Source organism: Numenius arquata, chromosome 11 (assembly GCF_964106895.1).
Source record: "Numenius arquata chromosome 11, bNumArq3.hap1.1, whole genome shotgun sequence".
NCBI classification, from domain to species: domain Eukaryota; kingdom Metazoa; phylum Chordata; class Aves; order Charadriiformes; family Scolopacidae; genus Numenius; species Numenius arquata.
The window spans coordinates 23,151,580-23,212,527 of NC_133586.1; the positions used below are offsets into that span (position 1 = coordinate 23,151,580).

At 56.4% G+C, this 60,948-nt stretch overlaps 8 protein-coding genes and 1 non-coding gene across 17 annotated transcripts in view; 6 read left to right on the forward strand and 3 right to left on the reverse strand.

Moving 5' to 3' along the window:
* Window positions 1-2,003, forward strand: part of CPEB1 (cytoplasmic polyadenylation element binding protein 1) — a 40,386-nt gene extending 38,383 nt beyond the window's left edge. For all 4 annotated transcript variants that reach the window (XM_074155648.1, XM_074155649.1, XM_074155652.1 and 1 more), the window contains 3 exons: window positions 649-743; window positions 1,007-1,087; window positions 1,893-2,003. In XM_074155648.1, the coding sequence (XP_074011749.1) occupies window positions 649-743; window positions 1,007-1,087; window positions 1,893-2,003 (287 nt within the window). The remainder of the gene's footprint in view (window positions 1-648; window positions 744-1,006; window positions 1,088-1,892) is intronic.
* A 5,169-nt stretch (window positions 2,004-7,172) lies between these two features.
* RPS17 (ribosomal protein S17) lies at window positions 7,173-11,011 on the forward strand. The gene is made up of 5 exons (XM_074156160.1): window positions 7,173-7,208; window positions 7,473-7,624; window positions 8,189-8,294; window positions 10,119-10,184; window positions 10,579-11,011. Exons 1-5 carry the CDS (start codon window positions 7,206-7,208, stop codon window positions 10,657-10,659), a joined length of 408 nt encoding a protein of 135 aa, XP_074012261.1. The 5' UTR covers window positions 7,173-7,205; the 3' UTR covers window positions 10,660-11,011.
* LOC141470618 (small nucleolar RNA SNORA71) lies at window positions 7,687-7,817 on the forward strand. Its single transcript, XR_012463501.1, has one exon. It is a non-coding gene; the product is annotated as a small nucleolar RNA SNORA71 (small nucleolar RNA).
* Window positions 11,012-12,067: 1,056 nt separating the features above from the next.
* Window positions 12,068-15,640, reverse strand: TERB2 (telomere repeat binding bouquet formation protein 2). Its single transcript, XM_074156555.1, has 7 exons — window positions 15,577-15,640; window positions 15,024-15,105; window positions 13,605-13,750; window positions 13,236-13,297; window positions 12,666-12,748; window positions 12,456-12,547; window positions 12,068-12,213 (listed from the first exon to the last, which is right to left on the reverse strand). Exons 1-7 carry the CDS (start codon window positions 15,638-15,640, stop codon window positions 12,068-12,070), a joined length of 675 nt encoding a protein of 224 aa, XP_074012656.1.
* A 3,902-nt stretch (window positions 15,641-19,542) lies between these two features.
* Window positions 19,543-22,335, reverse strand: B2M (beta-2-microglobulin). Its single transcript, XM_074155737.1, has 4 exons — window positions 22,237-22,335; window positions 21,838-22,116; window positions 21,455-21,489; window positions 19,543-19,857 (listed from the first exon to the last, which is right to left on the reverse strand). The coding sequence occupies exons 1-3, from the start codon at window positions 22,295-22,297 to the stop codon at window positions 21,476-21,478; spliced, it is 354 nt and encodes a 117-aa protein (XP_074011838.1). The 5' UTR covers window positions 22,298-22,335; the 3' UTR covers window positions 19,543-19,857; window positions 21,455-21,475.
* Window positions 22,336-24,858: 2,523 nt separating this feature from the next.
* Window positions 24,859-31,986, forward strand: PATL2 (PAT1 homolog 2). The gene is made up of 19 exons (XM_074155736.1): window positions 24,859-24,882; window positions 25,440-25,542; window positions 25,700-26,022; window positions 26,161-26,229; window positions 26,341-26,406; window positions 26,804-26,971; window positions 27,084-27,170; window positions 27,635-27,789; window positions 27,934-28,008; window positions 28,093-28,231; window positions 28,357-28,477; window positions 28,564-28,661; window positions 29,030-29,074; window positions 29,232-29,380; window positions 29,627-29,786; window positions 30,157-30,297; window positions 31,373-31,470; window positions 31,549-31,698; window positions 31,947-31,986. The coding sequence occupies exons 1-19, from the start codon at window positions 24,859-24,861 to the stop codon at window positions 31,984-31,986; spliced, it is 2,211 nt and encodes a 736-aa protein (XP_074011837.1).
* Window positions 31,987-35,017: 3,031 nt separating this feature from the next.
* On the forward strand, window positions 35,018-51,435 carry SNX1 (sorting nexin 1). Of its 3 annotated transcripts, none has more exons than XM_074156696.1 (15): window positions 35,049-35,229; window positions 39,283-39,385; window positions 40,329-40,465; window positions 41,780-41,846; window positions 43,003-43,046; window positions 44,049-44,190; window positions 44,727-44,805; window positions 45,694-45,769; window positions 46,777-46,890; window positions 47,026-47,119; window positions 47,721-47,926; window positions 49,235-49,378; window positions 49,763-49,843; window positions 50,290-50,361; window positions 50,632-51,435. In XM_074156696.1, the coding sequence occupies exons 1-15, from the start codon at window positions 35,083-35,085 to the stop codon at window positions 50,680-50,682; spliced, it is 1,557 nt and encodes a 518-aa protein (XP_074012797.1). In that variant the 5' UTR covers window positions 35,049-35,082; the 3' UTR covers window positions 50,683-51,435. The 3 variants fall into 3 exon arrangements, with proteins under 3 accessions (XP_074012798.1, XP_074012797.1, XP_074012796.1); XM_074156695.1 differs by having other exon boundaries at window positions 35,083-35,229; window positions 40,242-40,465; XM_074156697.1 differs by lacking the exons at window positions 40,329-40,465; window positions 41,780-41,846 and having other exon boundaries at window positions 35,018-35,229.
* A 133-nt stretch (window positions 51,436-51,568) lies between these two features.
* On the forward strand, window positions 51,569-55,706 carry SNX22 (sorting nexin 22). Of its 3 annotated transcripts, none has more exons than XM_074156575.1 (6): window positions 51,569-51,841; window positions 54,377-54,460; window positions 54,550-54,654; window positions 54,744-54,838; window positions 54,975-55,048; window positions 55,163-55,705. In XM_074156575.1, exons 1-6 carry the CDS (start codon window positions 51,782-51,784, stop codon window positions 55,270-55,272), a joined length of 528 nt encoding a protein of 175 aa, XP_074012676.1. In that variant the 5' UTR covers window positions 51,569-51,781; the 3' UTR covers window positions 55,273-55,705. The 3 variants fall into 3 exon arrangements, with proteins under 3 accessions (XP_074012676.1, XP_074012678.1, XP_074012677.1); XM_074156576.1 differs by having other exon boundaries at window positions 51,752-51,841; window positions 54,550-54,612; window positions 55,163-55,548; XM_074156577.1 differs by lacking the exon at window positions 54,377-54,460 and having other exon boundaries at window positions 51,696-51,841; window positions 55,163-55,706.
* Window positions 55,686-58,727, reverse strand: PPIB (peptidylprolyl isomerase B). Of its 2 annotated transcripts, XM_074156573.1 has the most exons (6): window positions 58,554-58,727; window positions 57,491-57,604; window positions 57,291-57,384; window positions 56,204-56,388; window positions 55,876-56,045; window positions 55,686-55,822 (listed from the first exon to the last, which is right to left on the reverse strand). In XM_074156573.1, exons 1-5 carry the CDS (start codon window positions 58,707-58,709, stop codon window positions 55,923-55,925), a joined length of 672 nt encoding a protein of 223 aa, XP_074012674.1. In that variant the 5' UTR covers window positions 58,710-58,727; the 3' UTR covers window positions 55,686-55,822; window positions 55,876-55,922. The 2 variants fall into 2 exon arrangements, with proteins under 2 accessions (XP_074012674.1, XP_074012673.1); XM_074156572.1 differs by having other exon boundaries at window positions 55,686-56,045; window positions 58,554-58,725.
* Window positions 58,728-60,948: the final 2,221 nt, after the last annotated feature.

Here is a 60,948-nt window from a genome sequence, read left to right on the forward strand (position 1 = left end):
ATGTTTGTGTGATGCTGAAGGAGAGGTGTTAGATGGGTTCTGGGTGACACTTAGCAGTGTGGTTGTCAGTGGTGAGCTGAGCTGTAGGGATCTGCCAGCATGCGGCATGGTCCTGCAACAGCTGCAGCTCCCCTTACACTGAAAAGAGAAACTCGTAGGTTGGAGCTTAACAAACCTTGGGAAGGAGTGGTGCAGGAGTGCCGCTGGCTAGTGGTGAAGCTGCAAAGCACGAGGCTCTGGGATGAGTGGGAGGCTCAAAACAAAAGCTGCTGAGCTGTCTCGGCACCGGCTTATTTCAGGTGCAGGCAAGGAGCCCCCACTGCCCTCAGCAGTGCCCTGGTAGCCTCCCTCCCTCTGCCTGGCTGCTGCTGGCTCTCCTGGGATTGCCACTGCCTGGAAGCTCACTCTTAACCAGCCTGGGGGCGTCCACAGAAGAGACTTTCTGCTCTCTGCTGCCTGCTGTGCTCCTGTTGCTGCCTGGGGAGGGAGGCGGGCAGGGCCACCAGGCCTTGGAGACCATCTCCCTGCAAAAGCTGCTTCCCTGCTGGGGCAAAAAGCTTCCCCCTGCCGGGGGCTGGCTCTCGGCCTCGCCCGGTTCCTCCCGTAGGTGCCAGGTGAGTCTAACGCGTGTGGCCTGGCTTCTTCCAGGGTCTGGCCGTGTCACCTTTAACAACCAGCGCAGCTACCTGAAGGCAGTCACAGCTGCGTTTGTGGAAATCAAAACCACCAAGTTTACTAAAAAGGTGAGTGGAGCTGCTGAGGGCGGCCCGGGGGAGCTGAATCTGGGGGTGATGGGTGGTTCTGCTGGGAGCACCACGACCCATGGAGCCTGCACTGTATCCTCCTCTGCTCCGTATCCCTGTGGAAGCAGAGAGAGGTGGTGAACTGCTGCTCTGCCGATGGGTTTGGGGTACACAGGGTAGTGTGTTGGTGCTGGTGGGGCAGCCCAGGGAGTGGCCAGTTGCCCCCGGCACTGCTCCGTGCCCACTGGCTGCTTCTCCTGCAGGTTCAGATCGACCCGTACCTGGAGGACTCCTTGTGCCAAGTCTGCAACACCCAGTCCGGCCCTTTCTTCTGCAGAGACCAGGTAAGGCTTTCTCCTGTTGGCTCTGCTTCTGCCTGCTGTACTCAGGGGAATTCCTCAAGGAGCAGCAGGATCTGCCCCTTTTAGTGTCTGGGGATGCCTGTTGTCCCTCGCCGTGTAGGGAGCATGAAGTGTTCCTGCCCTTATTTTGGAGGAGATGGAGCCCTCCTGGAGGCAAAGGCAGCTTCCACCCTGCCTGGAGCCAGGGGTGCTGCAGCTCTGCTGGTGCTGGAGCTTCCAGAGCACCAGGTCCTATTGTGGGGCAGCAGGCTGACCCTGAGGGGACACTGCCACTCTGCGACCCGTGACAAGCTGGGGTGCTGTCACCCTGCAGTGTGTCCTGGGGCTCCCCGAAACATTGGAGATGCTGAGTGACCTCTGCTCGCTGCGGGCAAAGGAGCTTGGCCATGGTCTGGTGGCTTCCTGCAGAGTCTGGGTGGGAGATGAGCAGCAGCAGGCTCTGCTCCACTGGGAGAGGTGGGAATGCAGCGAGTGGTGGCTGCTGTCCTTGTCCCTGCCCAGGTGAGGGGCAGAGGTGCCACAGCCCCTGCCTGCAGTTGACCCCAGGAGGCTACTTCTAGCCAGTGCCCAAATCCTGCTTTTTCTAATCTTTTCAAAAAAGGTGCCACGCTGGAAGCTCAGCACAAGGCACCCTCTGGCAGTGCTGCCGGAATTCCCTCCCTTCGCTTCATGGGGCTCAAAAGCAGGGAGGGAGGGGACGCTGCTTGGCCCACTGCCAGCGTTCCTTTGCCTGGCCTGGAAACCCGCTGCCCCACGGCATCACCTCTCTGCTCTCCCCGCCTCCTAGATCTGCTTCAAGTACTTCTGCCACTCCTGCTGGCACTGGCAGCACTCCATGGAGGTCCTGCGTCACCACCGCCCGCTGATGCGCAACCAGAAGAACAAAGACTCCAGCTAAAGCAGCCACCGAGGCTCCGGGGGCTACCGTGGGCACAGGAGAAGAGTCCTTTTGTGAACCTACCAAGTGGGAGAGCGCACGAGCGTGCCTGCTGGTGCCAGACCCAGGCTGGGAACGCGCTTCCTGAGGACTAACGGGGGAAAAAAAAAAAAAAACAACAAAAAGAAAAAATCTTACATTCATGTTTGCACTTGCTGGTCTTTTTTTTTTGTTTCTGCACTAATGCACAGTGAATTTTGTTGGGTTTTGTTTGGGGGGTTTTTTTGAGGGGGGGGGAGCGCCCCTCAAGCAATTCTGCAGTTCCCAGACTTTGGTTCCTGAGTTTGCTGACAAGAAGTCAAAACAAAAAATAAAACACAAAGGGCCACGTGTTGAGAAGGTGTTGATGCAGATGCCTTCACCTAGGTTTTTTATTTATTAAAGGCGCTTTTTTACATTCCTTGCAATACTGATGGTGATAATGCAGGTCTCATTGGCTCCATTTTTTTGCAGTTGCCATACAGTGCCTTTCCATTCATTTAACCCCCATCTGAACGGCATAAACTGAATGTTCAGCTGGCGTTTTTTACTGTAACAACAAGGAGACTTTGCTCTTCATTTAAACCAAATCATATTTCATATTTTACGCTCAAGGATTTTTACCAGTTCCTTTTTACACTCTTAAAACAGTTTTTAAGTCGTTTGAAACGAGAGATTTTTTTCTTTCCTGGCAGCTTTTAACATTATTGCAATTTTGTGTCTGGGAGCTGCTGGTGGAAAGTTGTACATCGAGGGGTTTGCAACAGAACAGGACGGCTTTTCTTTTTTTATTTTTGGATTTGAAACTGGACCGGATAAATGATCTCCGAGCTGCTGTATATAGTTTTAAATAGTTTGTTGCACTTTTTTAAGTTGCACTTAAGGGGGGTTGATAAAGGTTTTTAATCACACAAAGTCACAGGACTTACTTTTTTTCTTTTTGTAACTAGCTAAAAAAGGGCTGCGTTTCGGTGGACAGATGAAGGTTCGTAGGAGCCCTTTCTCTTAGAGGGGACAAGTGCTTTTTTTCCTTTCTGAGATGTACGGAGTAATGGTGCAGTCGACTGAAATGCTGCTGCTGAGATTTGAGAACTTTATTGTTGTTAGTTTGTTTTTTTTGTTTGTGTTTTTTTTTAAACTTTCCCCTCTATTGGAAGCTGTGTGCCAAAGAACCAGTGTCATAATTTCTCCCTCTTTTTTTTTTCCCTCCTGCTGAGCTGATGTTGCATTTTGCATATCCCAGCTGCTCTTTGTGGGGTTTCGTGAAGCTGTGTGTGAAGTCTCTACCTCATTGTAGTATATGCAGGCAAGACTGTACTCTCCTACAGACGCGTGGAGTAAGCTGTGGTGTAGTTTTTGGCACATAATAAACACGTTGCAGCAAAAAAAAAAAAATATCCTCTTGTGCTCTTTGCTTGTGCACCTTGTGTGAGATCTCTGCAGGGTCTTGTCTCTTGGTGAGGTACGGGGTGGGAGAAGCTGAGCCCCAGCCAGATGTGGTGGGGGACGTATGGATGCTGTAGGTGACTGGGCTGGGGGGGAGTGCTCTGCTGGGAGAGGGGTTTTTAGGTACCAGTTACCAAAGGTCCCTTCAGAGGGTGCCTGTGGGACCCTTGGGCAGAAGCAACTGGGCTCCAGGTGGAGCTGCCCTGCTCACAGCAGGGAGTTAATGAGGTTAATTGGGATGCCCAATTAATGGGTGACCTGCTGGGGTGGCTGGCAGGGGCCATGGGCTCCAGGTCTTCTGTCTGTAGGGGTGAGCAGGACTTGGGGGGCAGTGGAGCTGCCTACAGCAGCCACCTTTGGGTGCCCCATAGCCCTGGAGGGGGCCTTTGGGCCCCTTCCTGACGTCCCCTTCCTGACGTCCCCTTCCTGACGTCCCCTTCCTGACGTCCCCTTCCTGACGTCCCCTTCCTGACGTCCCCTTCCTGACGTCCCCTTCCTGACGTCCCCTTCCTGACGTCCCCTTAGTCAGTAACTCCATGGGCAGCCAGGGTGGCCACCCATCACCTCTTTGGACTGGAGTCAGCTCCTGTGGTGGTGAAGGCAAAGCAGGTGAGATTTTGCCAAGGGAGAAAAGACCTTGGGCCACCAAAGAAGACAAGTGTGGTGTAGCAGCCTATGGATGGCAAAAAAAGACACAAGGAATGGAAATGGGGGAAAACTGGGGCATTCCCTTAAAACAGGGAGGTTGCTGATTGTTACAAAGTGTTGAAAATAAGTATGTGAACTTGGCTCATTATAATGTGAAAACCACACCTCCAAAATGTTAAGTTCTCCTAGATGAGACCCCTACTCACACACAGAGCCAGGAGGTCTCTGCAGAGCATTGATGATAACTCTGACACAGGTGGTGGAGGCACCAAAGAGGAGATGACTGGAACTGGTGCTGACAAACAATGGAGGACTTGTTGGGGAGGTGAAGGCTGGGGGCGGCCTCAGCTGCAGTGACAATGAGATGGAGGAGTTCAGGATCCAGTGTGGAAGAAGCAGGGCACAAAGTAGGATTACGGCCCTGGACTTTGGGAGAGCTGACTTTGGCATCTTCAAAGACCTGCTTGGAGGAATCCCGTGGGCCAAGGCTCCAGAAGGAAGAGGGGTCCAAGAGAGCTGGTTAATACTCAAGCACTGCTTCCTCCAAGCTCAAGATGGGTGCATCCCTAGGAGCAAGAAATCAGGGAAAGGAGGCAGGAGACCTGCATAGATGAGCAGGGAGCTTCTGGAGAAACTCAGATGGAAGAAGGAAGTCCACAGAATGTGGAAAAAGGGAGCAATATTCCACTTGAGGAGTGTAGGAATGTTATCAGAGTATGCAGGGAGGCAACAAGGAAGGCCCACTTGGAATTAAACCTGGCAAGGCCTTTACTGTTAAGGCTGGCCCTCAGGAACCCCAGACCCTGAAGGCAGGAGACAGAGTCTGGAGAAAGGAAGATTCTCCCTCGGGAGATTGGGTTAGAGATAATTTAGGCAAACTCAATACCCACAAACCTGTGGACCCTGATGGGGTGCACCCATGAGCACTGAGGGAGCTGGCAGATGTTTTTGCGAAGCTGCTCTCCGTTGTCTTGGAAAGGTCCTGGAGAACAGAAGAGGTGCCCAAGGACTGGAGGAAAGGCAACGTCGGGTCACTCTTCAAAAAGGGAAGGAGAAGCCAGGAAACTATAGGCCAGTCAGCCTCATCTCCATCCCTGGAAAGGTGTTGGAACAGCTTATCCTGGATGTCATCTCTAAGCATGTTGAGGAAAAAAGGTCATCGGAAGTGGTCAGCATGGATTCACCAAAGGGAAATTACACTTGATCAATCTGATAGCCTTCTGTGATGGCATGGCTGGCTGGGTGGATGAAGGGAGAGCAGTGGACGTTGTCTACCACAACTTCAGCAAGGCGTTTGACATTGCCTCTCATAACATCCCCATCGGTAAGTGTAGGAAGTGTGGGTTGGATGAGAGGACAGTGAGGTGGATGGAGAACTGGCTGAGTGGCAGAGCTCAGAGGGTTGTGATCAGTGACGCAGAGTCCAGTTGGAGGCCTGTCACTAGTGGTGTTCCCCAGGGGCCAGTACTGGTTCTGGTCCTGTTCAATATGTTCACCAACGGCCAGAATGGGGGGACAGAGTGTACCCTCAGCACGTTTCCTGGTGACACAAAGCTGGGACGGGTGGCTGTCACAACGGAAGGCTGTGCCACCGTACAGCGAGACCTGGACAGGCTGGAGAGTTGGGCAGAGAGGAACCTGATGAAATTCAACAAAGGCAAGTGTAGGGTGCTGCATCTGGGGAGGAATAACCCCCTGCGCCAGCACAGGTTGGGGGCTGACCTGCTGGAGAGCAGCTCTGAGGAGAAAGACCTAGGAGTCCTGGTGGACAACAGGATGACCACGAGCCAGCAATGTGTCCCTGTGGCCAAGAAGGCCAACGGCATCCTGGGGGGCATCAAGAAGAGTGTGACCAGCAGGTGGAGGGAGGTCATCCTGCCCCTCTGCTCTGCCCTGGGGAGGCCCCATCTGGAGCACTGGGTCCAGTTCTGGGCTCCCCAGTTCAAGAAAGACGGGGAACTGCTGGAGAGAGTCCAGCGGAGGCTACGGAGATGATGAGGGACTGGAGCATCTCTCTGCTGAGGAAAGGCTGAGAGACCTGGGGCTGTTCAGCTGGAGAAGAGCAGACTGAGAGGGGATCTCATGGATGCTGAGCAATGTGTAAGGGGAGGGTGGGGCCAGACTCTTCTCAGTGGTGCCTGGGGACAGGACAAGGACAAGGGACAATGGGCACCAACTGGAACAGGGGAAATTACCATGAGGGTGGCAGAGCCCTGGAAGAGGCTGCCCAGAGAGGTGGTGGAGTCTCCTTCTCTGGAGACATTCAAAACCCGCCTGGACACGTTCCTGTGCAACCTGCTCTGGGTGACCCTGCTCTGGCAGGGGTTGGAGGAGATGGTCTCCAGAGGTCCCTTCCAATCCCCACCACTCTGGGATTTGCTGAGTGTGCACAATACTTTAGGAATGTGCAATACCTTTAATTCAAAGTGAGGGTACAAGTAGCCAGTAGGAGCCCATTGTGAAGTCATGAGCTGCCAATGATCAGTGGACCCTGCTAATTAGTCAATTTTTGTACAATCTGGGGTGCATAATTTGTACAACCACTCACTGTGTCTAGGCCAAGGTGTGCCGGCTTTGTGGAATTTCCACCCATCCCTGTGCAGACATGAACTAAACAAGTATCTCATCCCTGTGTGTGGACAGGCTCTTTGCACCCCGGATTTGGACACCCCTCTCATGGGTGGGCTGAGTTTGGGGGGGCTCTGCCTGTTCCTCTATTGTGGCCCGATCTGGGACCAGCTGCTGCCACCTGGGCCACCTGCTTTCCTCAAAACTGCCTGATTGGCTGCGCTGGGGCTGAGCAGAGCGGTGCTGGACCACCCGTATTTAGTAGCCCGGGGCCAGCGCTGGACGCGGCCGTGGGGCTCCCGGCCGGGACTTGCGGGGCGCGGTGCCGGGGGGCGCTGGGACCCGGGGGAGCGCTCCGAGCCCCAGCCCCTCCCCCAGACCGTAGCCCCGCCCCCTCGGCGCCGAGCCCCGCCCCTCCCTCCGCCGCAGGCGTCCTCCGCGCCGCGGGGGGGCGCTGTGGGCTCCCGGCGGCCCCGCGCGCCTCCCGGCATCCTTTGCTCTCTTTCCGCGGCCGCCGCCGATATGGTGGGTCTGGGCCTCGCCCGCCGCCGCCGCCATCCGCCGCCATCCGCCGGCCGGGCCGCTCCGCCCGCGGCGCTGAGCGGCTGCGGGGAGCGGGGGGGAGCGGGGCGAGGGGAAGCGGGGGCCGGGGAAGCGGGGGCCGGGGGAGCGGGGAGCGGGGCCGGGCTGAGGGAAGGCCGCCCGCCCTGAGGGGCCAGGGGATGGCGGGCCGGGGGGGTCGGCGGCGGGGCCTGCCCGGTGTTCACCTCCCCGTTCGCCGCCGCCCAGGGACGCGTCCGAACGAAGACAGTGAAGAAGGCGGCGCGGGTGATCATCGAGAAGTACTACACCCGCCTGGGGAACGACTTCCACACCAACAAGCGGGTGTGCGAGGAGATCGCCATCATCCCCAGCAAGAAGCTGCGCAACAAGATCGCGGGGTGAGGCGGGGGGGGGTCGGGGAGGCGGACACGGCGGGGGGGGGGGAGCAATGGCCGCCGCCACCTGCATTCGAAAGTGATCTTGGCCTCGGCCGTGGCCCGGTCATCGATAGTGCAGGGAGAGGAACGCCGAGAGCTTTCCCGTGTTTGGGGGGGGCGTCACACCCCTCCGAAACCCTGTTGCTCTCGGACACTTCCCCGTCCCAGGTGTGCCCCGGAGGTGGCGGGACATCCCCGGGGGCTGGTGGTGCAGCGCCACCTGGGCTGGTGGTAGGACAACGTTAGGCTTGATGGTGGGATAGCTCCGGGACTTGGTGGGACAACGCAGTGCTTGGTGGTGCAGCATCACCTGGGCTGGTGGTGGCACATTGCCGGGGCTTGGTGGGACAATGCTGGGCTTGATGGTGGGACATCACCAGGGTGCGTGGTGGGACGGTGCCAGAGTTGCCGGTGAGGCCTTTTCTCCTCAGCCTGGTGCGATTCTGGGAGGATGAGGGTGGTGAAGGGAGAGCTGGGCTGTGGGAGCGCAAGGAAGCCCTGGATGGTCCTCTCTGTCCCCCGCAGGTATGTCACCCACTTGATGAAGCGTATTCAGAGGGGACCTGTCCGAGGCATCTCCATCAAACTGCAGGAGGAGGAGAGGGAAAGGAGGGATAACTACGTCCCCGAGGTGAGGCTCCTGCTGCACTCAAGTGCCTGCTTTGGTGTCTGTCCTAGCTCAAGGCATCTTCTCCATTAGTGTCCCCAAATGTCTTTGAAACCAAACCTCAGCCAGGAGGAGCTGAGAAGGGTTTGGGTCATGGAGGGCTGAGGCGGATTTTGGTCTCATATTGGGGTCCACTCTCCAAAAGGGCTGTCTGGGGTGGGAGGAGCAGCTGACTTCCTGCGGTGGGTAGCTGATATCCCTTCTCGATTTTCCTAACTTAAAATGAGGAAAAAAAAGATAACTTGATGGGCTGGAGGAGGATATTTCAGAGTGGCTTAAAACCTGCCATACAGCAGATGTCGCTGGAGAGAGGGACTTGGTGAAACCCCCTCTCCTCTTGGACCTGCCTTCAGGAGGGGTTGAGGTCTCGTCCCTGACCTCCCTGGAGCTGGTGGTGCAGGGAGAGGAGCTCCGAAAGCATTTCCTGTGTTGGGTGGGTTCAGTCCTGTCCCTCCCAAACGCTTGTAGCCATCAGACACAGCGCGTCTCACCCCTCTTCCACATCTCCTTGCTCAACTTCTGGTGGAGCTCCTGGTTTCTGTGCTGCACAAAACCGCTCAGTTCTGTCACCTTGACTCTCCCAAAACATCAGTGTTGGGGCTTGGCCACATGGAAGGTTGTTTTAGTGATGGGGGGACATGTTTTTACTGATGGGATGACAGGTGGGACAGAGGGACAGGTGAGATGTCACAGGATCCTCAGCAGCACAGAAAGGCGGGTTGGTGCTCTCCCCCCACCTGGAGATCTGCCTCGGGAATGCTCTTTATGCTTTGCCACCTTAGTTTTTTAGCCTGGGGTGAGGTGACACAGCTCCCCACAAGAGACATGGGCTTGGTCTGACTCCCTCAGTCCCCACAGCTAGAAGTGACGCGTGAAACCCTGGCAGCTCTGTGTGGATCCTCTCACAGATGCCTCCACACCCCAGATGTTAGGTGTCAGCACAGTGCTTACCTGCACAGCTGGTGTCACGGCTTGAAGGAACCAAGCCCACCGGTTTAGGGTTACTGTCCCTGTGTTTCACACAGGCTGAGTTTCAAAGGCAGGATAAGGTGGTGCTGGTGGGAGAGGTCACCCCTGGAGGGACCCCAAAGCAGGGAAGGAGCATCTGTGCTGTACTTGAACAGCCATCCTTCATGGTTTCTGCCAAAAATATACTGGTGCGATGTAGCCTCTTGGGGAAAGAAGTATGTGGAGATGGAGGTTTGGGATCTGGAGCATGTTGGAGGAGGTTGCTCTGGGCTTAAAGAGCAGACCTCAGGTCCTGGAGTGAGACAGCCCGGTTGGTCACTTGGCATTGCTGTGTGGCACTGTGCTGGTCGGACTCCGGCCTTGGGGACTCGTGTCACAGGATGAGTGCGAGTGTTGGTGGTGGCCACCAGGACCAGTAACCAGTGGTGGATCCAACCCCAGCTCCTCTCGGCAGCCTTGGCATGGAGCTGGTTAGGCCTCAGGTTTCCGGAGACTTGCCGTAAAACAGGTTCTTCTCCCTGTGTGGGGCTTCTCTGCTGCCCAGTGGCCTCTTGCGGTGTTTTGGCAGGAGATCTGGACCCTGTTGGGGTCCTCTTGCCTTGCCCTGTTGCTGGAGCCACTCCCTACAATGGCCAGAGAGATCTTGTTCGTGTGGAAAAAAGATCTAGGCAGCACTGGATGGGGGAAGGATGAGGTCCCTTCCAACAGCCCCTTTGTGGTGGGACGGGAGTGGAATGGGTGTGTAGGGACACCCCGGTGGCAGCAGGGATACGGCTGCAGGTCCTCATCAAACTGTGTCCATCTCTCCTCTGTCCCCAGGTCTCTGCCCTCGACCAGGAGATCATCGAAGTGGACCCAGACACCAAGGAAATGCTGAAGCTCCTGGTGAGTGGCCCCAGCTGTCCCCCTGCCAGGCTGGTGGAATGTCCCCGCCAGTGCTCCCACTGCCCTGAGGGGCTTGGTGGTGTTGGCTGAAGGCTTCGACACTCTGGGCACATGGGGGGTGCTGACCCCAGGGCCCCCTCCTCAGCTCTCGCTGGGTGGATTTGAATGTGGGTTCACGCCCAAAAAGACTAGATTCCCCCCCACTGATGAGCTGATCTCTCCAGCGAGGTGGTCGTGTCCCCTTTCTGGAGATGTGAACCCACCCTTCGTGCTGCCACAGCACCTTCACGCTTCCCGCTCCTCCTGGGAGGGATCTGCCTTCGCCCTTGGTGGGGTTGGGTGCGGATGGTGGGCAGGGCGGCATGACTGATCCCCATCCTGTGCTGTTTTCCAGGACTTTGGCAGCCTGTCCAACCTGCAGGTGACGCAGCCCACGGTGGGGATGAACTTCAAAACGCCCCGAGGAGCGCTCTGAGTCGGTTGCTGTATGTCACTTTTCCAATAAAAGTGGGGAAACCATCTCAGCCTGCCTTGGTCTTTGGAAGCCTGTGTCCCCTGGGATGAGGAGGGAGGGCTGGTTCCTCGGGGTGCTGCATCCCGAATATGGGTCTCCGGGGCGTCAGAGGGTGAGGAGGACTCAACACCAGCATCTATTTGGGTCCTTTCCTGGCTGTTTGGGGTGTGAGGTGCAAAGCTGTTATTTTACAGGCTCTTCTGCAGTATGCAGCCAGAAGACAACAGTAGTGGCTCCTTGGAGCTCGCTGGAACTCCTCGCCTGCACCTTCCTCTGAGCGGCCAGCTGTGCCAGAATAAAAGTTGCTTTTTATAACCGCGTTGGTCACTTTTAAGTGCTTAAATGAAAGGAAAAAGTCTTGTCAATGGTTTTCTTCGCATGAGGGGAGTGAAGTGGGCTGAACAGAGCGCTGTTTCTGGGGGTGGCAGCTCCCTGTGGAGACGGGCCCTGGTGAGGCTTCTCTCCTTCCCCCAGAGAGATGCTCCATCCAACAATCCCCAGGTTGCAACAGGCACGGAAGAGTTTCGGGGTTCACCCCCCAAAGCTCCTGTCCAGAGGCTCTGCTTCGAGGCAGAGGAGACCTACAGGTCTCCCTCCACCTTGGCTGGTGGCATCACCCAGGGGTTGCAGCTGCAGGCAGTGCTCCTGGATGCCCAGCTGGATGAAGGTTCCCCAGGGTTTTGTCTCCCTGCCTCAGGTGACCAGCTCCATCATGAGGTGGGTTTGCCTTAGGGCAAGTTCGGGGTTGTGTGATCAACATCTCTGCAAACCCAAGCTTCCCGTATGCCTGGGAGGTGACAGCCAGCCCCACTCCTCTCCTGCCAGCCCCACCACAGCTCTGGTCCCACCAGTGAGCGTGTACCACGGGTGGGTGTAGCTGTGCCATGGGGTGACCTCCCTGCCAGGAGACCTCCGCGTCCCACCAAGGAAAACTGCAGCCACATCTTAAAACCCCCCCGGTACAAATAAAAAGACAAAGGATTTGTGTTTTTGGGAAGAAATAACCTGTATTTGTTTGCCGAGGAATTTAGTTAGTTACAGAGGAAAATACTTGGAGTAAGTGTAGGCAGGTATTTAAATACACGTTGAACGTGCCGAGCTGCAGTTGGGGCAAGCCAAGCAGGGATAATTCATAAATCCCCTGCGTACCACGGAGATTTAATTCAGAATTTGCAGCTTGATGCCACCGATCTCTGCGCTATTTAACCAAAACCCGGGGAGGATGCAGACCTGACGGTTCAAACAACCATTGACCGCGGAAGGGCGCAAGCGAGGAGGCAGCCAAGCATCTGACCACGGGACTGAGTTCCCCGATGCGACCGGTGGCTTGCTGGAAGGGAAGCTTTTGATGCCAACGGCCACCCGCTACTTACAATTTCCTCCTGGTTCTGGTCTTGGCGTCGGAGTGAATGCTGATTCCGTTCTGGATCCAATAGGCCATGTAGCCCGAGGTGCCGGGAACGAAGTCGCGGAGCTCCCCAGCATATTTCCTCATGTCGCGGGCAGATGCGTAGCCTGGGAGGGGGAAGTGTGGGTCTCACTGGGGGAGCTGCCCCCTTCTCCCGTGAAATGAGGATGAGGAACAATGAAGGGAGCGATCCCGGTGTCACCCTCAGCCGTTCCGCTGCTGCCAGCCCCGGCAGGAAGTGAAGCGGACACGGGGGCTGGGAGGGGGGTGTGTGTCCTTGCTTTATCTCCACTTGTTTTCAGGAGTATTTTCCACTCCTTGAAAAAAATCTACCGATGCCAAACATTACCTGTCACCATGTTATTCAGTGGGTATTCCTGGAGGGCGCGGTATGGAAACTCCCCCTGGGCAGGAGCTCTGGAGCCTGTTTCTTCTTCGCTGCTGTATCAGGGAGGAAAAAAAAATAATCTGTGCATTATTTCTTGTGCGTTGGGGATCTCTTGAAATCTGGGGGTGAGGGGGGTACGTCCAAATCCTCCCACTGAGGGCAGGGAAATACCTTTCGGCCAGGTCTAGCGCATCCTCCTCCCCTTCTTCCTCACGGCTGTTTCTCTCCGCCTCACCCGCCAGGTTGTCGTCGGGCTGCAAGTGCCAACACAGAGTTGAGTTAAAATTGCACCCTGGCAACCCCACGAAACATGAGAGACCAAGTCCAGGAGAGTGGTATTTTTAGGACTGTGATTTCAAGCATAATTTAGAATACAATTTTAAAACTAATCACATTTTCGCTTCAGAAGTAACAGAGAAGTTGCCTTGAGAAGGGAGCGGGCAGTGTCTCGGAGCTGCGCAGGGAAGGAAAACACTGCTCAGACCTGGGCCATCGGCATCCCCAGAGGGATGAGCCAGGGAGAGGGAAGGAGGAAATCGCTCCTGTGCTTCCCTCACTCCTTCCAGTGCTATCCCCCCTGCGATGTCACCCTGGGAGGGACACACAGCCCAGCAAGCACAAGAGCATTTGTTCTCCCATTTGGGTCTGGGATGGAACCCAGGGTCCCTGAAGTTGATATAACTGGTTGTTTTTTTTTTTTTTTAAGCTACACCTCCTGTAAGGATGCATTTCCCATCTTACCTGGTCTGCAAGGGAATCATCTGCCTGCTCCCAAATAAAACCACCGATTTGCCTTCTGATTTCTGCCATGAACAAAAAACCCAAATGACTGTGAGAGCATCAAATAACGCGACGGGGGTGGCAGTCGCTGCCTGAGCAAGCCCCAGCCTCTCGCACGCGTGAGCGAAGGCAGGAGCTCACACCCCGGCACCGCTCACTAATGCAATAGAAAAGATATTAGGTCTTCTGTCCCCAGGGAGGAAGAATCACTCCCAGCAGAAAGAAATTCCCTCCACTGAGAGCAGAAGTAACTGGAGGTTCTGGTTTGCACCCCCAAAAAGCTGTGCTCATGGGGAGCCAAGCCCTGGTGGGTTTTTTTTGTCCCCTGACCTTCCAGCAGGCAGGCGGGTGGCAGGATGAAGTGGCCCAGAACCACCGAGGGCTTGGCTCCAGCACCACTGCTTGCCCACGCGGAGAGGTAGCAGGAGTGGAAGACAGTAGCCCTGCCCTCCAGGTAATCCAGGCTCTCGTGTATCCTGGAAAAGAAGAAGACAGCTGGTTTCCAAAGGTAAACCTGGAGAAAAAAAAAAAAAAAAAAGTTTAGAGGGATATTGTCATTAAAACTGATCTGCTGCGATATTTTTGCAAAAAGCACCTAATTTTCTGTAGTTTTCTAACTATGAGCCTCTACCAGCAGTGTCCCATTATAGTCCCGGCTGCAGGCACCTCCTGAGAGCAGCCTGGAGGAAGGACACCAGAGACCGGGTAAACACATATTTGTAGGGACCACAGGTGCAGTGGGGAGCCGTGGCACTGCAGCTGAGCGAGGAAGGGTGAGTGGAGGATGCTCAAGCACTCACCGTCCTCCTTAGAGGAGAATTAAATATTGTTTGGCTTTAAGGGTGTGGATAATTATTACAATTTTCCCAAGAAATAATCTGAATAGATACCTTGAAAAAAAAATTAAAAAAAATAATTATCTATAATTCCCCCTGGGGGAACAACCCAGTCCAGTGGGATGCTGTGATGGAAGGAAGGTGCTTACTCCGGATTTCTGGGGATTCCTCTCCCCCAGCTAGAGTGGGTGGCTGAAGGATGACAAAATCTAAGCCAGTTTTACGCATTCGTGTATTAAAAGCCACTGCTTAGTCCAGCCTGGCAAAGCCTGCTACAGAGCACTGTGAGAAAACATCGCAGCTCCCTTTCGCATAAATATATTTACAATATATTGAATATATAAAAATATTTTCTTCCTGGAGGAAGATCCTGAATAGCTTTTCCTTATATTTGTACAAATGTTCTTGAGCTCTTGGATTTTTTTATATTAAGCAAGCAGAAGGAAAATAGCAATTTAACCCTTTTCCAGCCATTTTTACCCCCGGGCTTGCTTTCAGAGTTAACTCATGCTGGGTTTTTTTGCACCTGGTTCCTCATGGATGGTGTTGCCTCTATTTTAGTTTTTCAGCAGATCAATCCAAATCCTAACACATGGATGGGTTTTGCAGACATTTTCTGTTTTGTTTCTCTACGGTTTAGCGTGGGGGTGAGTTTTTAGACCCCACAAAGCAGTAAAACCCTGGCAGACCTGGACCAGGCACCCTAAAAACACCACCCTGACTTTTCAAGGACGTCGGTATCCATTAAATAGTTTACATTAAATCTATTAAAACCCTTATCTATGCCTCCATTCATCTCTGGCGCTCCACAGACAAGGCGTGGAGAGGGCTCAACATGAGGGTGAAGCGTTGCTGCAGGCATCTCCCAAGCAAGGAGGGCGTGGGGGTGACACTGCGGGGGGACAGAGCTCACCTGCGGGTGTCTGGGTGGTTGGCATCACTGCTGAAGAGGTAGTCAGCGTCCTGCCAATGGGCCAGGGCCCCGCCGCCAGCTGCTGTGGAGGGAAGAGGAGGAAGGTAGACACCCCAACGGGTCCCCACCTTGGGGTGGCCTGGGATGGGGACAGCTGTCCGGGCTGGTTGTGGGCCACAGGGGTAAGCGGGAGCTGTGATGGGCCCCCTTATGGCTGTGGGCATCTCCCAGACCCACTGAGGGCTCTTCTGGCCTTTTCCTCAGTGCGGGGACACTGGGGGGACCTGCCAAAGCCATACTCTGCCCTGCTGGGGGTGACACAGCCCTGCTCTACCCCACTGAGGGGTGACAGGACTATGTCCCCATTGCTCTGCCCCATTGGGGGGTGACGGGGCTGTGTCCATACTTGGGGGTGATGGGGCCGTGTCCCCAGTGAGGGGTGAGGGGACCATGCTCCCATTGCTCTGCCCCACTGAGGGGTGACAGGGCCGTGTCCCCACCACTCAGCCCCACCGCGGGCTTGCCCCCATGGCCCGCCCCCGGCTGCCCTCACCCCACAGCTCCCGCGGGCCCGGGCTGACGCTCTGCGAGAACCAGGCACGGCGGCCGCGGAACATGGAGGGGAGAAGAGGCGGTGGCCGAGGCGAGAGGAGGCGGAGGATCCCTGAGGGGCGGTGGGAAGACGCCGTGGGGCGGCGGCGGCGGGAACCCGAGGGGCGGCAGGTGGAGAAGCGCTGAGGGGCGATGGCGGCGGGAAGACCCCGAGGGGCGGCGCGGTGCCCCGAGGAGCCGCGGCCGTTTGCAGGGCCGCCCCCTTCAGGTGGTTCAGGCAGCGATAAGTGAGGCCATACAGGTTTCACACGGGCCCCGGTGAGGGCTCCCGGCCTCGCTGCCACCTCCCCTCGCCTGTCTGCCTTCGGCTGAGTGCCCCAAAATGGCGGTGGGTAACCCCCACCCACGCACCGCTGGGCAAGGAGTGGGGCTCCACCCCCTCTGGAGACCTTCCACGGCTCTGGCCAACTGGTGTCAGCCCTGGAAAGGGGACGGGACGAGCCGAGGGCATGGAAGGGATGGCATCTGTAGCTGTGCCCAGGAGAAGGCAGGTGGCCTTGGCCCTCTCCACTCCTGCCATCACCCTGCACCATCTTCTGAATCTCTTCCAGCTTCTGCGGAAAGGTGAGGCCAAACCCTTCATGCTATGGCCTCCTTCACTGTCCTTCCCTCTGTTCCATGGGGAGAACAAGCTCCCCTGGAGTGGCTCAGTATTCCTTTTCTCTGCAGGTGGTGGCAAAAGAGGAGGTAGTGTGAACTCCTTGCCCGGATTCTGTGTCCTCCCATGTCGTCTGCTGGATCAGAGCCTGGAGCTGCTCACCAGACCCCATCCCCATCCGACGGCACATGCTTTGTGCTGCAAAGGGAGCAAACCATCCTGTCAGGCGGTGCGTGATCCCCAAACCTGGTGAATCGTAGAATCATTCAGGTTGGAAAAGACCCTTGGAATCATCGAGTCCAACCATCAACCCCACTCTACAAAGTTCTTCCCTACACCATATCCCCCAACACCACATCTAAACGACTCTTAAACACATTCAGGGATGGTGACTCAACCACCTCCCTGGGCAGCCTCTTCCAGTGTCTGACCACTCTTTCTGTGAAGAATTGTTTCCTGATGTCCAGTCTAAACCTACCCTGTTGCAGCTTGAAGCCATTCCCTCTTGTTCTATCGCTAATTACCTGTGAGAAGAGACCAGCAGCAACCTCTCTACAACGTCCTTTCAAGTAGTTGTAGAGAGTGATGAGGTCTCCCCTCAGCCTCCTCTTCCTCAAACTAAACAGTCCCAGCTCCTTCAATCGCTCTTCATAAGATTTATGCTCCAGGCCCTTCACCAGCTTCGTTTCCCTCCTCTGCACCCGCTCCAGCACCTCGATATCTCTCTGGTATTGACGTGCCCAAAACTGGACAGAAATGGGGCAAATCCAGCCCAGCAGGACACACGGGTGGGACGCAGCCATGTGAGGGCTCAACCTGGTCTCCTCCACACTTGGATTTCCTGCACACCCCAGGCGAAAGATTTACTAGTGCACATACATAAGGCAAGCTGAATACACTCCAAAAGGCAAAGTTAGGTGTCAGCAGTACTGGAAAATTATACAGAAACCCCTGGTCTTTGAGTATTACTAGTTTTTTAATCAAGTTTTTACACAAGCTGAAGAATTATTTCTGCTTGCACTCACCTTCCCACAAAAGGCTTGATAACACTGGCAAATTAAAGGAGAAAAAGGTAAGGAGAGGTGTTAGGCCACATTTAACTGTTGGGTGGCGCAGGTGAGCCCAGCTTAGTTGAGCTAAAATGGGCCAACCTGTGTGAAGCAGCTGGGGCTGACCTAGGGCTGTGCAGCCTTCCCTCTTGCAGACACCACCTGGACATTTTTGGGGGAAAAAATGCTGTGGATATCCACCTTTACCCACCTCGCTGTAGTTTGCTTGCTGGAGAGCAAGCAGATGGCAACTCCATTCCCACAGAGCTGGAGCCAGGACTGGATGTGCTTGATGACACTTTTCTCGGATGATGTCTGTGTTCAGCCATGTGTCTTGAACGATCTTCCCCTGCTCTTGCATCCATTCCTTCAGCTTTTCTCCCTACTATACAGAAACTGGAAAAACTTTAAAAACTCCAAAGAGATGTGATGTTTAAGAAATTGGTCTTGAAAAACATTCTCCTAAATTGTTCTCCTAGAAGTTGTTTTCCTAAAACCACTCATTTTTGGTTGACTCGGGAAATAAGTTTGCTTGGAGCAAAATTGCTTGTATTTCCTAAAGCACAAGTGAGGCTCATTTCATGCTTCAAACTTGCCAAGATATCCCTCAACAACTCCATCACCTGGAACTTTCACTGAAAAGCCAGCAGCAGCTACCTCCTGGGTACCTGTGGAGCCCCCAAGCCAGACCCCAAGGATGCCTGATAAAACAGGTAAGAATTTTCTAGATATGGTCCTGAAATTCAGATATTAATCAAAATTAGCCAGCCTCTGGGATTGGCATACATTATTCTTCCCCGGAGAGGGGGATTTTTGAGTAAGCTGTCAAAATATTTCCTAAGAAAGACCACAAAAAGCCCACAGATGCAATCAGGGCAAAGGCTTGCCTGGTGCGGGAAGATGTTGGTGTAAGTTTCCTTCGGGGACGTGGTTGTCTCATGTTGCCTGTGCTGTGGTGTCTCCAACTTCTGCAGTCAACTCCACTCGTGTCCTAATTAGGATTAAGTTTTTCTGTTGGTGTGATGCACCCAGTTGTTAGTCTCTTGATGCTCTTGACATCAGGTGGTAAAGGTGGAGCCAAGGTGGTGGTAGGCACTTTGTGATCCAGACGAGGAAGCCAGGACATGGTCCATGTCTCAAGCCACCTCAGGCTCTCGCAGCAGGCTGTGCTGCTCTGCTGGGGAGAAGGCCAAACCTTTTCCTCCCTCCCAGACCATCCTCTACCACAGAAGGACCACTGCTGGGGCTGGTCCGATCCATGGCTGGTCTCCAGAGCATGGCTGGTGTTGGAGGCTGAGCTGGTGAGTCCTGCCATCCCATGCCAGGAGACGAGTGCTTTGCATGACCACCCAGCTGTGACATCCCCACCTCTCCTGGTTTGAATGCTCCTCTGCTGAGCACAAAGGGATACCCATAACCACTCCCTTCACTCCAGCAACCTCCGACCTGGGTGTTGGAACTGCAAGTTTGGATTTTCCTAATCCTTAACAGAAAACGGAATGGAAAAACCTATGAAACAAGCCAAGCTCAAAATCTCAAGTGGGTATTCGGCCACACCAGATCTTAATACACCTGAGAAGAGATGTGTGATGGATCACACACACTGGTTTGCCAGGAATCCTTGTTCACACACATGAGACTTCCACTGATGAGAGTCTCCTCGATCCAACAGTCACCAAGCAATGGTACTGATTTCTTCCTAAAATAAAAGCAAGCTGCCAGACTGTACTGAGTGGCACCATTCTGGGGTAGAGCCATCGAACCCCCAAGGGATGGCAGAAGCCCAGCCCCTGGCAGGGCTTCTCCATAGGGCAGCTGCTTGCAGAAGATAAAACCAGAAATGAAAGTCGCTTACACACCTCTGCTTCCCCTTGGCTGGCCCACCCACCTTTACACCATGCACCCCCAAGAAGCATCAGCTGAAGTTCTCCCCCTTGAAGTGGGCACCACATCCTGCCCATCACTCCTTTTTCTCTTGCCCAGCTTTAAGATGCTTGCCCAGTGTCCCCAAGGTCACTCCATCCCTTTTCTTAACCCTGTGCCTTCTCTTCAGAGCCACACAGGAGCCTGTGGCCAAGCAGATCCCACATAAACTAGTTAAATCTTTAATTCTTCTGGTTTTTGATGGAAAAAGTGTTCCTGCACCTTCTCAGCAGGATAAAAAAGTGCAACTGGGGACAATGCCACCACCCTCCACACCCACCCACAACCCAGCAGCCATCAGAGCCCATGAAATCAGCTCAGGGTGTCACACAACTCTGAAGAAACATTTTAAGGACGCCACTGGAGTCCTCCAATTTTATTTAGATGCCAATATTGTACAATTCAGAGCATTAAAGAGCTGCAATTGTTTTTAATCAGTATATGAACATTTCTAGCTACGTGCTCAGTCATGATCCATAATGTGAACTACAGCTATGTGCTCACACAAAAAGCAGCCTAGCTCGCATAGTGCTTTAGATAAATGATGATCTTTATAAAAGAAGGAATTCTGCAAGGAAGACAATTGCTTCTCTTCATCACATCTGAAAGCGAGTCAAGGACAGAAAGTCAAGAAAATTTCAACTTGCAAGACCTGCATGGAGGAAAGGAGATTGACATCAGTCACTCTGTTCATACCTTCAATTGTAATTATTTCAAGAAAAAAAACGTGTCCCAAACCAGGACAGTTTTCCACAAGAGAACTCCAACTGCAGAGCCGCAGACTCCAGACTCTAGCAAAGTCACCAATGTCCCACCTTCAACCAAGCTTGGCATCCCTTGCCATCAGTGACCTTTATGCTGATGTCCCACCAAAGCCGCTGCATGCCATGCTGCTGCACGGGCACAGTGCACCCCACACCTTGCCCTGGGGCCAGGTTTCCATCCCCACTTGCCCAAAAGCGGGTGAGAAACCAGAAGAGTGTCTGTGTATAATTTTTCACAGCTCTGTTACCTGGAAGTCTCTGTCCTCGATCAAATCACAGGTCCCTTTACCTCAGTGCCCTGTCTCAAGGAGCAGTTGGAGTCAAACACTTAAGCACTTACTGCGTCCTTTCTAAATATCCTTCCAACCCAACCATTTCTGGCTCCGGAAGTTCTCTGGAGCCTTTCCCCCACTCCCAGTATCACACCTCAGCTTTTCTGCTGCAAATTAAGAGCACATCTTCTTTTGTCCCCCCTGAGAAAGATGGTCAACTGACCTTCATTTTCTCTTGTCCCTGGAAGCCTAACACTCCTCCTACAACCTTTGCTGCTCCACAGCAAGGAAGGGCTGGGTAGCTTTAGGGGGAGAGCAGCGTTGGACAGTGAGAAGTGAAGGACTCAGATCCAGCTACATCTTTCACATGAAGAAATGCCCACGGCAGTTTTTCCAATTTTACAAAGTTCATTTGACTCACGATTGTGTCTCAAAGCCATCAATAACACTTTCTGGTCCAAGGTGGAGGGCATTTCAAGTGAGGTCTTGCCAAGGCTTGTCCTGGGTGCAGTTAATAATTACCCAGGTTCCACCAGGATACGTAACTATGTGTTTCAACCAGCATTGCAACTACGTGAGCCAGGCCACCAATCTTTAGTTTTATTTTCGCTATCAAAGGTTAAACTAGGATTTATCTGATTGCTCGTTCCAGATCAGACAGTTTGAAGAACCTGGAGCCCTCAGACTGTGAGACACCAGTGAATAAAACCAAGACTGCTTCTGGTCCGGCAGCAAGGCGCCAATTTGTGCCCCCTACATCCCACACTGCCGAGACCGGCCACAGGGTTAACCAGCCTGCCCTTACCCCACCTCATGGGGATTTCCAGGAACTGCAACTTCCTCCTCACCAGGCAGAAGACCACACCACCGCTGGGGGGCCTGGAGAAGCACTAGAGGACCTGTGACAACCCTCAGCGATACCTAGCAGTCACGCCAAAGGCATGTGGGGATGTTCTGCTCCAAGGTGCTCCTTCCTTTTGAGGAACAGAGACTCTTGTAGGCAAGGTATGGCTGAGAACTGACCAAAACAGCAGGTAGAAGGGGTGTGGGAACAGCCCTGCTCCCCATCAGCAGCAACAGTATTTTTTTTTTTATAGCTTTTTTGGGGGTGGTTGCTTTTGTTCCTCAACTCTGCAAGCTACACGCTTCCTCCTTACAGAAAGCGGTCCACATTCCCCCTATCAGCACAGCATGAAGCATCAGCAAAACTCACCGTGATTATCCCAGATGCTGCTTAGAAATCTGCCTCTGCAAGAGAAGAGCAGAGCGTTAGGCCTGGGGGCAAACAGCGCCTGCCCTTCCCCTCCCCATAAGCCCACCCCTGCTGGAAGCAGCCCCAGGGAGCTGCCCTTAGAGGCTGGGTCACCACCATGGGTCCCCAGTGCTATACCCTTCTCTATGTTCACCGAATATAACGCCTTTTCAGCAGCCCAGCTGAAACCAAGTTAATTTTCCATCTCCAACACAAGACCTTCGAGATCCACCCTATTATAACACCCCGAGAAGGGGAACGGAGACACCGCGGATATAAATTAACGAGCTCTGGCTTCTGGACGGGAGCAGCAGGCAAAGCTTGACGAGGAAGGCACACCATACCCCACTGGAACTCTTGCGGCTCCGGCAAGGTGGAATGGACCACTCTGCAGGCGTAGACGTCGCCCTTCTGGGGAGTGAAGGGCACGTAGACCAGGCGCTGGAAATACCACTTCTCGTTGAAGGACATGTCCGCGTACTTGACGTCGCTCATGGGCTCCCCGTTCTTCAGGAGGGTGATGTCAATCTTGGGGGGGTGGAAACCACTCACGAAGCAGTTGAGGGTGTTCTCCTCTCCCACTGCGGCCCGCTTGCGGGAGTACACCTCCACCTTGGGCGCCTCTGGGGGGGGGGGGGGAAGGAGGTGGTGAGAAACCGGCACCCATCCGCCCACTCACCCGAGCACGGTAACCGGTACCGGGCCCCTCACAGCCCCTCCCTGCCGACCCCCCGGGCACTCACCATCCGCCGCGACCAGGCCGACCAGCAGCACCAGGACCGCTACCTTCCCCGCCAGCTCCATGGCCACCCACCGCTCCGCTTCCCCGGCAGACTAGCGCCCTACGCCCCGCCGCAGGCCGCCTTTTATAGCCTCTGCCGCCCGCGGCCAATCGCCGTGCGGGACTGCCCGGCGCGTCATCAGTCTCCAGGCTGAGAGGGAGCCGAGAGGTTGCGCGGGTCCGCCCGCCCGCAGAGCTGCTTTCGCTTTCACTTCTGCCTGGGGCACCGCCCGGGGCCGGGAGCCGCCCCGCTGGGCCCGGCCGCGGCTGTTTCCCGGGGCCTTTCCCACCCCCGGCGGGGTGGAGGCCTCTAAGGCGTGAGGTGGTACAGGCCCCAGCAACCGCGCCCCCCAGGCGTTGAGTTGGACACCTGCGGCCAGGAACCCCCACCGGGAGCAGGTCAGGGAGCGGTGGCTACAAGGTGCTCGTCTGGCTCCTCCCCTTCGCCAAAAGTGGGGTAATAAATTCCTCCCACAGAGGAGTTTGTGACTAGAGCCAGTGCTACGCCAACGGCCAACGCTGGTGCAGCCTTCCTTCCTCAACTTGGGCTTGCTCTCTGGGCACCAGCGTTCCAGCCCGGTGGCTGTGGGATAGAGTGACTCTGCCCTTTGAGCGCAGCAGAGACTCCCTGTTGTCAAACACAACAGCCCAAAGGTCAAAGAACCAGGCGTTCTGGTGCCTCCTCCAGAGAAACTGTGAGCGCTTCAATTAAGGAATAGGGCTGAGTGACGCTTGAAGGTTTGCTGGACGTAACTCAGCCACTCTTAGCACAAGCATAAGTTAGCAAATACTGTGTGTGTTTTGTTTTTTAGGCGGGTATGCATGTAGCCATTGTATAGGTCAGCACAAACGTAACTTTGTAAGAGGAAACTATGCACGAGAACAGGATGCTATAGGACAATGTAACCTTGTAGAAAGAACTTACCTCTAAGAACAGTGAGCCCCAAGACCAACGAGACATATAGAACCAGTCATGATAACAATGAATTCTCGGAAATATAACAAATATGTTAATTAGTTATTGGAAATTGCATAAATATGTCTGTATAGTGTGTATATATGTTGTGAAACTAACTCTGCCTGGCATGCACATTTGGAGGAGCAATCCCCTGTGCATCCAGCGCTGCAATAAAGAATACCTGCTTAATAGTCATCCCCACTATTGAGTCCTGATTGTGGCCTTTCACGGCATCACACCATAGCCCAGCCGGGCTGGGTATGCCTCCGACTGGCCCCGTGATGCTGCTCGGAGGAGAGAAAGACTCTGCTTTGAGTAGCAGTGTGGAGAAAAACAAGGTTAAAAATGAAAATGAAGCAGTGTTAAAGAGCACATAGGTATTTTATACGCTCAGGAACTTGTCTGCTTGCAGTCCTGCAGGTCATGTACTGCGTATCTTTGGTCACTTCAGACTGGGAAGCAGGTTGTCTTCTATCCAGCTGTGTAAGGATTAAAAAGTTAAATTAAAAAAAAAAAAAGGAGGGAAAGGAACTAGTGGGAAGAAAAAAGTACCATGGAGCTGCTCTAATGCTGCAGCCCCGTGAGACTTCCCATCGTAATACACGCCGTTTAAAGACCTAACTTAAGTCAATAAAACTTGTAGAGAGAACATCCCCCACCCAAAGGCTGCGGGTAAATCAGTGGAGACCGAGCAAAGAAAAAAAACCCGCAAATTCTTGTTATTGATCCCTGCTGGACCAGCCCCGAGCCAAGCCGAGCCCCAGCTGGGTTTGCGTTGAGTGCTTTTGCTGTGAGATAAGGGGATGCAGCTGCAGCCGGAGCCGTATCAGGGCTCTGGGGGTTCTTGCGGGGATGCAGGCTGACCACGGCGTGGATGTCACAGCCTGACCCATGGGCCAGTGTAACTCTGCCCAGGCAAGCCCTCCCCTGGGCTTGGGGAGGATTAATTACAGAAATTGCGGGACACGGAGCCTTTCTCAGCGCTGCCGCCCAGGCTCTGCCCCTTGGGATGGGAATCCCTGGAGATGATTTTGCCGTAATCCGTGATGCCTGGCAGAATTTCCCTGTAAAGAGAAGCTGAACCACAGGTTTATTCCACACGTTGGCCGCTCCAATTCGGTTACAACAGCCAAATCTTCCTCTTTTAGGGCGCTTCTGCTTTTGTTAGTGGAGGGAGATACTGAAGGAGCAGGCAAGATCTGACACAACCGAGGTGCTCCCGGTGGTTGGGGGGGCGGGGGGGGAGGCGGAGATTTACGGCACCTTCGCCTTGTTTGCGCTGCCCTGTGCTCTCGGATCTACTGCCACCCGTCCCTGGGACACGCTTCCAGCTGCGCCGACCGCGACTGCCTGGAGGAGCGCCGCTCGGGCAAACGCTGTCGCCGCCAGGGAGCGGGGAGAAGAGCGGGGCGGGGGGGTTCCGCGGGGCGCAGAACGCGGGCAAAACCCCCTTCCCCCTCCCTTTACTCCATCCCGCGCCGCCGGCCGCGGGGGGGCGTGGTGGCGCGACTGCGCAGGCGCAGCTGGGCGCCGCCATGCTGTACGGCAAGCGGCCGTGCGTAAAAGGCGGCGGCGCGGCCAGTTTGTCCCTGTAGAGGGATGCGGACGGGCGGGTGGCGCCGCGGCATGGCGGAGGGCGGCGAGCCTTTTGTGAGTGCCCGCCCTGCTCCGCCCTGGTGTGCTGGCCCGTCCCCGGGGCCGCCTTCTTTCCTGCTGTCCCAGGTCACGCCCCCCGCCCCCCGGTGCCGGCTCTCCCGGGAGCGGCCGGTACTGGAGACGACCCCGTCCCGGAGGTGCTAGTGGGGTGCACTTCCCTGCCTGCCTTGTGCTCGGGTGCTGTTCATGCCCCGGTAGCGGGGTGTTCACTCTGAAGCCTACTGGTGTCCCTTAGCGCTAGCCACGCTGGTGCCGTTCATGCACTGGCCACCGTCGCCTCTGGGTGGCCACAGCCCTGGTCCCGGCAGGCTTCAGCGGGCTCATACCCTGTGCTGAGCCAGCGTGTCCCGCCCTCGCTGGTGGTGCTGGTGGCTCCTGCTTTTCCCTTTCCAGTTGCAGAGCAGCTGTGAGCCCTGGGGCTGCCCAGCACTGCCAGCAGTGGCGGGGGGGGGGAGGGAAGGAGGCTGGGTGCCCCGCACTTGGGGGCAGGTTAGGGTTACCCCTCCCTTGCCTGTCTCCCTTAGCGGGGACTCTGCTGCTTTCCACTCCAGATGCTCGAGGACTACCTGCTTGTGGAAGGTGCGCCTCTGCTGGAGGAGATGGCTGAGGAGGATGAAGAGCTTGACCTGTACAATGAGATGACTTTTGGGTTAGGTAAGATCTCAGGGGAACGCCAGGGCCATCAGCCAGCACCCAACAGGGTGAGGAGGATGGATGTGTGGGGGTGAGGAGCTGGGTTGGGAGCAGGGACTCTGGTGGGCACTACCCAAGCTCTCATCCACCCTGATGTGCTCTCTTCCCCTGCTCCAAGACCGAGACTCTACTGAGGAGGACATTGTAACCCCCCTGATGCCTCTAGAGATGAGCCCTGAGCTGACCAAAGTGGTGGCAGGGGAGACTGAGGCTGGGGAGGAACTGGAGCCTGGAGTGGCTGAGCAGCCAGAGAAGCTGGGAGAGCCCCAGGAGGAAGGTGGGATGGAGTTGGAGTTCGAGCAGTTTGGCTCTGAGTTGGAGGAAGAGGAGGAGGAGCTGGGAACTGAGGAACAGGAGGAAGATGAGGAGCCCTGCGAGAAGCCAAATGACCTGGGAGACCCAGCAGTGATCAGAGCTGTGCGGAGCAAACCCACACTGGAGGTGACGCATCAACAGGGAGGGGAAGGGACCCACACCTGTGGGTTCTGCCCTATAGAGGGCACCAGGGGGGTGATCTGGTGCCTGCCTGAGGGACGGAGACCCACTGGGCTGTGTCTGTAACCACCTCTTTGCCTGCAGAGCCAGGACTCGGCAGTGTTGGACAGCAGGATTGGTGCTTGCTGGGCAGAATTCGGCAAAGAGGACATGGTAAAAAATGTCCCCCCACATCTGGTGGCAGAGCTGAGGGGCCTCCATGGTGTCCCCTGCCCCTATCTTCTTGTCCTCCTTCCCCTTGCTGACCATCTCACTGTCTTCCAGCTGGAGATGGATCCCGCAGTGTGGGGCTCCTGCCCTGACAGCATCCCACCCCACCATGTGCCGGAGGTGGGCCAGGCCCTTGGGGAACGGTTGAGAACTCCCCAGTACTCGGAGCCAAGGGTCATGCGGGCAATTTGGGGCGCCTGGGGGACTTCCAAAGTCTCATCATGGGTCTGGGAGTGCATGGGCTTGTCTCTTGGGTGCTAAGGATGTGGGTGGAGGTGCCCGCCCTAGGCAGAGTCTGGGTTTGAAGGCAAAGCTGTTGAATTTGAGGGGACTGGAAGCCTCATGCTGGGGGTCCCCATGGGTCACCTGTTGTTGCATGCCACCAGGATGGGAGCCTGGCTGGTGCATGATCCAGCTGAGCAACAACCACAGGTTTTGGTGAGCTGCTTGATGCTGGGGGAGCTAAACTGATCCCAGCTGAGCCCTGTTCCCATCTCCTGCTGCCTCCTCCCTGCAGGATAAAGCCCTCCTCCAGGTCCTGGAGAGGCCCCCACCATCCACCAATGTGGCCCTCGACTTCCTTGGCTCCCCTGTGCAGCGGGGCTACGGGGGCTCTCCCCGGCTCAAGCGCCCCAACTTAAGACTGATGTCCCCCAAGTCCTTCCCCCAGCACATTCTCCGGCAGGTAACAGGTCTTGGGGGGCACTTGTGTCCTTTCTTTCTCTGTCCTCCCCTCCCCAGAGGTGCCTTGAGGACGGTCTTGTCCCAGCAACACGTCTCCGTCTTCTGCCCTGCAGCAGTCACCTCCGATGCCTTGCTCCCACTGCTCCTCTCGGCCCTTCGCGCCGGCTCGCAGACCCTCTCCGCTCTTCACTTCCAACCAGGTAACACAGTGGGCTGCGGGCTACCGCCCTGTCCCCTCTGAGGTGACCCTGGAGCAGCAGGGGATGAGGATGGTGCCTCCTCAAAGCTCTGCCGTCCAGGGCAGACTTGGCAGCTCCATCTAATCCTGAGTACCCATCGCCAGCCTCTTGCCGATGGGGAAAGTCCAGCCACTTCTTGCTTCCTAAATCTATTTGTCCTGAAGTCCCCAGTGGACCCCCACCAGGCATGGTGTCATGCTTGGTGTCATGCTGTGGCACTGGTGGTGGATGTAGGGCTCAGCTGTAGTGGCAGGATCCCTGGGGCGTATGGCCTTGCCCTAGTGCCCCACATGGCCTCTCCATGCAGGGAGAGGGTACCCCATGTGAGGATGGGAGCCAGAAGGTAGCATGGAGCTGGCAGACCCCTCCAGGTGCCTCGGAGGGGAAGGCTCTGACACCTGAATGCTTCTCTCTCCCTCTCCAAGACCGCAGGGTATGCGTCTCCCACCCCTTTCCGGCCCATGTCACCCAAAATCAGCAGCCCATCGCGGCCTCTTGGCATGCACTTTGGTCCCATGTCTCCTTCTTCGGACCCGGCTCTCTTCTTTGCTCCGGCAGCCAGTGGCCAGCTGAACCTCAGGTAGCAGGATGGCAAGTGGGGTGCCTGGGTGGGACTGGAGGAGCCCTGCAAAGTAGCTGGAGGGAATGTCCCCCCTCTGGGGACAGCTTTAATGCAGGTGCTGAGTCCCCAGCTGCTGTCCTGTCTCTCTTGCGTTGTTCCTAGCCATATGACCCAGTTGCACCCCCAACACCAGCAGCTCCTGACCCAGCGGCAGCAGCAAGGTGGGCAGGCACAGAGGTAAGGGGGTCCCTGGGGAGGTGTGGGGTGATGGTGGTAGGGCTCTGGGCAGTCACAGCAGGTTGCGATCTTCTCCTGTACTAGCATCTCCCCAAAGAAGCTGTGGTCTCCTAAAGCAGACCCTTATGCAGGGCTGATGACCTCCAAGGAGAAGGACTGGGTTGTCAAGGTGGAGATGATCCAGCTGCAGAGCGAGAACATGGATGATGATTACTACTACCAGGTGAGGTCCTGCTGGCAGTGTCAGGAGCTCTTCCTGCTCCTCAAGGCTGGGGCATTATCTCTTTGGGTGCCAGAGGGTGCCCGGGCTCATGGTCCTTCCCCTCATGGCTACACCTGTCCTTACAGATGTACTACCACCAGCTAGAGCACAAACAGGCAAAGGAGGAGCTCCTTGGTGGGCGCAACAAGCAGGAGCCCCCCAAGCTGGTCACGCCATTCATCCAGAAAGTGGAGACATACGACTCCGGTGAGGGGCTGGGGTGGGTGGTGGGGGACTGGATGAGGGGATGGGTTGTGGGATGTGGTCTCACCGTATTTCCATCTCTCTTCCAGTGGTGCGTATCGCGGGCTCACTGGGCCAAGTCGCGGTGTCCACCTGCTACAGCCCTCGCCGGGCCATTGATGCTGTGCACCATGCCCTTGTGGAGGAGGTAGATGAGGGGAAGCTGGGCTGGTGGGTGCCCTGGGTGCCTGGGGATGCAGCTCTGAGCTTTCCCCAGGCCCTGCAGTAGCTTTAACAGGAGCTTTAGGAGCTGCTGCGACGGAGCACGGGTGACACCCCGGCTCTGGGTGTTGTTGCGAGCTGTGAAATGGAGCAGGGGCTGCCTCGGCAGTGGCAGCTTGTACCCTGGTGGGATGGGGCTCCAGGCAGTCAGAGCTGGCCATGGCCTCCCCATGGGCTTGCTCTGTATCCTGAAGCTGCCTCTGATCCCCAGGGAGCAGCTGGCCCAGTGCCCTACTGGCAGCGGTGTCTGGTGCTGGCTGTAACTGTTGTGCCTTCCTTTTTCCCCTCCTGAAGGCCGCAGGGAGCCACCGGCTACGGGCGCTGCACCGGATCGAGAAGGTGAGTGAGCCACAGTTTGGGGCAGGGTGGCATGGTGCAGATGTTTGGTTTTAATCCAAGGAGCTCTGTGAGGGCCTTCTACCTAGGCAGGGGTCCTGGATAACCAGTGGGTAGAAGATGCTCCAAGCTTCCACCTTGCCCTGTGCCGTTTCTCCAGCTCTTCCTGCAGCTGCTGAAAGTGGAGGAGATGCAGCGGAAGATGTCCCTGGCCCCAGAGGAGGAGCAGCTCTGCTGTCAGGAGCAGAAGAGCCAGGAAGTGGAGTGTATCTACCAAGTCTTGAAAATCAGAGCTTGCAGCAGCGAAGAGTGAGTTTGTGCTGTGGGGAGAGGGGAGCGGGTGGCGTGTCCTGGTCCTCACGGGGCTCAGATGGTCACAGATGAGTAGTTCTGGGTGACAGTGAGGGTTGGATCCTGTCCTCCGTGTGTCACCATGGCCTGTGCTGACCCTGCACATGAGCCTCATCCTCCACTGGAGCTGATGCTGGTCCTTCTGGATGGACAGAAATGCTACAGGTTCCTTGGGATCTGTGCCAATGGAGCCTTTGTCCCCAGGGAGGCAGAGGATGAATTCCTGCAACTCCTGTGTGTGCGGAAGGGCAAGAAGCTCGTGGCCCGGCTGCTGCCCCAGCTGACCCGGGAGCAAGCGGAGAAGATCCTGCTGACCATCACCCACCACCTGCCCTTCCTCATGAAGAAGGATGTGTTGGATGAGGTGAGCACCTCCAGCCAGGGCAGGGGCATCCCAGGCTGCCTTCTTCCCCTGTCTGTTCTTGGGGGGGGGGGCACCCTGGACGATGGGGAGACCATTTTGCTGGGTCCCAGTGCAGCCAGGCAGCTGGTGGGGTTGACATGAGACAGGAGCCTTTCTCCTTCCCTCTGGAGGAAGAGAAAGGTCTCTGGGAGGGGTTAAAGCAGTCCTGGTGGTAGTCTACTCCGAAGGGGTGCAGTGTTGGCTTTTGCGTGTGTCCCGCCCCCCCCCCCCCCCCCCCCCCCCAGGTGTTGGGATGGGGCTCAGGCATGGGGCTGTGGTGGTGATGGGTCAAATGGTCTCAGATCCCTGCTCTCCTCTCTGCCCTGCCCAGTCTCTCTCCCTGCTCTACAGCCCATTGAACAAAGTGGTGGGCGGGATGACCTTCAGCAAACTCATCGAGGTCCTGTGGGAGATGACCAGGCCTCTGCCCGAGTCCCTTGAGCTCCCCCTGGCCATGGCCTTGAAGAACCAGGTAGGTGGCCCCAAGAAGGGCAGGGCTGTGCTCTCTGTGGAGCCACCACTGCCACCTACCCATGATGCTCCACCTACCCATGATGATAACCAAATGGTTAGGACCATTTCTGTTTAATGTCTTTATTGATGATCTCAACAAAGACAGGGTGTATCATCAGCAAGTTTGCAGATGACACCAAGTTAAGCAGGAGTGTTGATTCCCAGGAGGATAGGGAAGCTCTACAGAGAGACCTAGATAGATTGGATCATTGGGCCAAAATCAATGGTATGAGTTCCAACAAGGGCAAGTGCCAGGTTCTGCACTTGGGCCACAATAACCCCAAGCAGCGCTACAGGCTTGGGGAAGTGTGGCTGGAGCTGCCTGGAAGAAAGAGACCTGGGGGTTCTAATTGACAAGCGACTGAATATGAGCTGGCAGTGTGCCCAGGTGGCCAAGAAAGCCAACAGCATCCTGGCTTGTATTAGAAATAGCGTGACCAGCAAAAGTAGGGAGGTGATTGTGCCCCTGTACTCAGCACTGGTGAGGCCACACCTCGAGTATTGTGTCCAGTTTTGGGCACCTCAATACAAGAGAGATATCGAGGTGCTGGAGCGGGTGCAGAGGAGGGAAACGAAGCTGGTGAAGGGCCTAGAAAACAAATCATATGAAGAGCGGTTGAAGGAGCTGGGACTGTTTAGTATGAGGAAGAGGAGGCTGAGGGGAGACCTCATCACTCTCTACAACTACTTGAAAGGACACTGTAGAGAGGTTGGTGCTGGTCTCTTCGCACAGGTAACTAATGACAGAACGAGAGGGAATGACTTCAAGCTGCAACAGGGTAGGTTTAGACTGAACATTAGGAAAGAATTTTTCACAGAAAGAGTGGTTGGGCATTGGAATAGGCTGCCCAGGGAGGTGGTTGAGTCACCATCCCTGAATGTGTTTAAGAGTCGTTTAGATGTGGTGTTGGGGGATATGATATAGGGGAGAACTTTGTAGTGTAGGGTAGATGGTTGGACTCGATGATCCCAAGGGTCTCTTCCAACCTGGACGATTCTATGATTCTATGCTCCTCCTGGTGCTTTGCCCACAGTTTGGGATCTCCTTGCTTTACTCCCTGCTGAGCCATGGTGAGAGGCTGCTGTCCTCCAATGCACCACTGGAGCCACGCAGCGGGGACTTCGAGACATGGTGAGGAGTCGTGTGAGCCACCAGGGTTGGGGTTTTCTGGCCGGTGGGGCGCTCACCCCCCTGCATTGAATCCCACAGGACGGACACAGTGTTCCTGGTTGCCCGGGAGCTGTCTCAAGTGCCCAAAACCTTGCTGGTGGAACCTCTCTTCTTGCCCAGCAACCTTCTCTCACTCTTCTGCCGCTACCTGGACAAGCAGACAGTCCACCAACTGGAAGCCAAGATGGAGTGAGTACCACCTGGCACGGCCCCTGCCTCTCCTGGGGATCCCCTGGGAGAGGAGCAGCAGATGGGAGTTTGCTGCTTCTGTCCCCTTGGGGACAGAGGGGTAGGGACAACTCTGTTGGGACATGAGTCTCCAAACCTCTCCCAGGTTGAGCTGATCCTTGTGGCTTTGCTCCTGCTTCTCTGGGGCATCAGCTGCCGGCAGTGCGAGTGTGACAAGCAGGTGCTCCAGCCTAGTCCTTTCCCCGCAGATGTTCCCCACTGCCCTCGGAGGCTGCCAGGCCCTGCTGAGCCCCGGGAGCTTGGGAATGGGAGCCAGTGGTGCTGGGAACAGGCAGGGCCCCCGTGCCCTGATGTTGAGTTTCAAAGTGAAGACTTAACCCTGGTGCAGGGCACTCTGGGTGAGCCAGGCACTGGCCGGGCCGGTGCTCGAGGGCCAATGCTGACCTGCCCCGGTGGCCAGGAGCGCAGCACAGGGTGACGGGTAACTTATTTTGGCCTCGTACCCAGCGCTAGTGAGCGCTGGGTGTCAAGGCAGGGTCTGCACAGGGGCGCTGGGAGCACCTGGGGGTGAGTGACTCTGTGTACAGCAGTCAAAATAAAATAAAAAAAGGTGATTAACAAGCTCCTCTGGCTCCAGTGGGCAGCTTCTGCTGTAAGCGCAGGGGGCCTGGAGGCATCACCCAGGTGTGGAGACCCCTGGTCGGGGATGGTGGGGATCCAAGTGTGTAGTAAAGGGGGGAGGGGAGCCAGAAGGAGGAAAAAGGGGGGTAGAGGAGAAGACAATGAGCTCAGAAGTGATTGGACAGGATCAGAGGACACCACACAGCTGGGTTCTGGGGATGATTGAGTCCCCAGGGAGAGGAATGGGCTGGGAGAAAAGGGATGTGATGGGGAAGGGAGGGAGAGGAATGGGCTGGGAGAAAAGGGATGTGATGGGGAAGGGAGAGATGGGTGCACGCAGGAAGGGTGCATCTGCGTGCATGGGGGAAGGCTATGTGGGACCTTAAACATGGGGGTGGGTAATTAAGCACCTCTTCTCTCTGCTGAGACTAATTAGTCTGAAGACTTGCAGGCATGGTTTTGGTGAAGTACCTTGAGGATCTCTTCTAAGTGATTTTAACTGACCATGACCCTCACTTCTGCATCTCGGGCTGAAGGGGTGCCCAGGTGCAGTGTCTGGTCCTACTGCAGAAACCGTTGTGGCTCCTGCCTGTCTATATGGTGGGATTTCCCCTCATCCTATGGGACCTCTGAGCCGAGGCCCTCTCTGTCCATCCCGAGGTCTAAACTTGACACCCAAAGCCTGGGGTATGTTCAAAAGAGGTTTGCACCAGAAAGTTGTCTGTCCTCAGACTGGTAGCTATTGTGTGGGACCAACCCCATGTAGGTAAGAGCAGATGAAGCTACTCCTTTAAACTGACATCCTCCAGAGGTCAAACTAAGGCACAATGAGGATTTGCAGAAAATAAGGATGTGAGCAGTTGGGTGGGATTTATCTCCAGTGCTTATCATGACAGATCCCCCTCTGCTTCTGAAACACACTTCAGAGAAGCAACTGAGGTGCCCAAATACAGCTGTGCAGAGACAAGAGATGCTGCAGATGTGATGCAGGACCTACAGGGGGGTGGGGTGTAGGCTATCAATTATCTAAAAGGGGTGTAAGGTCCAGCTGGGAGGAGCTCCAGGTCATCCCAGCAGCTGCTTTTGTCATCCTGATGCCTCTCCTGCTCATCTTGGTGTCCTACAGCCTTTCCCTGCCCTCAAAAGCAGGTCTACCAAAAAATAGGTTGAAAGTCTTCTCTGCTTGCTCCTCACACTTTGTTGTTGGAAGGTTCTTTGGGAAAGCTGTGTTTATACCTAGCCATCCACTGCTATGTTACTTCAAATGAGTGACACTGGCAGATTGTCATCAGGGTGAAAACCATAGTTTTGAGCCCACCAAGGCCATCTGGGAGGATACCCGTGTGGTGACCCACCTGCAAGCAAAAGGCTGGACCTTGGAACTACAAGCCCTAGAGAGGAATTTGGACAGAAGGGAAGCAGCAGCTGCGCACTGATTTGTAGGAAGAGAGGAGGACACCAGTGAGTCCTTCAAGATAAGGATAAGCCTTGTTATGTTTTCCCTTTGGAAGGGTGAGAGTGCAGGCCTGGCGCAGTGGAGATGAAAGAAGGAAATCTCTTTTGGTTACTCTCCCACAACCGAGGGACCCACACCACCCGGCAGCTCCTGGTGCTTCCCATCTGGAGAAAGGCACTCTCTCACCCAGGTACCACCTGGTGCACGAACTCAGCTGAGGAGTGTCTTGTTTGTCTGGGTTGGGGTCTTCTCCCTTAACCCGAAGCTGATGGAAGTCTAGGGTGTCTCACCTGGCTCTGCTTTACCTACTGCCCTGCCCGGCTCCTCCTGGCACTGTCCCCAAAGAACCACCTGCCCCATGTAGTGGTGACCCATCACCGTGAGTGAGCAACTGGCCCAAGGGTGGTTGCTGTCCCGGGGATGTGGGACTCATCCTGGGACGCAGGGGAGAGTATTTTGGGCTTGCACAAAACTTATTACTGGATGTTTATGGGAGGAATCAAAGGTGAGGAGGAGGAGGGATGGAGGTGGTTTGTGGTAGTGTCCACTCTCTTGGGCTGATCCTGAAAACCCTCGAGCTGAACAAGTGGCCACCCTGGTCAGGGTGTGGAGGGGATGGTGGCTGTTCTTATGAGGTGTTGAGGCCGTCTTGGTCAGGGCACTGAGGGGACCATGGCTGCCTCAGGGTTCATGTATCCCAGGGAGGGTGTCCTTGGGCATGGAGAGTGCTGTGGCCATCTTGGTTGGGATATCAAAGGCAACCATGGTGTCTGTTTCAGTGTGTTGAGGGGTTGGCTGGCATGGGGACGACCATGGCCATCTCGGCTGGGGCATTGATGGGACTGTGACCATCTTCGTTGGGGTGTTGAGGGGACCACGGCCATCTCAGGTGGGGCACAGAAGGTGCCCCGGCCAGGGGCTGGGGGGACGCAGGGTGCCATCCCCTGGGGACACCCGCCCCACCATGCTTGCTCCCCTCAGGCCTGGGCTCGCCCACTGCCCGGGGCGGAGGAAGGGGGGCACGCTCCCCCTCCGCCGGTGCAATGGTACGACCCGGCGGGCCTGTCCCCCCCAACCACCCCGCCAGGCTCGTGGCCGTTTCCATGGGGACGGAGCGACGCCTGTCAGCGGGGGAAAAACGGCGGCGCTCATTGGCTCCCCCTGGCGGGGGAGGGCGGGGCAGGCGGAGGCACGGCCCAATCCGGAGGCCTCACGCCCCTCCGTCCCCGCCCCGGCGGGTTAAGGCGGCGGCGGCGGTTTCCGGCGCGGCTGTCGCAGGCGGAAGCGGCGGCGGCGGCAGCGCGGACATGGCGTCGGGCGGCGCCAGCGGCTCCCGCTCCCCCTCCCCTGCCGAGCGCCTCCCGCCGCCCTTCCCCGACCCTCACGGCGGCGACAGCGACGCGCCGGGGGCGGCTGACAGCGACACGGAGGGCGAGGACATCTTCACCGGCACCGTGAGTGTGGGCCGTGGATGGGGATGGGGGCAGCGGCCCGGGGGTAAGCCCGGCTTGGGGCGGCTGTGAGGGAGGAGCTGCGGGCCTCGGCCCGGTGGTGCCTGCGGGTGGGCCCCTCTCTGAGGAGAGGCCCAGAGCCTGTAGGCAGCGGCGTGGTACCCTCCGGGTTTGGTTAAAAAAGGGGGGGACCCCCGAAACCCCCCAAAATAAAATTGAGGGGGACGGTTGCTTTGGGTTCTTGCTCCTGCAGGGAGCCTGGAATCTCCTCCCTCCCTGCCTGAGAGCACCTCAAATGCCTGGGGTGGCTGCAGAGTGGGGTGCTGTGGGTGCTAGGTGGGTGTCTAAGGGCAGGGAATGAGCCCTGGGGTCCCTCTTGGCTGTGGGACTGTGCAACGGCTCGTGCCAGGACAGTCTCTGCCTCCCGGGGTTATAACCTGTCACTTCTTGCAGAGCCTGAGCATTCTGAAGGAGCCTGTCAGCGTGAAGATGTCCCTGTGTGGCTCGGGCACAGTGCTGGGGGCAGCTGCCCGCTTCTCTGTCTCACCCCCGATCAGGGTCGTAGTAACTGGTGAGCCGGCCGCCTCGCTGGTTTGGAGCCTGGTGGCAGCCGCAGCTCAGCGTCTCTGCTGTGCAGCTTGTGAGGCTTCATAGGGAAAACCCCCCTGTTTTCCTTCCCCCCACTGTGAGCTCTTGTCCCTTCAGCTTCCAAACATGGTGGCTGACGTGGTGCTTACTGCCTTCAGTTTGGTATTGGGGGATGAACCCCTTCGTGCAGTGGGAGTGAGGTGACAGGAGGCATCTGATGTCCTCTGCTCATGGTGAGGAGCGTCACCAATGCTTTGGTGACCTCCTTTGCCTTGTACCAGGAGAACTGGCTGCAGGAGGGTCTAGGAAGGTTTGGTGTTCAGCAAACCAGGTCACTGTGGGGCTGCACAAATTCCCTGCTGAAGGTGGAGGTGTGAATGGTGACGGGTTTCAGCACCTTTTCTTTTTTGTAATAGCCTCCTGTGTGTGAATCCCTGGTTGTTGAAGGCTGCTGGTGTTAATTCTTGTCACCTGCGCTGGTGTTTGCTCTAGACAGTGACCAGCAGCCAGGAGGGGAGTTAAAACACTGGCTGGTGCTTTCCCAGTCCGAATGCCTCCCCAGCCAGCTGCTGGCCTCAGGTTCTTGGGCTCAGCGTCCACACCAAGTGAGGGCCTCTGCTAGAGGGACCGCAGAAGCTGGCTCCTCTGGCAGGCTGGTTGCTTGAACGCTGCAGGTTCTAGGGTAGATTTACTAAGCTCTGCTAGCTGAGGCTGGTCACATTGTCTCCTGGGAGGGGTGACATCGTGGCCTGCATCACCCAGGCTTTTTCCAGCCTGCCTGCTCCTGCCAGGCAGGAGGAGTTGGTGTCTCAGACAGAAAGCTCTCCAGAAACCTTCTCCTCTCTCCAGTTTCCCAGCCCTGATGTTTTTGCTGGGCTGGGCTCAAGGAGGCTTCAAGGAGGAGACCATGGCTATGAACATGCAAACCTGCCTGCTACTGGGAGCGGAGCTGACCTGACCAAGCTTCTCCTGCCACCGGCACAAAGCTAGAGCTGTCTCTGCCCTGCTCCTGGTGGAGATCCTCCTCTGTCCTTGTGCCATGCTTGCTCAGTAGCAGGCTGTCTTCTGCTGGTGGCTTAGCAGGAAGGAAGAAGGCAGGTTTGGGGAGATGTGGGTAGATTCTGCCCTGCATAAGTTTGAGAGGATGAAACTCTCACGTTGGTCTGCGCAAAACAGAGCAGCAGAGTCATGTTTTGAAAATAACATGGGAACGTGCAACCCTGGCCTTGCAAGAGGAAGGCGCTGGTACCTCTGGGTGGCACTAGGGCATGGTGATGGTCTTGAACTTTTCAAGACCTTTCTTTATTGAAGGACTTGGAAGATGTAGTAGGTGGTTTGTTGCTTTGTGGTAGAGGCAGCCTCCCAAAACAGACGACTGCCAACTGCTGCAGGCTTTCATGCAAATAAAGTGTCCCTTCACCAAAACTGCAGTCTGTTAATAAGCTAAAGCAGCTTATCAGGTGCTTAGTGTTGTTGTTGAAGCAACTGTCATAACTAATACGTGGCTTTTCTGTGTGACCCAGTGGCTTTGCTTGTCTCTCTGCCCTTGAGCATTAGAAAAACACTTTCTGTGAAGCAGGGGAGTCATGCTGGTGAGGCAGATCCACCCGGCTGCTGGCACTCAGGTGGCTTGACAGCGCTTAGCAGTAATACAGGAGCCAGCAAAGCAGCATTTGGGTCAGATACAACTCTAACCAGAGCTGGACTTCATCCACCTGTGACAACAGTTGGGCTGCTGGGTGACCACAGTTCTCTCTAGGGATGCCCTCAAGTGCTGGCTCTTCTGCCTAGATGTCTGGTTCCCCATGGCAGGTGTCAGGCTCGCACCAGGGGACCTAAGGAGCTTCTGCCTGCACGCGTGATGGTCGGGGTGGGCTAAATCAGACCCCTGAGATGGCGGGTGTTGTGTCACGGACTGCAAAAGAGGCCGTGGCTCTTCTCTAGTGGCAGATGGAGAAGTAGGAACAGGGTGTGGTTCTTTCAGTCTTAGAAACTAAATCTAAAACAAACTGAGAATGCAGTCACGGTAGAAAAGCAGATAGTCTTTTTCTGTGTATGAAAGCTGGGAAGCTCATTGGGGACACTGATGTTTCCTTGCTGAAGGAAGTGCCAAGGAGCCTGTGGGTTTGGAGTCGCTGCTAATAGTGCTCCATTTACTGGCCGTCAAAGACCTGTTGTGTTCTCTGCTAAGTTGTTAAAGAATAGCGCTTGCTGTCCCGTCCTTGCTTGGAATAACTCATCTGCCTGCAAAATGAGGGACGATTCATGACGCCAGCATCTGTAGCGCTTGCCCGCAGCAGGAATGCAGAAAGAGCTCTGCCTTCTGGTGTGGTGACTGGTTGGCATATGAGCTCTCAGGTGGGCTTTCACCTTGTCCCCAAGCCTGCTCCTAGTAGCCAGGATAGTGTCCCCCAGCAAAGCTGCGTGTTCAAGGGGCTTTTTGCTGTGGCAGAATCCAGCTGTATTGTAAGTCCTGGCCCTGGGGCTCAGGGCTGGCTTGCCCTGGCCTTGTCCATTCATGGGGAGCACGAGGTTTGGGTTGCAAAACACACTGTGCAAGACTTTGTCAACATCACTTTGCAAAGCAGAACCATGCCTGGTTTTAGTCCAGCTGTGACAGCCTGTCTCTGCTGGCAGGGGTCTTGCAGGAGGGGACTGTGGCTTCATGAAGCAGTGCCAGGACGGCAGAGTCCCTGAGCTTCTCCAGCACCGTTTGGAACTGAGCTGCTGCATTAAAGCGGGGCCCGGCTGCTTCACGTGGGCCCTAGCCAGCCCTCTGGGCAAGGGCAGCTGGGCTCGTGGTGGCAGTGGAATGCTGGCACAAGTTAGGCTGCCGACAAGGCTCCTGTGATCCCCAGCATCTTGCCTTCGGGCAAGCAAATCGCTGTGTGTCTCTGCCACCAGCAGCTTGGCTTTCCCAAGGCATCTCCTGTTGGCAGCGTGCTCGGATCACTACAGTTAAGCACAGGAGGCTCCCCAGTCTGCCCATGGACCTTGGTGTGGTGTCGGTGCCGGTGTTAGTACTTGGAAATGGCATGGCTGGGTGTGTTACAGGTGTTGTGAACAGGAGCACTTGTGTGTGCTCAATTGCCTGCTGCTCCCGACACCTGTAGTCCGCAGTCAGGGACTGGGGCTCTGACACTTGGCTTGTGGGCTGGCACGTCCCAGGGGCCTGCTGGCTGCTTCTATTCTGCTAAAGATCAGGGTTGAAATTGGCTGTGAAGTTCTGCGTGATACTCGGTGTCCTTGACTCAGATGCCGCTGTACAGCCTTGCTGGCTGAGATGGTAGTGCTCAGGGGTGGGTGGAAGGGAAGCAGGCTGTGATGTCCTTTGGCCACTGTGCTCACACAAGGTTTGTAGTACTGACCCTGTGTGGCAGCAGCTAGGAAGGTGAGCTGTTTGGTCCTCCAGCCTCTCTTCCTCAGTGTAAATGACCTCTTGTTTATGTGCTTTTAATTCTCTTATAGAGCAAGCCCACGGCACCAAAAAGGGAATCTCTTCTCCCTGCGAACAGCACCTCCAAAGAAAATGGGGTTCGTGTAGAGCAAGATGATCAGGATTTATTTGCAGGTGAGTCTGTATCTACTGGGTGTTCACTGGGGATTTCTGAACTCTACGCCTGGAGTGATCTGCTTTGTATCCATCACTTATGTGTCATGCTTATTCTGAACTATCACAGGTCCTTATCTCAAACTCGTGTTCCAGTCTGCTCTGGAAGCACTAAGCTCTGCTGGTGTTTTTGGGAACACCAAAGTAGCCTCCTCCAGGTTTCTAGCATAATCATGTGTCAGGATTAACTGTTTGGAAGCTGGAGAGGATTAAAATGGAGTTTGCTTTAGTTTTGTTGCCTTAAACTGTAAAGTGGTGTGCGTCTTCTCAGAGTTAAAACCTTTTGTTCTCTACCTTCTACCTTCGTGCAGGTGTGGAGGAAGCATCTTTAGTAGACGTGGCTGGTCTGAAGGAATGGGAGACATAACACCCCTCAGCAGGGGAAAACGAGGAGGGTCAGACCTTCCCAGCCCTGGTGTGGTGGGACACCTCTGGCAGAGCCATGTGAGAGTCATTTCTGGAGACACCTGCTAACAGATGGAAGTTCTTACTTCCTCTGGGTGGAGAAGTGTACAGGGAAGGAGCCTACCTTCCAGGCCGGCCTATGTGCCATGTAAAATAAAAAAATCCAGCTAGGCTTTAGCTGTTCCAGTGTGTGGCTCCTCTAGCACTCAGCAAGGAGGTGATGCCTGGCTCCTTCTAGAATAAGAAGTTCATTGGATTAACTTAATGTTCTCCAGCAGGATTGATCAAATGCTCTTACTGCAGTGAAGATGTTTTAAGTCACACTCTTCCCAATGCTTGCAGGTGTCCTCCCGATGGATTTATTTATTTTTTTTCTTTTTTTAAGCTAATTAATCCTGTTGTTACTCACTAGATCCCATGAACCTTTTGGAGAATATTGAAATTACCTTTCCAGAAACTCAAAGTAGAGAGGCTGACCCTTGCAAATTTCTCTTGACAGATGCCACTGTAGAGTTGTCTCTAGACAGCACACAAAACAACCAGAAGAAGGAACCAGCCAAAGTATCTAATCCTGCCCCCTCTTTAGAAGTAGCTGCAAGCTCCTCTTCTAGAAACCCTTCAAAGAGCTATGAGGAGGTGAGAATTGCTCTGAGCTTTCCAGCTCGCCCTGCTGGTTTCAAACTGTAATTGGCAGGAACCTGTCCATTTACTTAGTTGTAAACATGCATCTTAAATGATGCAATTAATGTAATCGCCATATTGGATGCCATGGCTTGTATCTCAGGCCATCAGTCTGGGACTGATACAGCTGAAGTGGGGTTCAGGTCAGCCTGGCAGCATTCTTGCTCATGGGGTGGTGCAGATCGCTTTCAAAGCAGAAATAGCAAGCAGCTGATCTGGTCCTGAGGGTCTGAGCTCTGGCTCAGAGCTCTAGTGCGCTGTGTTGCTGCAAATGGGGCAAGTGGTGTAGCTGCTCTTGTCCGTGTTTTAAAAAGAAAGTGTCTCCTGGGTGACACGAGAGCACAGGGTCCTCAAGTGGAACTTGTGTTCTGGTTGCCAAGCCCGGTTAATTGGGTGGTACTTGGTACCCTAAATCTGGGTTTTCCCCTTGGAGAGACTGAAACTGTTTTGGAGACAAGGAAAGTGCTACTTTTCTGCCCCAGGCACTCCTGAGTTCATGAGGATGGGCTCTGTGGTGCCATTAGGAGAAGCATCTCAGGTTGGCTTCAGACTGATGTAAGTGCAGGAGTGATGCAGGACTAGGCCGGGATGCTGAGCTGGTCAGTGAACCAAAAAGCTGTCACCTTCTGCTTCATGGACCAAAGAGGCTGTTTGAGGCCAGTCTCGGCTCTGCTTTGCTTACTCCTTTAATACCATTCCGCTAACGAGGCACTGCGATGCTTGCTGAGCAAGCCTGAAGCCTCTGTGGTCTGTCAGAGGCAGTATCACTGGTATGGCCACACGCTGGCCTTCAGCAAAGCAGGGTATGATGGAAAAACCCTTTCAGACAGGGTCTGCTGGGTGCTGTCCTGTCTCTCCATCCCTGTGTGCCTGCACAATACAGCTTACCTTCTGCTTAGGTTCAGAATTTTATGCTGTTTCAGATGAGAACTGAAATCATGATGTAAAAGAGCCCAAAGGGAACTATCTTGCACAGAGCTGAGGCTGGATTCTGCAGTTTCACCTTGGGGCTGAGCAGTTTGTACATTGGTCTGTGTAGATGGCAGTGTTGGAAAGACAAATCCAGTTTAGGATCCTTGGAACGTGTAGCCCAGACACAAGTGAGAAGCTCGAGGGCTTTATAGACTGGCCTTGGCCAGACTGAAGTGCCAAAGATGCCTTGGCAGCATGACAAGCTCACTGTAATGGATGACACTTGGTGGTTTGGGGTGGTTTGAAGCCTAGCTTTCTAGTTTTAACTTGCTGTCCTCGTGTGCTTACTCTGAACAGCTGGAAGAGGAGGAACAGGAGGACAAATTTGAGCTGACTGTAGGAGTGAGTGACCCAGAGAAAGTCGGTGAGTTAACGTCCTGTCCTGCTGTGCAGTGAGGCACAGTTAGACAGGCCAGGCTGGGCAGTGGGGCTGAGTGCAACTGTCGCCTCCACGTGCCACAACTCCAGCCTTCAAGCTGTCTCTGCAAGCACAAACTTGATCCCAGAGTAACTTCTCCGAGAATTCTTCCAACATCTAGAAAAAGCAGAACTACACAAAGCAAAATGCCTGGGTCACAAACGAGCGAGGCAGGAGCAGGTTTTGGAAAGCCAGGAACCTCAATGGCAGGGAGCAAGGAGCGGGTTTTTTGGGAGGGTGAAACGTGATGTTTGCAGTAGCAGAGCTTGGTGTCTGGAATGGTGGTGACCAACTTGACCTCCGGGCAACACTGTCCTGTGTGCAGCTGGCAAGGGGGAGGCAAAACTTCCTTAACCTAAAGTGAAGGGTGTTATTCCATGGCAAGCAGCTGTGCTTGCCAGAGAAGCAGCTCTGGCTTCAAACTGAGAAGCAAGAGGGGTTCTCTCTGTCGAAAGTGGGAGCTGGCCAGCTGTGGCAGTCCCTGGGGTGCAGAGAACCCAAGGTAACATCTGATCCCAGCCAGTGGAGCAGCTTCATGAGGGGCAGCTTGTTCTCCCTCCTGGGCTAGTGATCTCTGGAGCTGGGAGGTGTGCTGTGATTCTGTGAAGTATTTTAGGTGTAGCATCAGACCTCTGAGGATGCCCTTCACTTGAACTACCAGGTAAACAAGGGCATTTCTGTGTTAACCAGAGAAAACTGCCCATGATGTTTCAGAATCCAACCGCATGCAGCCAGGGGCTGTCTGACTCACGTCTTCTGAATGGGCTGCTTCATGTTCTGTACAGCCGCTGAATTGTTGCTTGCCTAGCGGATGCGCGGAGCCAGCCCAGTCACTGTCGGTGTAACAAGTGGCTGATTGTCAGCGTGGGCTGCCTTGGGAAGCAAAAGGAGGTCTGAGCAGTCAGGTCAGGGAAACATGGAGCGGGCAGGAGTCCAGGGAGATGCTGCCTGTGGGTCTGTGTGAAGGTCTGGGGCTCTCTCGGGCCAAGGATCAGAACCACTGAGGCAGGCAAAGGCTGGGAGCCTCCTGTTCTGTGTTCAGGTGACAGTGGAAAGAGCTGATCTTGTGACACACTAATGCCTTGGTTTCTGTTTTCCATAGGGGATGGCATGAACGCATATGTAGCCTACAAAGTGTCAACACAGGTATGTCTAATTCCTGAAATGGGGTGCTGTTATTTTTCTGTGCTTGAAGGCAGCTGGACTGTCTGTTCTTCGTCAAGCCAGCGGTGACCTAAATAGACAGGAGGCCTGAATGCCTCGTTACAAGGATTCAGGAGTTATAATCCACCCCTACAGATCAAAGGGGGAGCCTAGCTGAGAAATAGGGTTTGAACCTGTTTGAAAGGAGGCTGTCTTTTATTATTTTTTTTTTCTCCTGTCCTGGCTGGTAGTGGTGCTCAGCATTGGGGTGAGCAGCAGGACTGACATCTGTTAGGGAGAGCTCCAGACACTGGGGCTGTTGCTAATGGTTCTGTGCTGATGGTCGTGTCGGATTAAGCTGACCTGAACTTGGCTCTTGCTGGAGAGCTGCTGCTGTAGCTAGTATCATGTCAGGACCTGCTCTCTCCTGGGCTAATCACAAGAAACGGAGCCTTCTGCAGCTGCTGCCCTGTTTGGAGTTTTGGGGTGCTGCTGTGAGCTCTGCAAAAAGTGGTTCCTGGCTGTCTGTGCAGCAGCTGCTGGATGACAGGCTCCTGTGCTCTGAAGGCAAGGCTGTGTGAAGAGGACTAGGGGACTTGTTAGCCTCCACTCCTGCTCTGCAAATGCTGTCAAAAGCCACTGATGGCCCCCTAGGGTGATAAAGTGCAACCTGACAGCAGTCCCTGTCCCTGTGGGGAGCAGGGATGATGGGATTAGGCGATGGGCAGGTCTTACCAAGCAGCCTGCAGCCACAGAAACAGCTGCTCTGTTATTTAGTGGCATTAATACTGCTGCTTGATCTGAAGAGAACTGTTAGGAGGTAAGCTGCTGAAAGCCTAGTCCTAAGATCACTCTGTTCAGCCTTGCCCATTTCTCAGGTCTTGCAGAGCTCAAGCTGTCCTGCCTCACCCCCAGAAGTGACAGCAGAGAGAAGCCATGAGGCTGTGGGTGCAGGGGTGAGCTTCCCAGGGTGAGTCTGATCTGAGTCTCGTCTCTTCCCCCCAGACGAGCATGCCCATGTTCAGGAGCAAGCAGTTTTCAGTGAAAAGGAGGTTCAGTGACTTTCTGGGTCTCTATGAGAAGCTTTCGGAGAAGCATGCCCAAAACGGGTTCATCGTTCCTCCACCACCTGAGAAGAGTCTCATAGGTGAGTGGTGGAGGTGCAGAGCTCTAGAGCTGCTCCTTCTGGTGGTGAGCTCTGCACCTGAAGGACTACCTGCAGTCTCAAAGGTGAGAGGGGAAGCTGCAGAGCAGCCATGGGGAGCAGGTGTGGAAAACAGTCTGGGTTCCCTTGGCACAGACAAAACTCTGGTTCCATACTTGGAGCTCTGGGCTTAAAGCCTTGTTTGAATTCACAGATGCCTCCACATCTGCTTGATGCAGGGTAAAACCTCATCCTCTGCGCTGTCACTGAATTGCTGTTCTCTGGAGTCCAGACCTGTAACCCTTCCAGTCTCGCCTGGCATTGCTCTGCTTCTTTTCTGGATGTCAACTTCTGTTCAGTGTTAGGCATAAGCAGAGTTTAAACTTCCAAGTAGCTCTTGCTGATGCAAGGTCTAATTCCTCTTGTAAAATGCCTCTCCTCTACTGTCACCCTGATTGTCTGTACCTTGTAACAGACCATGGTATCTTGTGTGTTGAGTTTGAAGCAGCTCGTTAATTGTGTCTTACTTCTTGTGCTAGGAATGACCAAAGTGAAAGTCGGGAAAGAAGACTCCTCCTCTGCAGAGTTCCTAGAAAAAAGACGGGCTGCTCTAGAGAGGTACAGACCCCAACAGCTATCCCCCCTGCCTGAACCGAGCAAGGCACCTCCAAAAGGTCAGACTGGCTACACTCTCCTTCCTGCATGAGAAAAGCCGTCTGCTTCTGGGTTTACAGCAAACCTGGAGGCTGCTGAGGAGTTGCAACTGCAGAGAGTTGCTTTGATGCTGTAAAGCAATCTTCTGCTTCAAAAGCCTCTGCTGGTGTTGGGCCAAATCTGGCCAAACTCCACGGGCAAGGCAGGGAGAGAACTGAGCTGTCTCAGGAGCCCCAAAATCATAGAACCATAGAACGGTTTGGGTTGGAAGCGACCTTAGAGATCATCGAGTTCCAACCCCCTGCCCTGAGCAGGGACACCTCCCACCAGACCAGGTTGCTCAAAGCCCCAAAAATACGATGTTAAGTAATTGTACAAACAGTGCAGATCAGGTAAGAAACAACTCGATCTCTGTCTAACTTGCACCCTGACTGTGAAGCCACGGGTGGCCTTTGCTCTGCCGCCCGTGACTGTTGTAGTTAGTGTTGCGATTCTGATCCCTCCTCCAGCTTCAGCCTCTGAGAGATCTGTTAAAAGCTTTGTTGTTAAAGATGTAATGCTAAATCTCCATCACTTGGCGTATCGAGTAACTTTCTTGCTATAGCAAGTGTTAATCAAAGGCCTGGCAGGTCTGGGCTTGCAGGCCAGTCTCACCAGAGTCCACAGGGAGGTAGGACTCCCAGTGGGTGGATGGGAAGAGCTTGTTGGGCCTGACTTCTAGCTACCAGACAGTCATTTCGGAGTAAATAACGAGCAGGTTGCAGCAGACCTCCACGCGCTGCAGCTCAGCGTGGTGACTCAGAGCCAGGTTTGCTACAACCTAAGTAACTGTTGGTGCATTCCTCTCCACAGATACCTCAGGAGAGTGGTCAGCCATCCAACCATGCTGCAGGACCCTGACGTCAGGGAGTTCTTGGAAAAGGAGGAGGTCAGTAGTGTGGAATAATGTAGCTACAAGTTCCTTGGAAGTACAGAAGGAAACAGTACGCGAGCAGTTGATGAGACCTCATGCTTCAAAGCTCAGCAAGAAGCAGCAGAACCCTGTAAGAGCTCTTAACTAGGGATGACAAGAAGAGGACTCTCTTCTGTGTGTCAGTGCTTCTTTAAGCACTGTACACTCATAACAAGCTCTGCCCTGGCTTGGTGGGGACATGTGTTGAAAGCACGGGTAGTCTTTGTTCTCTGAAATCCAAGGTAGGCATGTAGTCTGCTGTTTGGAGGTGAGGGGGGTCCTGTGCTGGCTTGGCCCAATGCTCGGATGTTGAGGGAGCGCTGGTTCTGTACTGAACCATGTGGCTGATGTCCCTGCTTCTCAGAGGAGAGTGTGACCATGCCCAGCTGTACATCTGGCTTGGAGGGATCAGGTTCTTAAAGAGCCTGAGCCCCAGGGAAACCCTGAGTGATTCCAGCACTAACGCTGTGCTGGAGGGCTCTGGTGTAGGAGCAGATGTCATGGAAACACCTCACTTTGCTGCGGAGCAGATGCAGCTCTGTCTGGAAAATAGTTGTGGAGCATTTCCCAGCATCAAAGCACTGCTCTAGTGTCCCCCAGCAGCATGGACCGCTGCAGGCTTTTGGAGAGATGCTCCAAAGCACTTCCACATGACCTGAGGCAGCTTGGGCATCCCTCAGTTCAGGAATTCAATTAGCAAGGCAGGTCCTTACAGATCTGTGATACCTTGGCCAAGCAGGACGGGCAGATCCCAGATACAGTTATAAGGTTTAGGAACTCCTCAGCTCCAGTCCTGTTATTTGAAATACTGTACAAGTTGTGCCACTGCTCGGGTGGTGTCTGGCTAATCCTTTGCAGGAGCTGCGATGAGCAGAAAAAACCTGCTGTCAAGGGACCCACATGGCAGAACAATGGCACTGTGGTGGCTGCTGGCAAAGCTGCTTTTATCTCCTGGCACAGCACACTTTTCTATTTCTTTATAGCTGCCAAGAGCAGTAGGCACCCAGACCCTGAGTGGAGCAGGAATACTGAAGATGTTCAACAAAGCAACAGATGCCGTCAGTAAAATGACCATCAAGATGAATGAATCGGACATAGTAAGTATTGGGACGCCTCTGGGTTGTCCTTGTCCTCGCTCTGGAGCTGGGTGCTCTCCCCGGCTCAAGCTGCAGGTGTGAGATGGAAGGGAAGCCCTGTCTGTGGGAATCAGCTCTGGGTTTTACCTGTTTCAGTGGTTCGAGGAGAAACTGCAGGAGGTGGAGTGCGAGGACCAGCGGCTGCGGAAGCTGCACGCTGTTGTCGAGACGCTAGTGAACCACAGGAAAGGTAACGAGCTTGGAACCGCTTGAGCTGTAGCTTGGCCTGAAAGAGTTAATCCTCGTGCGGTGCCTGACTGGAGGTCACGGCTCTCCTGGGAGGCTCTTCTGAGGAGACAGGACAGTGCTTTCTTACTGTGAAGGGCTCCTGGTCTCTTCATCGTGGGAGACTGAAGTAAAACAGTAATCCCACCTCTTCTGTCCAGCCCTACAAGTTCAGGATGACGGTGTTGAAGTGAACCAGCATCATGCTGCTGGATGAAGGCTGCCGTAGCAAACCTGAGCAGAGCCCATCTTATTCCTACTTCCCAGCTCTCCTCTGGCAGGGAGCAGGGCTGTTTTTCTTCCTCTGCACATTTTGGCTGACTTCTGCAAAGCTCTGCCCGTCCTCCCAGTCTGCCGCTTCCCTTCTCCTCCCCGGCTGGAGCTGCAGAGCCCTCCTCCCACTGAGCTGCAGAAGCTCTGACCCAGAGAGGGCTGGTTCTTCCAGCCGACGTCTCCTGGGGCTCCAGAAAAGCAGCTCCTTGGGCTGAACTCCAGGCTGGGGCTTGACTTGCAGAGCTCCCGGTGCAGCGAGGCCCATGGGTTGTCTCTCTTATTCCATTCCCTAGAGCTAGCGTTGAATACAGCCCAGTTTGCAAAGAGTCTGGCCATGCTGGGCAGCTCGGAGGACAACACAGCCCTGTCCCGGGCGTTGTCCCAGCTGGCCGAGGTGGAAGAGAAGATTGAGCAGCTGCACCAGGAACAGGCTAACAGTGACTTCTTCCTCCTGGCCGAGCTCCTGGGAGACTACATCCGCCTCCTCTCAGTTGTAAGGGTAAGCGCTGCTTTGGGGCAAGCTCTAGGCCGTGCTGCTGGTCCATCCTGGCACTGACCATAAGCTTAGGTGTGCCAGGAGGCAGCAGGCCTTCTAGATTCAAGCATAGGGCATGGCATGCCTCTGATCTGTCCAGGCAGAGGGCAAATCTGCTGCTTGTCCAGTTGTGCATGTGTTGGAGTGGTTAGATTGGAAACATGGGGCAAGGGAGGCCTGGATGTCCTGCTGTTCCCCAGGGGGCATGTGGAGCAAGTTCATGGCTCATAGGTGGCCTCAACCCTTCCAGAGGTGAAGGCTGTGGGCTGGTAACCTGTGATTGGGGTGTTGCAAATAGATCTGCCAAGCATCTGCTGGGGGAGAGCTCGAGGCCCTACAGCCTGCCTGGTGCACCGGCCACCTTGCTGGAGGCTGAAAGGAAGCAGTCCCAAGTGAGCTGCCAGCCTGGCACGCTGACTCCTTCCTGCCTCTGAGCAGTCGTTTCTGGAGGCTACAGAGACCAGAATGCAGCCTAGTGAGTGGGCATGAGCCTCCTTGGTCTGCCAGGCTGTACTTGGATGTGTGGTGGGTGCTGCAGAGTAGGAATGGAGATCTCTGATGCTGCTGGAGGTAATAAATCTTATCTGGGATGTTCTGGTGAGGAGCCCTAGTGTTGCCTCAGACTATCTGTCTCTTGGCTGCCCTGTCCTTCTGACCAGGCTATCAACCACTGCTTCCTGCTGCTCTCACTCTTCCCCACCATCTGGCTGGATGTGTTCAGAAGTGTAATGGGTTCTTCTTTGCTTGGGCTGGTGACTTGCAGGCCTGCTAAAATCATTTGGCCTCCTGAGGTGGTGCAGGAGCACGCTGTGCGGTCAGCAGGAGCTCGTGGTGGATATCCACTGTGGGACAGGCAAGGGTAGCTGCTTGTAGTGGCCACTCTTGATGACAGGACTGAAACGGGCAGACAGCAGGGCTTGGGGACAGGTTAAACATCATGTTTGGGGTGCTGCCAGTTCAAGTAGGTGGCCTCAGGCCTGTCCGGGCTTGTGCTGAACCGTGTGCCTAGCTGGAGCTTTTCCAGAGACTCTCCTGCCAAACCCTAGAGCTGGCACAGAGACGCCTCAAAGCTGCTCCTGAAGCATGAGCTGGTTGATGTTGCACCTGCACTCCTTCACCAGTAGAGCAAGTTCATGTTCTGGTTCAGCTTTGGTTATGCTAAGATGGGTCCAGGACCTCGATGATGAAGCAGCTCTGCGACTAGCTGATGTCCCTCTTGCCAAAGATGTGATCGTTGCTGTCAGCAGAGCTGAGTCTGCTCCTTCCTTTCAGGGAGCGTTTGACCAGCGCATGAAGACCTGGCAGCGGTGGCAGGATGCTCAGACCATGCTGCAGAAGAAGAGGGAGATAGAGGCCAGGCTGCTGTGGGCCAACAAACCCGACAAGCTGCAGCAGGCCAAGGAGGAGATCTCAGAGGTAGGGAATGAGGGAGGCCAGGACCTCTGCTCGGCTCCTTCCCTCTGCGCTCCACTGTGAAGCGGTGGGAAGGGAGGGGGGCGTTTTGAGGGGAAGGGACAGGTATCTATTGCCAGGCTGGCACCAAGGGATAAGCCAGCCTTGAGTGAGCCCCACAGGAAGCCATGGAAGCCACAGGAGGGGGTGCTCGTGGTCCCACCTCCTGTGGCTTCCTCGCTGAGCTCGTGGCAGGCAGGGGATGCAGCTTGCCGTCGCGGTGAGGATGAGAAATGCCACTGGCAGCGTGTCTCACGCAAAGTTGTGGCTCCGAAACCCCTTGGAGAGGGGAGCGAGAGCTTCTTCACCTCCCCTCCCCTGGAAACAGCGCGGTTCCTCTCTCTGCAGTGGGAGTCTCGTGTGACACAGTACGAAAGGGACTTTATGCGGATTTCTGACATCATCCGCAAGGAAGTGATACGGTTTGAGGTAGGTTTGGCTCGGCCCTCGGCATGCAGCCCTCCAGCTGGTTGGCCTTGGTGTGCCTTGGCTGGGAACGCCAGGCTGGGGTAGCCGAGGGTCACCTTGGCTCCTGACCCTGCTGCCAGCACAGCAGTTGGCAATATTTGTAAATCTGAACACGTGCGAGCTGGGACATCGCTGCCGTGGGCAGAGCTGATGTCTTTTGGCTTGGGTGGGAGGGCTTCTATGCAAAGTGCATCCGTAAAAATGAAGGAGGGTGGGCAAAGATTCTGTGATCCATCAGCCTGTGGCTGAAGATGAGCTTCATCCTCAGCATCTCAGGCTCTTGTGCTGATCTCTTCATGGGGCCCCAGGAGGAACAGGAAAATCCTGATGGGTTTTCCTTCCTCACCCCCTGAAAAGCACCCCCGGAGGGTTTTGGTGGTTCGCTCACCCCTGCCCGTCTTTTGCAGAAAGAGAAATCTAAGGACTTCAGAAACCATGTCACTAAATACCTGGAGACGCTGTTAAACTCCCAGCAGCAGGTGAGAAGCACCCGCCCTGGTTTCACTTCTCCAAGCTCCACGCTCTGAGCTTGTGACCCTCTGCCCTGGGTGCGTCCTTCTCTCCGGGTGTGGGGAGGGATGAACCCCCACAGGCTTGAGCAGGGCAAAATATAAGCGTTGCCTGTTTTGGGGATGGGGGCTGTGCCCTTCAGAGGGGCTTTTGCCCCCTCCCAGCGTGCTTCTGGGCTCGCTCTGGGCTTGACCGGTCCTGGCGAAGCGCCCCAACTCCCTTCCTCCCTCTCTCCGCAGCTGGTGAAGTACTGGGAAGCGTTCCTGCCCGAAGCCAAGGCCATCTCTTAATTGGACAGAGCAAACGAGCGTACCTGAACTTTGCCTTTTTTTGTTGGGTTTTTTTTTTTATATACACTATACCTCTTCCTCTTTTACACGTGAATGATCCCTAGTTAAACACTCTGGAGCTGGTAGAGGTTTAACCCCCCCCAGACAAGCAGCTTTGCAAGCCAGTAACTCTTCTAACTGTATATTTTTCATTTAGCAACATATATTTTCTTACTGAAGAGAAACCAGTTTCCTGCTTTCAGACCAGACCTGCAGCAGGGGGTTAACAATATATGTCAAATGTATATTTTTCAGGCTGGGTTTTAGGGCTCTAATGACTATCTTACTCCTGCAGTGCCATTAAAATTCTGTAATAAAACTTCTATCAGGGCAAACAGGCTCTGTCTGGTCGTGGGCTGGGGCCGGGGGGGATAACGGCCGCATCCTGCCGATGCCGGCGGCGGAGCCTCTTGCCTTGTTGTGACTGGGGACAGGGGTGACCTTGGCCACCTGTCCTGGCTTCTGATTAAGCCTTGGCTTCCTGCCTTCCTCCCACCATGAGTCCGAGGTGGCTGTTTTTAGGATCTGAGCTCAGCGGGGCTGCGTGGTGGCCCCGCTCACAGGGGTTTGGGGGGGGGGGAGGGGGGAAGCTTGCCCCTGAGAAGCCAGCATGGGGCTTCTGGGGGCTAGGATGCTCCCATCCCCCATGGCCATGCCTCCTTCACCCCCCCACCACCCCAGGACCTTTGTCAAAAGCAATACCCATTTTTTTTTAAATAAAAAAATAAAAAAGGAAAAGGCAGCTTGTGCTGACTTCCCACTTTCCTTTCCCCTTGTCCCTGTCGCCCCGGATCCCTGCGGTACCTCCAGGCTCCAACCCGCCCCCCCGCCCCTCCCCAACAGCACTGGGTTTGGAGTTGGGGCTGCAGGACCCTTCCTTGGGGTGCTCCCGGGCTGCCTTCGGGGTCCCCTCTGTCACCGCCCGGGGGCCGTGGGTGCCCCGAAGCGGGGCTGTCCCCCGTCCCGGAGCCGGCGGGAGGTGACAGCGACGCGGAGCCCCGCGGCCGCCCCCGCTCCCCCCGCCGGTGCCGGGCGGCGGCGGAGGCGACGGGCCGTGACCATGATCGTCGTCTCCATCCCGGCGGCGGAGCCCCCGCGCAGCCCCGACAAGGCGCACACGGTGAGGGGCGTCCTCGGGCAATGGGGGGGGGTCTCTGGAGCGGGGCTGGGGAGGAGGGGGCACCTCTTGCCGTGGCGGGAGGAAGCTTGGTTGTCCCCAGAGGGTCCTCACCTGCCCCAACGGGGTGTCTCTCTCTCTGCCCCAGGGGTTGGAGGTCCCCAAGTGTCCCCGGGGGTGGGGTGTCCCCTCACATACCCCATGGGGTGGAGGTCCCTGCTTGTCCCCAGGGGGTCTCTGTCGGTGGTGGGGGCACAGACCCTTCGAATGGGGGGGTGGGATGTCCCTGATCGGGGAGTCCCCTCTGACCCCTGTGGGGGGAGTCCCTGTCTGCCCTGGAGTGCCCCCACTCGCCTTGGGCATTGGCCGTTCCCGAGTTACCCCGGGGGAGGGGAGTGTCCCCCTCTGCTCCAGGGGTTGGAAGTCCCCAGGTGTCCCCGGGGGTGTCCCCACATGCCCCAGGGGAAGAAGGTCTCTGCCAGGGCTACCCTTTGCCCTTGAAGGAGGAACCGGGGGGGTGTCCCTGTGCCGGGGGTCCCCTCTGGCTCCGGGGGTGGAGAGTCCTGTCTGTCCCCTGGCTCCCCAGGGTGCCCCCATCTCCTTGGGGGAGGTGGGGGGGAGCAGGTGATGATCTCTGCCTGACCTGGGAAGGGGGTGTGGAGGTAGGTGGTCCCCCTTTTCCAAAGGGAATAAGGGGTTGGAGGTCACTGCCTGTCCCCAGAGGTCCCTGCCGGTGGGAGGGGGGGCACAGACCCTCTGCCCTTGAAAGAGGGAGGGGTCCCTGGTCCGAGGGTCCCCTCTGACCCCAGTGGGTGGGCGGGTCCCTGTCTGCCCTGGGGTGCCCTCACTGCCCTGGGGATTGGCAGTCCCCAAGTTCCCCCGGGAGAGGGGGGGGATCTCCTTCTGCCCCAGGGGTTGGAAGTCCCTAAGTGTCCCCGGGGTGTCCCACATGCCCCAGGGGAGGAATTCTCTGTCAGGGCCACCCTCTGCACTTGAAAGTGTGTCACTGTCCTGAGGGTCCCTTCTGGCTCTGGGGGAGTCCCCTGGGTGCCCCCATTTCCTCTGTGGGGAGGGGTGTGTGATGGTCCCTGCCTGCCCTGGCCAGGTGGTCCCACTTTTCCCAAGGGGTTGGATGTCACCACCTGTCCCTGGCGGTCCCTGCCTGCCTAAGGGTGCCCTGACCTGCCCCAGGGGCTGGGGGGCTCTACCTGTCCTCCCCGTCTCAGGGGTCCCGACTGCTCCCAGGGGTCCCATCTGCCCCAAGGGAGGGGAGAAGGTCCCCACCTGCTCCAGGGGCTGGAGGTCCCTGTCTGCTCTGGGGGGTGGAGGTCCATGACCAACCCCAGGGGGTCCCCACCTGCCCAGGAGGGAATGTGCCTCCATCTGGCCTAGGGGCTGGGGGTCCCCAAGTATCCCCAGGGACCCCACCTGCCCCAGGGGCTGGAGGTCTCGCCCCGGGAGGAGGGGGGTGTGCGTCTCTGCTGGGGGCACCCTCTGAGCTTGAAAGTGGCGTGTTTGTCTACCCTCAGGGGTCCCCTCTGGCCCCGGGGGGGGAGGGGTGGTGAGGGGTGTGTGGGGGGATGTCCCTGTCCTCCCCAGGGTGGCCCCATTTACCCTTGGAGATGACTATCCCTGTCTGCCCCAGGTAGGGGTGATCCCACTTTTCTCAGGAGGTTGGATGTCTCCACCTGTCCCCAGGGATGTTCCCACCTGCTTGAGGGTGTCTCCATGTAACCCAGAGGGTGGAGGTCCCTAATTCCCCCATGGGTCTCTGCTGGAGGGGGAATATCTCTGGTGGGGGGGGGGGATCCCCTGTCTGCTCCTGGATGCCCCTGCCTGTCCCCTGGGTGGGGTGTCTGCCCCCACACCCATCTTGTAAACACCCCTCCCACCCCCTCCTTCCCCAACGAAGAGCCCCATCTTCCCCAGGGGTTGGAGATCCTGTCTGCCCTGGGTGGAGGTGGCTCCATCTGCGCCTAATGTTGTGGGGAGGTCCCAAAGTGTCCATTACGGTATCCCCACATACTCCAAGAGTTGGAGGTCCCTGCCTGGCCCCAGAGGTCCCTGCCTGCTCCCAGGGGTTCCATCTGCCCCAGTGAGGGGTGGGGAATGTCCCCACTTGTCCCAAGGGTTGGAGGGCTCTGTCTGCCCTGGGACCCTGCTGGGGACACCCTCTGGCCTTGAAAGGGGGGTAGTGGTGAGAACCTTGTCTGCTCCTGGGGTCCCATCTGCCCCCCAGTGTGTGTCCCCACCTGCCCAGGGCTGAATGTCCCTGTTTGTCTGGGGTGGATGTCCCTGAGTGTCCCCAGGGTCCCCATCTGTCCTGGGGCAGGGGTTGTCCCTGTCTACCCTCCCCCCCCACCCCGCCCTGGGATGCTGGAGGTCCCTATCTACACCGGGGGTACAACAGGATGGAGGTCTCTGAATGTCCCCGGGGTCAGTGGGCAAGGGGAGTGTGATGGAAGCCCTTGCCTGCCCTGGGAAGAGGATGTGGATGAGGATGATGATGGAGGCCCTGGTGGCTGACCTGCGGCACAGGTGTTCAGGGTGGAGGTGCTGTGCAATGGCCGGCGGCACACGGTGGCGAAGCGCTACAGCGAGTTCCAGGCACTGCACAAGCGGGTGAGACCCCCGGCACCAGAGGAAATGGGGAGGGGACAGGGCAGACCAGCCTCCTCTTCCTCCATGGTGTCCCCCATGCTCTACCCTAGATCAAGAAGACCTGCAAGGTGCCTGACTTCCCCCCGCGCCGTGTCCCCAACTGGATGCCCAAAGTGCTGGAGCAGCGCCGGCAGGGCCTGGAGCTCTACATCCAGGTAAGGCGCTGGCCGGTGCTGCCTTCGGGCAGGGTGGGATTTTTGGGGTGCTGACCCCCCCCCCCACCCTCCCATTGGGTGCCTGACAGGGTGTCCTGTACTACAACGAGGAGCTGCCCCAGGACGTGCTGGACTTCCTGAAAGTGCGGCGTTGCCAGCAGGACCCCAAGGTCACCAGCGCCCCGTGAGTAGACGAGCTTATCCTGTCCCTCACCCGTGTGAAGGACCCCAAGACATGGGGGTGGGGACAATGGGGACAGGCAGGGGGCTGGCACCCAGCCAGGTGATCCCAGGTGCTGATGTCCCCTCTCCTGTGGCAGCACCGGCCCCCTGCCCTCCCAGCGGCCTGTCGTTGGCTTCTGCGCCGACCCCTACGCATGGCCACCAGGCACCGGTAAGGGGTGGGACCCTGGGTGCTGGTCCCCAGTAGCCCCCAAAACGTGTTTTCTTCCGTTAACGGGGCCTGGGAGGGAAACAAAAGTGCTCTGGGTCCCCCTTTTCCTCGCAGACCTGCTCCCTGACACGGTCCTCAGTGGGGTGCTGCAGGGCCTCTATATCCCCCCGAGCTGCGTCCCCTGCTGGCCAGCACCTCCAGTCCCGAGTCCACCGGGGTCCTGAGAGCCCACCCAGTGCCCGGGGGGGGGCAGCAGGAAGGATCCCCATGATGAAAACCAGCTCCATGGGGCAGCCGGAGCCAGGATGGGGCAGGAAAAGTGGCCGGGCTCCAGGCCAACGCTGAGCACCCACGGCCACCCAAAGCGCCTCTGTTGGGAGAGTGGGGGCTCCCCCATCCAGTCTGGGGCTGCAGCAGGAGCCCTGGGAGACTGAACCCCCCCTGGAAAACCCCCTCAGCGTACAGACTTCGGTGCAATAAATCACTCGGGTTTGATTGGCAAAACAAATCGCTGCGCTCTGTAATTGTGCAAAGCAAATGGCCGCGCTTGGCTTGAGGAAACGTGGAGGCAGCAGGTTGGAGGGTGGGGGGATGCTGGGACCTGCCCCCCCTCCCAGAGCAGAAGAGGCAACTCTTTAAAAAACACATTGGTCACATTTATTGGTGCATGTGCTTCTTACAAAAGTGATGGGAAGAGGAGCCAGCGCCCTGTCCTGCCGGCCAGAAGGGTACTGGGGGAGGCCGGGCAGCGGGGTCACGGGGACTCTGCTGCTGCTCCCCCACCCCGGGGACAGCAGGGAAATGCACGGAGGGGGGAGCAGGGCAGCCCCCAGCAGCCGGGCTCCTTGCCACGTCGCAGAGCCCAGAGGGTGGGTTACTCTTTGGCGATGGCGAATGGCTTCTCCACCTCGATGGTGCCACAGTCGGCGATGGCGACGTCCTTCAGGGGCTTGTCCCGGCTGTCTGTCTTGGTGTTCTCCACTTTCCTCACCACGTCCTGGGGACAGCAGAGGCGTGAGAGCGGGGCAGCGCGGGGACAGCTCAGCACCATCCCCGTCCCAGAAGGCACCTCCCAGACCATTCTCCACAGCGCTGTGTCCCCAGCCAGTGCCTGCCCTGTTCTGCTGTCCCCCCGGGAACTGATCACCCCCTTACCATGCCCTCCAGCACTTTGCCAAACACCACGTGTTTGCCATCCAGCCATGGCGTCTTCACCGTGGTGATGAAGAACTGAGAGCCGTTGGTGTCCTTGCCGGCGTTGGCCATGCTCACCCAGCCAGGGCCGTAGTGCTTCAGCTTGAAGTTCTCATCGGGGAAGCGGTCCCCGTAAATACTTTTTCCTAAGGGGGAGGAGAAAAAAAAAAGCCCATGTTGCTCTCATGGAAATGTGGCAGGGTAGGGGTGACGACGGCAGCTCTCTCCACAGGCTGGGGCTGAAGGAGCACATCTAGAGGGGGGAGAAACTACCAGCCTCACAGGGCTGCTGGAAACCATGAGCTATGAGTTACCAGAGCGAGCTAAAAGCACCCCATGAGCTGGGCAGGAGGGACCAGAGCAGGAGGCCACGCAAGAGCAGACCTGATAAGAGCTTACAAGCCCAAATGCTGTTATGGTCAACATTACTAATGTTTGCTAAGTGCTGGTGGAAGGTTTGAACCCTGCTGCTACTGGACTAAATGTGTCCTGGCAGCCAGGACACCTGGCAGAGGCACCAGCTGTGGCAAAGGGACATCTCACTGAATTTCACTGAATTTTTAGAGTTGGAAGGGACCATAAAGATCATCTAGTCCAACTCCCCTGCTGAAGCAGGATTGCCCAGAGCATGTTAGAGCATGTTACTCAGGACTGCATCCAGGCGGGTCTTGAAAATCTCCAAAGAAGGGGACTCCACAACCTTCCTGGGCAGCCTGTTCCAGGGCTCTGTCACCCTCACTATGAAGAAGTTTCTTCTCATATTTGAGTGGAACCTCCTATGTTCCAGCTTGTGCCCGTTGCCCCTCATCAGTGGGCAACTCACTTTTTTTTTTCCTCAGTGAGGAGCTCCAGATCCTCCCGGGACAGCGGGCACAGCTACACGGGTAACATTCAGAATTCTCACTGCGTCCATCCCACCCCAGCACTCTCTGAGCTGCGTGCCCATTCGTCTCCACCATGGTACCCTGCTCCAGCTCCACACTGGTCCCCAGGGGGAAGCTGGACAGTGGGTTGGGAGTGTGGCTGCTGTCTTGCTGGTGGAAATTACCTCCAGTGCCATCTCCACGGGTGAAGTCTCCTCCCTGGATCATGAAGTCCTTGATCACACGGTGGAACTTGCTGCCCTTGAAGCCGAATCCTTTCTGGGGGTGGGGAGGGAGAAAACGGAATGAGGCAAAGGACGGACTAGAGCTGCCTCTGTCCCAGGGGGCCAGGTGAGGCCCAGCCCGGCAGCCACTGGCCCCTCACCTCTCCGGTGGCCAAAGCCACAAAGTTCTCCACTGTCTTGGGCACTGTCTTGCCAAAGAGTCCAATGACGACGCGGCCCACATCCTCCTCACCGATCCGCAGGTCGAAGTATACCTTGGGAGGTGGTGGTGGAAGTAAGTTGGAGGGGGCCATCAGCAGAGCCAGCCTCACCTTGCAAGTCTGACTCACCAGGCCTAAACTCACTGGACCAGGCCTCCCCCCTCCCTATCTGGGTCCCCCCTCACCCCATCTGGGCCTCTTTCACCCCAGGCATCCCTCACCTCAGCTGGGCCTCCCACCCCATCTACACCCCCCTCATCCCAGCTGGATCTCCCTCACCCCAAACCCCCCCTCACCTCAGGCCTCCCTCTGGCCCCACCCTATCAGGACCCCCTCACCCCAGCACCCCTCACTCCAGGCTTCCTTCACCCCATCTGGGCCTCCCTCGACCCAGTTCCCCCCCCCAAGTTGGGTCTCCCCTCACCTCAGGACCCTCTCACCCCAGGCTTCCCTCATCTCAGCCGGGTCCCCCTCATCTCAGGCATCCTTCATCCCAGCTGTGCCCCGCACCCCCCCATCTGGGTCCCCCTCACCCCAGCCCCCCACACCCATCTGGGTCCCCCTCACCTCAGCTCCCCCCACCCTAGCTGGGTCTCCTTCACCCCAGGCCTTCCCCCACCCATCCGGGCCCTCCTCTCCCCAGGTTCCCCCTCACCTCAGGCCTTCTCCACCCCAGCCGGGCCTCTTTCACCCCAGGCCTCCCTCACCCCAGGCCTCCTTCGCTCCAGTCCCAGCCCCCTCCCCCCGTCCCATCCGGGCGCCCCTCATCCTAGGCCTCCCCCAACCAGTCTGGCCCTCCCGCACCTCAGGACCCCTCAACCCAGGCCTCCCCCAATACCAGTCCGTCTCCATCCCATCCCATCCGGGCCCACTCACCCCAGGCCTCCCTCCCACCCGGTCTGGTCCTCCGGGGGCTGGGGTAACAGCCCCCCCCATGCGGGCCCCCCCTCATCCCAGGACTCCCCCGCCCCAGCCGGGCCCGCCCAGGCCCTTCCCCGCCGACCTTGGCGGTGACCTTGGGTCCCTTCTTGCGCTCGTCGGCCCGCGAGGCGGCGGGCAGCAGGAGCAGGAGGGCAGCGCCCAGCGCCGCCGCCGCCACCAGCACCTTCATCCTCCGCCGCTCGCAGCCCGGCCACAGCGCCCGCCGCGCCGCCTGCATCCGGCCGCGCCCCCGAGCCCCCCCACCCCCGCCGCGCAGTGGTACGCACCCGCCGCGCGCCCCGCCCGCCCGCCCGCTCCAGCCGCCCGGGCGCGACCAACGGCCGCGGGGAGAAGGGGGGGATTGAGGGCGGGGGGGGGGGGTGTGTGTGTGGCACCTCGAGTGGGCGGCTCTGCTGCGAGCTGCCGGACGGCTGCCACGTTACCCCTCGCTCGGCAGCCGCGGCGCAGGCCAATCAGGAGCGTGATGGCACGCTGATTGGCTGTCGAGGAGGAGGTGGGGCGGGGCCCCGGGAGCGGTGCCGGCCAATGGGCGCGGGCGGCGGCCTGTGAGGGGCGGGCAGGCGCGCGCGGCGGGCGGCAGGGCGCTGGTGGGGCGCGCGCCGCCGGCGGGAAGCGGCGGAGGGTCCGCGGCCCCGGCGGTCAAACGGCGACAGCCAGGTCGGGGGGGGACATTGAATGGACACAGTAAATGACGGCTTGGCGCCACCAGGGCCCTTCGCCGCTCCGGGCCTGGCAGCCGGAGGGTGCGGCCTTGCTCGTGGTGCGCCTCCCCCCAGGCTGCACAGATGGAGCCTCGTCCTGAGGGCACAGCGGGGAGAGGGACCCGCAGAACTGCCCCCCCTTCCTCCTCCCTCGGCAAGATTGAAGAGCTGGGCAAGGCTGTGTGGTAAAGCTGAAGACAGGAGTGAGGGAGAACAGACTTCAGAGTCCCAGATTTGTCTTAAATACCAGATCTGGCCAGGCTGAAAGCACGCAGGGGTGTTTGCGGTATTGCACATGCCCGTTGTGGAATCGTCTGGGTTGGGAGGGACCTCTCAAATCCAGTCCAACCATCAACCTCACACTGACAAAGCCACCACTGACCCATGTCCCTCAGCACCACGTCTGCCTGGCTGTTAAATACCTTCAGGGATGGCGGCTCCACCACTGCCCTGGGCAGCCTCTTCCAAGGCTTGACAGCCCTTTCGGGGAAGAAATTTTTCCTAATATCCATCCTAAACCTCCCCTGGTGCAACTTGAGGCCGTTTCCTCTTGTCCCATCGCCTGTGACTTGGGAGAAGAGACCGACCCCCCCAGCTACACCCTCCTTTCAGGGAGTTGCAGAGAGCGAGAAGGTCTCCCCTCAGCCTCCTTTTCTCCAGGCTGAACACCCCCAGCTCCCTCAGCCTCTCCTCACAAGACTTGTGCTCCAGACCCCTCACCAGCTCCATTGCCCTTCTCTGGACCCGCTCCAGCCCCTCAATGTCTTTCCTGTTGTGAGGGGCCCAGAACTGGACAGAGTTATGTCTGGCTTAGCGCAGTGGTTCACAAACACCAGAGTTGGTTGAACGTGGGAATTGCATATTTTTTTTCCATGTCTGCTCAGATAGATCTGGGTCAGTGTTAATGGCCTGGCACAGGCACCTTTAAAGGAACTGCCTGATGGTTTCCAAGGGCCAGGGAAAGAAAGCTTGAGGTTTGTCTTCTCAGAGCATGAGCATCCCGAGACTAATTTTTGGGAACAGGAAATGAAAGCTCATGCTAAAAACATTACATTTAAGGCTGGGAAATGGAAGTAGAAAGTGTCCTGACAAAGATCCTGGTGTGAAGCAGTTTCTAAGAGCGGGAGTCACTCCAGGTGCTTTCCCTGTCTAGATAGAGCTTTTAAAAGATGACACATTTGGCTAGTATCTTTAATGCTTTCCTCTGTACTGAGAATAAATAAGCAGCAGCTATTTGCACGCTGGAAAACATCGTGATCCTGGTGACTGACTCCGTGGAAGCGGCGCAGTGTTGCTCCTCTCTACGCAAGAGGCCAGTAAGTGTACAGGGGCATGGGGAGGTGGCACTCGAGGCAGCAATGGTTGGGCCTGGGTCACTGCTGGGTCACCTTCCTCTGCAGGCACGGCCACCAGCACGGCGTGTGCCGAGGGATTCGGCTGGAGCTGAAGTCTCTCACTGTGCCCTTCCACTTGGGGAAGTCACGCTTGATGCCTACAGCAGCAGCTGCAGATCACACAATCCCAGAATGGTCAGGGTTAGAAGGGACCTCTGGAGATCATCTCCTCCAACCCCCTGCCAGAGCAGGGTCACCCAGAGCAGGCTGGACAGGAACGTGTCCAGGTGGGTTTGAATGTCTCCAGAGAAGGAGACTCCACCACCTCTCTGGGCAGCCCCAGGTCTCAGCCTTTCCTCAGCAGAGAGATGCTCCAGCCCCTCATCATCTTCGTAGCCTTCACTGGACTCTCTCCAGCAGT

Excerpts from the sequence above, each read along its gene's own strand:
- RPS17 (XM_074156160.1), top strand. Across the intron at positions 7,625-8,188 it reads CTGCGCAACAAGATCGCGGG|GTATGTCACCCACTTGATGA; the intron begins GTGAGGCGGGGG and ends TGTCCCCCGCAG. Across the intron at positions 8,295-10,118 it reads GGGATAACTACGTCCCCGAG|GTCTCTGCCCTCGACCAGGA; the intron begins GTGAGGCTCCTG and ends CTCTGTCCCCAG.
- TERB2 (XM_074156555.1), bottom strand. The coding sequence starts at position 15,640 with ATGTTCCGCGGCCGCCGTGCCTGGTTCTCGCAGAGCGTCAGCCCGGGC. Across the intron at positions 13,298-13,604 it reads ACCCGCCTGCCTGCTGGAAG|AAATCAGAAGGCAAATCGGT; the intron begins GTCAGGGGACAA and ends TGTTCATGGCAG. Across the intron at positions 12,548-12,665 it reads GCGCTAGACCTGGCCGAAAG|CAGCGAAGAAGAAACAGGCT; the intron begins GTATTTCCCTGC and ends TCCCTGATACAG.
- B2M (XM_074155737.1), bottom strand. The coding sequence starts at position 22,297 with ATGGAGCTGGCGGGGAAGGTAGCGGTCCTGGTGCTGCTGGTCGGCCTG. Across the intron at positions 22,117-22,236 it reads CGGCCTGGTCGCGGCGGATG|AGGCGCCCAAGGTGGAGGTG; the intron begins GTGAGTGCCCGG and ends CCCCCCCCCCAG.
- PATL2 (XM_074155736.1), top strand. The coding sequence starts at position 24,859 with ATGGCGGAGGGCGGCGAGCCTTTT. Across the intron at positions 25,543-25,699 it reads TGAGATGACTTTTGGGTTAG|ACCGAGACTCTACTGAGGAG; the intron begins GTAAGATCTCAG and ends CCCTGCTCCAAG. Across the intron at positions 26,972-27,083 it reads CCCAGCACATTCTCCGGCAG|CAGTCACCTCCGATGCCTTG; the intron begins GTAACAGGTCTT and ends TCTGCCCTGCAG.
- SNX1 (XM_074156695.1), top strand. The coding sequence starts at position 35,083 with ATGGCGTCGGGCGGCGCCAGCGGCTCCCGCTCCCCCTCCCCTGCCGAG. Across the intron at positions 47,927-49,234 it reads GCCTCCTCTCAGTTGTAAGG|GGAGCGTTTGACCAGCGCAT; the intron begins GTAAGCGCTGCT and ends CCTTCCTTTCAG. Across the intron at positions 49,379-49,762 it reads CCAAGGAGGAGATCTCAGAG|TGGGAGTCTCGTGTGACACA; the intron begins GTAGGGAATGAG and ends CTCTCTCTGCAG.
- SNX22 (XM_074156575.1), top strand. The coding sequence starts at position 51,782 with ATGATCGTCGTCTCCATCCCGGCGGCGGAGCCCCCGCGCAGCCCCGAC. Across the intron at positions 54,461-54,549 it reads TCCAGGCACTGCACAAGCGG|ATCAAGAAGACCTGCAAGGT; the intron begins GTGAGACCCCCG and ends GCTCTACCCTAG. Across the intron at positions 54,655-54,743 it reads GCCTGGAGCTCTACATCCAG|GGTGTCCTGTACTACAACGA; the intron begins GTAAGGCGCTGG and ends GGTGCCTGACAG.
- PPIB (XM_074156573.1), bottom strand. The coding sequence starts at position 58,709 with ATGCAGGCGGCGCGGCGGGCGCTGTGGCCGGGCTGCGAGCGGCGGAGG. Across the intron at positions 57,385-57,490 it reads TGGCTTTGGCCACCGGAGAG|AAAGGATTCGGCTTCAAGGG; the intron begins GTGAGGGGCCAG and ends CCCCACCCCCAG. Across the intron at positions 56,389-57,290 it reads CCGTGGAGATGGCACTGGAG|GAAAAAGTATTTACGGGGAC; the intron begins GTAATTTCCACC and ends CCTCCCCCTTAG.